The 58,985-nt window shown below is 37.1% G+C and overlaps 3 protein-coding genes and 1 pseudogene across 3 annotated transcripts; all 4 read right to left on the bottom strand.

Annotated features, from left to right (window-relative positions):
• Positions 1-26,107: 26,107 nt before the first annotated feature.
• Positions 26,108-29,573, bottom strand: LOC117331089 (annotated as a pseudogene).
• Positions 29,574-33,160: 3,587 nt separating this feature from the next.
• LOC117330995 (repetin-like) lies at positions 33,161-35,964 on the bottom strand. Its single transcript, XM_033889618.1, has 3 exons — positions 35,949-35,964; positions 34,620-34,919; positions 33,161-34,425 (listed from the first exon to the last, which is right to left on the bottom strand). Exons 1-3 carry the CDS (start codon positions 35,962-35,964, stop codon positions 33,161-33,163), a joined length of 1,581 nt encoding a protein of 526 aa, XP_033745509.1.
• Positions 35,965-37,137: 1,173 nt separating this feature from the next.
• LOC117330915 (splicing regulatory glutamine/lysine-rich protein 1-like) lies at positions 37,138-37,965 on the bottom strand. Its single transcript, XM_033889514.1, has one exon. It carries the CDS (start codon positions 37,963-37,965, stop codon positions 37,138-37,140), a length of 828 nt encoding a protein of 275 aa, XP_033745405.1.
• Positions 37,966-40,327: 2,362 nt separating this feature from the next.
• On the bottom strand, positions 40,328-58,453 carry LOC117330833 (transcription initiation factor TFIID subunit 1-like). Its single transcript, XM_033889395.1, has 2 exons — positions 58,448-58,453; positions 40,328-41,467 (listed from the first exon to the last, which is right to left on the bottom strand). Exons 1-2 carry the CDS (start codon positions 58,451-58,453, stop codon positions 40,328-40,330), a joined length of 1,146 nt encoding a protein of 381 aa, XP_033745286.1.
• Positions 58,454-58,985: the final 532 nt, after the last annotated feature.

Genomic DNA, 58,985 nt, shown 5'->3' with positions numbered 1-58,985 from the left:
GGTATGATACATGTATTACCAGATAAACAGTGGTATAATACCTGTATTTCCAGATAAACAGTGGTATAATTCCTGTATTACCAGATAAACAGTGGTATGATACATGTATTACCAGATAAACAGTGGTATCATTCCTGTATTACCAGATAAACAGTGGTATAATTCCTGTATTACCAGATAAACAGTGGTTTGATACATGTATTACCAGATAAACAGTGGTATAATACCTGTATTTCCAGATAAACAGTGGTATAATTCCTGTATTACCAGATAAACAGTGGTATGATACATGTATTACCAGATAAACAGTGGTATCATTCCTGTATTACCAGATAAACAGTGGTATCATTCCTGTATTACCAGATAAACAGTGCCATGATACCTGTATTACCAGATAAACAGTGGTATAATCCATGTATTACCAGATAAAGAGCGGTACAATTCCTGTATTACCAGATAAACAGTGGTATGATACATGTATTACCAGATAAACAGTGGAATAATTCCTGTATTACCATATAAACAGTGGTATAATATCGGTATTACCAGATAAACAGTGGTATAATTCCTGTATTACCAGATAAACAGTGGAATAATTCCTGTATTACCAGATAAACAGTGGTATGATACATGTATTACCAGATAAACAGTGGTATCATTCCTGTATTACCAGATAAACAGTGGTATCATTCCTGTATTACCAGATAAACAGTGGTATGATACATGTATTACCAGATAAACAGTGGTATAATACCTGTATTTCCAGATAAACAGTAGTATTATTCCTGTATTACCAGATAAACAGTGGTATGATACATGTATTACCAGATAAACAGTGGTATCATTCCTGTATTACCAGATAAACAGTGGTATCATTCCTGTATTACCAGATAAACAGTGGCATGATACCTGTATTACTAGATAAACAGTGGTATAATCCATGTATTACCAGATAAACAGCGGTATAATTCCTGTATTACCAGATAAACAGTGGTATGATACATGTATTACCAGATAAACAGTGGAATAATTCCTGTATTACCAGATAAACAGTGGTATAATTCTTGTATTACCAGATAAACAGTGGTATGATACATGTATTACCAGATAAACAGTGGTATAATATCGGTATTACCAGATAAACAGTGGTATAATATCGGTATTACCAGATAAACAGTGGTATGATACATGTATTACCAGATAAACAGTGGTATCATTCCTGTATTACCAGATAAAGAGTGGTATCATTCCTGTATTACCAGATAAACAGTGGCATGATACCTGTATTACCAGATAAACAGTGGTATAATCCATGTATTACCAGATAAACAGCGGTATAATTCCTGTATTACCAGATAAACAGTGGTATGATACATGTATTACCAGATAAACAGTGGAATAATTCCTGTATTACCAGATAAACAGTGGTATAATTCTTGTATTACCAGATAAACAGTGGTATGATACATGTATTACCAGATAAACAGTGGTATAATATCGGTATTACCAGATAAACAGTGGTATAATTCCTGTATTACCAGATAAACAGTGGAATAATTCCTGTATTACCAGATAAACAGTGGTATGATACATGTATTACCAGATAAACAGTGGTATCATTCCTGTATTACCAGATAAACAGTGGTATCATTCCTGTATTACCAGATAAACAGTGGTATGATACATGTATTACCTGATAAACAGTGGTATAATCCCTGTATTTCCAGATCAACAGTGGTATAATTCCTGTATTACCAGATAAACAGTGGTATGATCAATGTATTACCAGATAAACAGTGGTATGATACATGTATTACCAGATAAACAGTGGTATCATTCCTGTATTACCAGATAAACGGTGGTATCATTCCTGTATTACTAGATAAACAGCGGTATGATACATGTATTACCAGATAAACAGTGGTATAATTCCTGTATTTCCAGATAAACAGTGGTATAATTCCTGTATTACCAGATAAACAGTGGTATGATACATGTATTACCAGATAAACAGTGGTATCATTCCTGTATTACCAGATAAACAGTGTTATCATTCCTGTATTACCAGATAAACAGTGGCATGATACCTGTATTACCAGATAAACAGTGGTATAATCCATGTATTACCAGATAAACAGCGGTATAATTGCTGTATTACCAGATAAACAGTGGTATGATACATGTATTACCAGATAAACAGTGGAATAATTCCTGTATTACCAGATAAACAGTGGTATAATCCTTGTATTACCAGATAAACAGTGGTATGATACATGTATTACCAGATAAACAGTGGTATAATTCCTGTATTACCAGATAAACAGTGGTATGATACATGTATTACCAGATAAACAGTGGTATAATCCCTGTTTTTTTGCAGATAAACAGTGGTATAATTCCTGTATTACCAGATAAACAGTGGTATGATACATGTATTACCAGATAAACAGTTGTATAATATCGGTATTACCAGATAAACAGTGGTATAATTCCTGTATTACCAGATAAACAGTGGTATAATATCGGTATTACCAGATAAACAGCGGTATAATTCCTGTATTACCAGATAAACGGTGGCATGATACCTGTATTACCAGATAAACAGTGGTATAATTCCTGTATTACCAGATAAACAGTGGTATGATACATGTATTACCAGATAAACAGTGGTATAATCCCTGTATTTCCAGATAAACAGTGGTATAATTCCTGTATTACCAGATAAACAGTGGTATGATACATGTATTACCAGATAAACAGTGGTATAATATCGGTATTACCAGATAAACAGTGGTATAATTCCTGTATTACCAGATAAACAGTGGTATGATACATGTATTACCAGATAAACAGTGGTATAATCCCTGTATTTCCAGATAAACAGTGGTATAATTCCTGTATTACCAGATAAACAGTGGTATGATACATGTATTACCAGATAAAGAGTGGTATAATATCGGTAATACCAGATAAACAGTGGTATAATTCCTGTATTACCAGATAAACAGTGGCATGATACCTGGATTACCAGATAAACATTGGCATGATACCTGTATTACCAGATAAACAGTGGAATAATCAATGTATTACCAGATAACCAGTGGTATAATTCCTGTATTACTAGATAAACAGTGGTATAATATCGGTATTACCAGATAAACAGTGGTATAATTCCTGTATCACCAGATAAACAGTGTTATAATACCTGGATTACCAGACAAACAGTGGTATAATATCTTGTTACCTGTTAAACATTGGTATAATACCTGTAATACCAGATAAACAGTGGTATGATACATGTATAACCAGATAAAGAGTGGTATCATTCCTGTATTACCAGATAAACAGTGGCATGATACCTGTATTACCAGATAAACAGTGGTATAATCCATGTATTACCAGATAAACAGCGGTATAATTCCTGTATTACCAGATAAACAGTGGTATGATACATGTATTACCAGATAAACTGTGGAATAATTCCTGTATTACCAGATAAACAGTGGTATAATCCTTGTATTACCAGATAAACAGTGGTATGATACATGTATTACCAGATAAACAGTGGTATAATTCCTGTATTACCAGATAAACAGTGGTATGATACATGTATTACCAGATAAACAGTGGTATAATCCCTGTTTTTCCAGATAAACAGTGGTATCATTCCTGTATTACCAGATAAACAGTGGTATGATACATGTATTACCAGATAAACAGTGGTATAATACCTGTATTTCCAGATAAACAGTGGTATAATTCCTGTATTACCAGATAAACAGTGGTATGATACATGTATTACCAGATAAACAGTGGTATCATTCCTGTATTACCAGATAAACAGTGGTATAATTCCTGTATTACCAGATAAACAGTGGTTTGATACATGTATTACCAGATAAACAGTGGTATAATACCTGTATTTCCAGATAAACAGTGGTATAATTCCTGTATTACCAGATAAACAGTGGTATGATACATGTATTACCAGATAAACAGTGGTAGCATTCCTGTATTACCAGATAAACAGTGGTATCATTCCTGTATTACCAGATAAACAGTGGCATGATACCTGTATTACCAAGATAAACAGTGGTATAATCCATGTATTACCAGATAAAGAGCGGTATAATTCCTGTATTACCAGATAAATAGTGGTATGATACATGTATTACCAGATAAACAGTGGAATAATTCCTGTATTACCATATAAACAGTGGTATAATATCGGTATTACCAGATAAACAGTGGTATAATTCCTGTATCACCAGATAAACAGTGGTATAATTCCTGTATTACCAGATAAACAGTGGTATGATACATGTATTACCAGATAAACAGTGGTATAATTCCTGTATTACCAGATAAATAGTGGTATGATACATGTATTACCAGATAAACGGTGGTATAATTCCTGTATTACCAGATAAACAGTGGTATAATCCATGTATTACCAGATAAACAGTGGTATGATACATGTATTACCAGATAAACAATGGTATGATACATGTATTACCAGATAAACAGTGGTATACTACCTGTATTACCAGATAAACAGTTGTATGATACATGTATTAACAGATAAACAGTGGTATCATACATGTATTACCAGATAAACAGTGATATGATACATGTATTGCCAGATAAACAGTGGAATAATTCCTGTATTACCAGATAAACGGTGGCATGATACCTGTATTACCAGATAAACAGTGAAATAATTCCTGTATTATCAGATAAACAGTGGTATAATTCCTGTATTACCAGATAAACAGTGGTATGATACATGTATTACCAGATAAACAGTGGTATAATCCCTGTATTTCCTGATAAAGAGTGGTATAATTCCTGTATTACCAGATAAACAGTGGTATGATACATGTATTGCCAGATAAACAGTGGAATAATTCCTATATTACCAGATATACAGTTGTATGATACCTGTATTACCAGATAAACAGTGGTATAATTCCTGTTTTACCAGATAAACAGTGGTATAATTCCTGTATTACCAGATAAACAGTTGTATGATACATGTATTAACAGATAAACAGTGGTATGATACATGTATTACCAGATAAACAGTGGTATAATTCCTGTATTACCAGATAAACAGTGGTATGATACATGTATTACCAGATAAACAGTGGTATAATTCCTGTATATGTATTAACAGATAAACAGTGGTATGATACATGTATTACCAGATAAACAGTGGTATAATTCCTGTATTACCAGATAAACAGTTGTATGATACATGTATTAACATATAAACAGTGGTATGATACATGTATTACCAGATAAACAGTGGTATGATACATGTATTGCCAGATAAACAGTGGAATAATTCCTATATTACCAGATATACAGTTGTATGATACCTGTATTACCAGATAAACAGTGGTATAATTCCTGTATTGACTGATAAACAGTGGTACAATTCGTGTATTACCAGATAAACAGTGGTATAATTCCTGTATTACCAGATAAACAGTGGTTTAATACCTGTATTACCAGATAAACAGTGGTATGATTCCTGTATTACCAGATAACCGGTGGTATAATCCATGTATTACCAAATAACCGGTGGTATAATTCCTGTATTACCAGATAAACAGCGGTATAATTCCTGTATTACTAGAGAAACAGTGGTATAATACATGTATTACCAGATAAACAGTGGTGTAACCCATGTGTTACCAGATAAACATTGGTATAATTCCTGTATTACCAGATAAATAGTGGTATAATTCCTGTATTACCAGATAAACAGCGGTATAATTCCTGTATTACCAGATAAACAGTGGTATAATTCCTGTATTACCAGATAAACAGTAGTTTATACAAAACAACAAAATCCAGTAGTAAGATTAATTGGATTTATTGATGAACCGAAACTAACTAACTATATTTTTGGCATTCTTAGGGGCTACTCTGTAAAAACTAACATTCTGCCTGGGTTTTATATTACCAGCACTATAGGTTTAGCCCAGGAGGTCAGATGTAGCACCCGGGGAGAGCCCGGCAGGTGTATCCATTAAAGTTAAATAATTAAAAAGAACATGATAGCTTAAATTAACCCTCAAAAATGAATTGGGGGATACAAATTCAGCAAATATTGAATTTTAAAGGCCAAATCGATAGAAATGGTGACACACGTTACCAAGAAAAGAGAGCTCCCAAGAAATTAAAATAAGACAAAGCCTGTGATAGAAATGTGGAAACAGCATATATTATATATATATATATAACTACTTCCTATCACACATGCGCAGCTGGGCATCACCTAAAACAGTGGACGAAGTTCTGATATAACGAGTGAAACAATTGGATGACCAACGTCCTAAGGTTTGTATCAGATGGTCCTCAACTCCTGCTGCTGCTGCAGAAGTTGCTGGACCTATTCTAAACGAATGACCACTATAACTTCAGCTATCAATACCTAATCTTGTAAGTATATGTCTCAGGTAGGAGATAAATTGTTCCCAGGTGAGAAACAAACAAAGGAGACGAAACTGTAGCTCCCTGATTAAATTTCATTTGTAAGAAATTTTTCATGGTGATGACCGGACATAACACATCATTACTGAAAATAGAAATCCGTACGCCATGTCTAAAAGGATCAGTTTTGGAGACCTTCAAAAACAATAAGTAGCTTTTGAGGTCAGCTGCTACAACAATATCTTTAATACACAGGACATCTTGGATCTTGGACTTACATTTTACTGTAAATTCACCACATCATAAAAACCCAAAGAAAGACATCTGACATGCACATAATAATAAGTCTAAATCTTTGGAGAAAACACCACTCTGTACTAATCTACACATGCGATCAAGAATGTCAAAAGTAATAGGCAATCTCCTAATTGAAACACTTCCTTGCTGACTCTTTTTAATACCTCGTAAGATATAAGATAGTCTTTTCGTATTAGCAAAAGGATTACTGAAACCAGCTTTCAAATAATGAAACCGTATCCCCGCTAAATACAGCTTGATTGTAGCAAATGTCAAGTTCAAACTATTGTGACAAATGCATATGCTACACAAAATACATCAACAAATCTTCTGATAAGGATGGTAATTGTCCTGCACCACACACTATACCACACATTGTGATGAAACGTAGCAAATGTTGAATGGCTACTAAATAAGTAGACGCTGTCCCAGGACTGACCGACAAATCCCACAGTTTGTTCATTTGCTTTTCCCGAACAACATCAGACTGGAAAGTGGAGGGCACAATGTTGGAAATGGATCTGCATGTGAAGCGAGATGACGAAACTTCTCCATCTGGAAACGAGAAATAGCATCCGCTATAGAATTATCTATGCCTGGAATATGTCTTGCATGAACAATGAAATTGTTAGACATTGAACAAAATGTCAACTTTCTCATTAAATTCATAATCAGCTCTACTTTGGAACATCCTTGATTTATAATGTCCACAGTTGCCACATTGTCAAAATGAAATGAAATCCTTTTCCTTGACCATTCTTTGCCCCATAACACACATGCAATCACAATGGGGAACAGTTCACAGAAAACCATGGAGATCTTATCCTTTCCCTCAGACAAATCCAAGGGGAACGTCCCTTGAAACCACTTATTACCAAAAATCCCTCCGAAAGCACGATCTGTCGCATCTGTTAATAAGTGCATGTGAGCCGCGTTTGTAACATTGTCGTTGAATAACAAAATGAAATCCCATTGCACCACGAGAGAAACAGGAGCCACATATTAAATCCAGTCTACATGACTCTGTTAACTTGACATGATGATGTAATTATCTGACTTTGGTAGATAAGCTGATGAGATTTGACACAAATGAACGACCATGTGGAATAACTCTACTCGCAAAATTTAAATGTCCAAGTAAGCTGAGGAGTTCACGTTAAGTACAACATTTTTTGTCTTTAAATTCAGTTAATATCTCACAAATTCTGGAATAGTTTCACTGGGCAGTCTTGCCTGCATGAGAGCACAATCCAGGGTACTCCCAAGTATTCTAAATATAGTGACGGCCCCACCGTCTGAAAATGTTGCAAAACACAGTATTGTTCCCTATGGACCAGTCAACCATTACGTTTTGAAAGCGTAAATGAGCTGCAGCCTTACTACTGAATTGTGTATGGTACTCATAGAAACCCTGGCCGCCGTAACGCGACGCCATGTCGACCACGTCTCTCTCGTACATGTCTAATTCATACCGTCTATTGAGGAAGGGATGGCACATCACATGTTCGTAAATACTGAACGCTTGAAGAAATTCCCCAATGGACAAGTTCCTCATTAACCTGGGGTCGGGTTTGTCGGGGTTATGGCCGGATGCTGGGCCGTTGAAATAAGGGATCAACAAACACGCCAGGTTGATATTCTTACCTTCCACTATCTGTTTCCTTATAACAGGTGAGATAGTCTCCACAAATGGTAAAGATTCCGATGAAAATCCAAATTGGGTCCTCCCCGACGTACTTGTGGCAGAAGACGTTTGAAAAGCTGCCATGGCCGACTGCAGGTTGAAAGACTCGCCGCCCGAAGGTCCCTGAACGAGTACGCCAGGATCTGCCGCCATTTGCTATCCAGAAACGACATCCTCTGTCTAATGGATGACATATCTTGTCGTATGGACGCAAGCGTATCAGTCAGCTGTGAAAGTACCTCCGTGACTGCGCCATCTTGGTGTGTATTGCGCGATGCATTCTGGGAATCCTTAAACTCCATCCGCCCAAATGTCTAAACAGGGGTCGGGTCAGATGTCATGGTAGAATGAACACCGTTGGAGAGTTGGGTTTTGTCTTTGTACATAGTCAATAAACGTGACTTACGGTAATTGGGAGGAACGACCACACCAAGTGAAGTTAACTCATCCCGTAATTTCTTTGCTGTCCAATTCTCGGGCATAGAAAAGTCGTACGGCGCAGATCTCGAGTTTTTTCGTGACGGTCTCATCGTGAGCCTTTGTTTGAGACAGGATTTAGCCGTAGGTCACATAGCTAAAAACAGTTAATCGTAAAAGTTCCGATATCGTAATAGTTCCGAGAACACACGATGTATAGATATAAATGAAAGTATCCCATATCGCAGTAATGGAAAAAGATCGTGGCAGGAACCAAGCGTCGAGAGATGTTGACGATCTAGCAGATGAACTATCTCTAAAGTCTGATTTATCCTCGCATCACAAAGATGGCTGACTGGATGCTTACTGCTGACCATTGGTCAATTAGATCACGTGACTACTATAGATGTTACTACCTCTTGGCCTAATTAGCATATATCACCCTTACGATCTAACTCAAATTACCCCTTACGATCTACCTCATATAAACTAACCTATTTAATAACGTGCTTATGTGATAGAGGCTGGACTTTTCACACTTTGTATGAACTTAAATTAAATAAATGAAAAATAAGATTCATGTATTACCAGATAGCCGGTGGTATAATTCCTGTATTACCAGATAAACAGTTGTATATTATCGGTATTACCAGATAAACAGTGGTATAATTCCTGTTTTACCAGATAAACAGTGGTATAATTCCTGTATTACCAGATAAACAGTGGTATGATTCCTGTATTACCAGATAACCGGTGGTATAATCCATGTATTACCAAATAACCGGTGGTATAATTCCTGTATTACCAGATAAACAGCGGTATAATTCCTGTATTACCAGATAAACAGTGGTATAATCCATGTATTACCAGATAAACAGTGGTATAATATCGGTATTACCAGATAAACAGTGGTATGATACCTGTATTACCTGATAAACAGTGGTATGATACATGTATTACCAGATAAACAGTGGTATAATTCCTGTATCACCAGATAAACAGTGTGATAATACCTGGATTACCAGATAAACAGTGGTATAATTCCTGTATTACCAGATAAACAGTGGTATAATTCCTGTATCACCAGATAAACAGTGTTATAATACCTGGATTACCAGATAAACAGTGGTATAATTCCTGTATTACCAGATAAACAGTTGTATGATACATGTATTACCAGATAAACAGTGGTATAATTCCTGTATTACCAAATAAACAGTGGTATGATACATGTATTACCAGATAAACAGTGGTATAATTCCTGTATCACCAGATAAACAGTGTTATAATACCTGGATTACCAGATAAACAGTGGTATAATTCCTGTATTACCAGATAAACAGTTGTATGATACATGTATTAACATATAAACAGTGGTATGATACATGTATTACCAGATAAACAGTGGTATGATACATGTATTGCCAGATAAACAGTGGAATAATTCCTATATTACCAGATATACAGTTGTATGATACCTGTATTACCAGATAAACAGTGGTATAATTCCTGTATTGACTGATAAACAGTGGTACAATTCGTGTATTACCAGATAAACAGTGGTATAATTCCTGTATTACCAGATAAACAGTGGTTTAATACCTGTATTACCAGATAAACAGTGGTATGATACCTGTATTACCAGATAAACAGTGGTATAATTCCTGTATTACCAGATAAACAGTGGTATGATACCTGTATTACCAGATAAACAGTGGTATAATTCCTGTATTACTAGAGAAACAGTGGTATAATACATGTATTACCAGATAAACAGTGGTGTAACCCATGTGTTACCAGATAAACATTGGTATAATTCCTGTATTACCAGTTAAACAGTGGTATAATTCCTGTATTGACTGATAAACAGTGGTACAATTCGTGTATTACCAGATAAACAGTGGTATAATTCCTGTATTACCAGATAAACAGTGGTTTAATACCTGTATTACCAGATTAACAGTGGTATGATACCTGTATTACCAGATAAACAGTGGTATAATTCCTGTATTACCAGATAAACAGTGGTATGATACCTGTATTACCAGATAAACAGTGGTATAATTCCTGTATTACTAGAGAAACAGTGGTATAATACATGTATTACCAGATAAACAGTGGTGTAACCCATGTGTTACCAGATAAACATTGGTATAATTCCTGTATTACCAGTTAAACAGTGGTATAATTCCTGTATTACCAGATAAACAGCGGTATAATTCCTGTATTACCAGATAAACAGTGGTATAATTCCTGTATTACCAGATAAACAGTAGTTTATACAAAACAACAAAATCCAGTAGTAAGATTAATTGGATTTATTGATGAACCGAAACTAACTAACTATATTTTTGGCATTCTTAGGGGCTACTCTGTAAAAACTAACATTCTGCCTGGGTTTTATATTACCAGCACTATAGGTTTAGCCCAGGAGGTCAGATGTAGCACCCGGGGAGAGCCCGGCAGGTGTATCCATTAAAGTTAAATAATTAAAAAGAACATGATAGCTTAAATTAACCCTCAAAAATGAATTGGGGGATACAAATTCAGCAAATATTGAATTTTAAAGGCCAAATCGATAGAAATGGTGACACACGTTACCAAGAAAAGAGAGCTCCCAAGAAATTAAAATAAGACAAAGCCTGTGATAGAAATGTGGAAACAGCATATATATATATATATATATATATAACTACTTCCTATCACACATGCGCAGCTGGGCATCACCTTAAACAGTGGACGAAGTTCTGATATAACGAGTGAAACAATTGGATGACCAACGTCCTAAGGTTTGTATCAGATGGTCCTCAACTCCTGCTGCTGCTGCAGAAGTTGCTGGACCTATTCTAAACGAATGACCACTATAACTTCAGCTATCAATACCTAATCTTGTAAGTATATGTCTCAGGTAGGAGATAAATTGTTCCCAGGTGAGAATACACCCATTCCTTTCAGCAAACAAAGGAGACGAAACTGTAGCTCCCTGATTAAATTTCATTTGTAAGAAATTTTTCATGGTGATGACCGGACATAACACATCATTACTGAAAATAGAAATCCGTACGCCATGTCTAAAAGGATCAGTTTTGGAGACCTTCAAAAACAATAAGTAGCTTTTGAGGTCAGCTGCTACAACAATATCTTTAATACACAGGACATCTTGGATCTTGGACTTACATTTTACTGTAAATTCACCACATCATAAAAACCCAAAGAAAGACATCTGACATGCACATAATAATAAGTCTAAATCTTTGGAGAAAACACCACTCTGTACTAATCTACACATGCGATCAAGAATGTCAAAAGTAATAGGCAATCTCCTAATTGAAACACTTCCTTGCTGACTCTTTTTAATACCTCGTAAGATATAAGATAGTCTTTTCGTATTAGCAAAAGGATTACTGAAACCAGCTTTCAAATAATGAAACCGTATCCCCGCTAAATACAGCTTGATTGTAGCAAATGTCAAGTTCAAACTATTGTGACAAATGCATATGCTACACAAAATACATCAACAAATCTTCTGATAAGGGTGGTAATTGTCCTGCACCACACACTATACCACACATTGTGATGAAACGTAGCAAATGTTGAATGGCTACTAAATAAGTAGACGCTGTCCCAGGACTGACCGACAAATCCCACAGTTTGTTCATTTGCTTTTCCCGAACAACATCAGACTGGAAAGTGGAGGGCACAATGTTGGAAATGGATCTGCATGTGAAGCGAGATGACGAAACTTCTCCATCTGGAAACGAGAAATAGCATCCGCTATAGAATTATCTATGCCTGGAATATGTCTTGCATGAACAATGAAATTGTTAGACATTGAACAAAATGTCAACTTTCTCATTAAATTCATAATCAGCTCTACTTTGGAACATCCTTTATTTATAATGTCCACAGTTGCCACATTGTCAAAATGAAATGAAATCCTTTTCCTTGACCATTCTTTGCCCCATAACACACATGCAATCACAATGGGGAACAGTTCACAGAAAACCATGGAGATCTTATCCTTTCCCTCAGACAAATCCAAGGGGAACGTCCCTTGAAACCACTTATTACCAAAAATCCCTCCGAAAGCACGATCTGTCGCATCTGTAAATAAGTGCATGTGAGCCGCGTTTGTAACATTGTCGTTGAATAACAAAATGAAATCCCATTGCACCACGAGAGAAACAGGAGCCACATATTAAATCCAGTCTACATGACTCTGTTAACTTGACATGATGATGTAATTATCTGACTTTGGTAGATAAGCTGATGAGATTTGACACAAATGAACGACCATGTGGAATAACTCTACTCGCAAAATTTAAATGTCCAAGTAAGCTGAGGAGTTCACGTTAAGTACAACATTTTTTGTCTTTAAATTCAGTTAATATCTCACAAATTCTGGAAAAGTTTCACTGGGCAGTCTTGCCTGCATGAGAGCACAATCCAGGGTACTCCCAAGTATTCTAAATATAGTGACGGCCCCACCGTCTGAAAATGTTGCAAAACACAGTATTGTTCCCTATGGACCAGTCAACCATTACGTTTTGAAAGCGTAAATGAGCTGCAGCCTTACTACTGAATTGTGTATGGTACTCATAGAAACCCTGGCCGCCGTAACGCGACGCCATGTCGACCACGTCTCTCTCGTACATGTCTAATTCATACCGTCTATTGAGGAAGGGATGGCACATCACATGTTCGTAAATACTGAACGCTTGAAGAAATTCCCCAATGGACAAGTTCCTCATTAACCTGGGGTCGGGTTTGTCGGGGTTATGGCCGGATGCTGGGCCGTTGAAATAAGGGATCAACAAACACGCCAGGTTGATATTCTTACCTTCCACTATCTGTTTCCTTATAACAGGTGAGATAGTCTCCACAAATGGTAAAGATTCCGATGAAAATCCAAATTGGGTCCTCCCCGACGTACTTGTGGCAGAAGACGTTTGAAAAGCTGCCATGGCCGACTGCAGGTTGAAAGACTCGCCGCCCGAAGGTCCCTGAACGAGTACGCCAGGATCTGCCGCCATTTGCTATCCAGAAACGACATCCTCTGTCTAATGGATGACATATCTTGTCGTATGGACGCAAGCGTATCAGTCAGCTGTGAAAGTACCTCCGTGACTGCGCCATCTTGGTGTGTATTGCGCGATGCATTCTGGGAATCCTTAAACTCCATCCGCCCAAATGTCTAAACAGGGGTCGGGTCAGATGTCATGGTAGAATGAACACCGTTGGAGAGTTGGGTTTTGTCTTTGTACATAGTCAATAAACGTGACTTACGGTAATTGGGAGGAACGACCACACCAAGTGAAGTTAACTCATCCCGTAATTTCTTTGCTGTCCAATTCTCGGGCATAGAAAAGTCGTACGGCGCAGATCTCGAGTTTTTTCGTGACGGTCTCATCGTGAGCCTTTGTTTGAGACAGGATTTAGCCGTAGGTCACATAGCTAAAAACAGTTAATCGTAAAAGTTCCGATATCGTAATAGTTCCGAGAACACACGATGTATAGATATAAATGAAAGTATCCCATATCGCAGTAATGGAAAAAGATCGTGGCAGGAACCAAGCGTCGAGAGATGTTGACGATCTAGCAGATGAACTATCTCTAAAGTCTGATTTATCCTCGCATCACAAAGATGGCTGACTGGATGCTTACTGCTGACCATTGGTCAGTTAGATCACGTGACTACTATAGATGTTACTACCTCTTGGCCTAATTAGCATATATCACCCTTACGATCTAACTCAAATTACCCCTTACGATCTACCTCATATAAACTAACCTATTTAATAACGTGCTTATGTGATAGAGGCTGGACTTTTCACACTTTGTATGAACTTAAATTAAATAAATGAAAAATAAGATTCATGTATTACCAGATAGCCGGTGGTATAATTCCTGTATTACCAGATAAACAGTTGTATATTATCGGTATTACCAGATAAACAGTGGTATAATTCCTGTTTTACCAGATAAACAGTGGTATAATTCCTGTATTACCAGATAAACAGTGGTATGATTCCTGTAATACCAGATAACCGGTGGTATAATCCATGTATTACCAAATAACCGGTGGTATAATTCCTGTATTACCAGATAAACAGCGGTATAATTCCTGTATTACCAGATAAACAGTGGTATAATCCATGTATTACCATATAAACAGTGGTATAATACCTGTATTACCAGATAAACAGTGGTATAATTCCTGTATTACCAGATAAACAGTGGTATGATACATGTATTAACAGATAAACAGTGGTATAATTCCTGTATTACCAGATAAACAGTGGTATAATACCTGTATTACCAGATAAACAGCGGTATAATTCCTGTATTACCAGATAAACAGTGGTATAATCCATGTATTACCAGATTAACAGTGGTATAATCCATGTATTACCAGATAACCGATGGTATAATTCCTGTATTACCAGATAAACAGTGGTATAATACCTGTATTACCAGATAAACAGTGGTATAATTCCTGTATTACCAGATAAACAGTGGTATAATTCCTGTATTACCAGATAAACAGTGGTATAATTCCGGTATTACCAGATAAACAGTGGTATAATCCATGTATTACCAGATAAACAGTGATATAATACCTGTATTACCAGATAAACAGTGGTATAATTCCTGTATTGACTGATAAACAGTGGTATAATTCCTGTATAATCAGATAAACAGTGGTATAATTCCTGTATTACCAGATAAACAGTGGTATAATTCCTGTATTACCAGAAAAACAGTGGTATAATATCGGTATTATCAGATAAACAGTGGTATAATTCCTGTATTACCAGATAAACAGTGGTATAATACCTGTATTACCAGATAAACAGTGGTATAATATCGGTATTACCAAATAAACAGTGGTATAATTCCTGTATTACCAGATAAACAGTGGTATAATACCTGTATTAACAGATAAACAGTGGTATAATACCTGTATTACCAGATAAACAGTGGTATAATATCGGTATTACCAGATTAACAGCGGTATAATATCGGTATTATCAGATAAACAGTGGTATAATACCTGTATTACCAGATAAACAGTGGTATAATATCGGTATTACCAGATAAACAGTGGTATAACATCGGTATTACCAGATAAACAGTGGTATAATAACTGTATTACCAGATAAACAGTGGTATAATATCGGTATTACCAGATAAACAGTGGTATAATATCGGTATTACCAGATAAACAGTGGTATAATTCCTGTATTACCAGATAAACAGTGGTATAACATCGGTATTACCAGATAAACAGTGGTATAATACCGGTATTACCAGATAAACAGTGGTATGATACATTTTTTACCAGATAAACAGTGGTATAATATCGGTATTACCAGATAAACAGTGGTATAATATCGGTATTACCAGATAAACAGTGATATAATATCGGTATTACCAGATAAACAGTGGTATAATTCCTGTATTACCAGATAAACAGTGGTATGATACATGTATTACCAGATAAACAGTGGTATAATATCGGTATTACCAGATAAACAGTGGTATGATACATGTATTACCAGATAAACAGTGGTATAATATCGGTATTACCAGATAAACAGTGGTATAATATCGGTATTACCAGATAAACAGTGGTATAATATCGGTATTACCAGATAAACAGTGGTATAATTCCTGTATTATCAGATAAACAGTGGTATAATATCAGTATTACCAGATAAACAGTGGTATAATATCGGTATTACCAGATAAACAGTGGTATAATTCCTGTATTACCAGATAAACAGTGGTATGATACATGTATTACCAGATAAACAGTGGTATAATTCCTGTATTACCAGATAAACAGTGGTATGATACATGTATTACCAGATAAACAGTGGTATAATATCGGTATTACCAGATAAACAGTGGTATGATACATGTATTACCAGATAAACAGTGGTATAATATCGGTATTACCAGATAAACAGTGGTATAATATCGGTATTACCAGATAAACAGTGGTAAAATATCGGTTTTACCAGATAAACAGTGGTATAATTCCTGTATTACCAGATAAACAGTGGTATAATATCGGTATTACCAGATAAACAGTGGTATAATATCGGTATTACCAGATAAACAGTGGTATAATCCCTGATTACCGGAGTTATATTTGTGTAATTCCTGTTTAACCAGAAAAAAAAGTTGTTGAAAATAATCACCGGTGCCAGTCCTACTTACTGTTTTGATCAAACAAACTCTGGTCACAAAACGTCTGAGCATCATGTCATTACCCGACTGTACAAAAATATCTAAAACGCAAAAACGAATGTGACAGTATCGATTTGGTATGGAGGTATTATCGAAGGATATCCTTAATTAAACCATCAGAAAGTCAATTTCGTTCTGATATTATTATCTTCTTTCTTTATTCAATGTGGCGTGAATTAAGTCCATTTTTATTATTTGTGCAAAATAACACCGAAACGTTTTTAACACTTGGTAATATTACGCATTTCCTTCTCTCTCTGTCTATCTTTCCTCCTCTCTCTGTCTATCTGTCCGTCTCTCTCTGTCTATCTTTCCTCCTCTCTCTGTCTATCTTTCCTCCTCTCTCTATCTATCTATCCGCATTTCTCTGTCTGTTTGTCCGCCATTAGCAAAGTAGGTTAACGTTTGTATTCGTTTTTTTCTCTAATTTCTAAGTAGGAGCCATCCCTGAGGATAATTTTTTATATATGTATTGACAATTCTATGCATATATTCTTATGCTATAAAATTATGAAATGTTTGGAACAATACAGAGTTTATAAACTTGACAGAAGAGAAAGTAGAAGGCATGGGGTGTACATTATAGTAGGTGTCGCCTTGGCTGGGCTCATTATTGGTAAGCAGTATGGTTAGTAACACAGACTAGCAATAACAAATATAGTGCACAGATGTGACTCTTGCACACAATCTGATAGATTATGTATAGATATATGTTAAGGTTTAGATCATTGGTAACTTATATTTTACTTGACTTGGATTGTCAGTTGAGAGGCTCTAGGTTCAGCCAGTTCCATTGAAGCACGATTTGCCAGGCTTTTGGAAGGCTTCAGATTTTACAGTTTCACAGAAGTCCACTTTGACATGTCCGCTGGGTGTCACAGGGTTTAGAAGTTCCATCAACGCCAGCTTGCTTATAGTGTAGCTGTTGATTGGCCACCGAATTAAGAGTATTGTAGAAGCGTTGTTTTAGAAGATTTGGTTAAACGGTCCTCCCCTGCCCTCCCACTGTATGTGACTGTTTTCTGAGTGGTTTTTCTAAGGTGTTCCGAGTTTGCTCCCAATTTGATTTGTACGTCCAGTATGCAAGGCGTAACAGGTGTCTTGTCAGCCTTATCTGTCCGGCTCTCTTTATGGGTAAAGTTCCCTTTACGGTGTTTGCTCTAGGGTCCAGGTTGAGCTGAACGAGTTAGTTATATCTTTTGTAGTTTAACTGCTGAGTCTGTTTAAATGCTTGTAATGCTGCCTAAGTCTGAACACTTGTTCCTGCAAAGTGTATGCCAAGTTTTCTTTTGATGTTTGGAGGCCTTGTATTTGCCTTAGATATTTTCTTCATATATGTTTTTTTAATTTGTATCACTTCTAGTCCATACAAGTATGTTGTTGTTGGTACGGCGTAGATCCACCATATCTTATGGACTACTATTGGTGACAGTCCCCTATGTCCAGGACTGAGTGTAACATATACTGTGTTCCTTCCAATTGTGATTCTTCGTTTCATGTTTGTTTTTACTGCACCTGGAAATTCCCACGTGTGTTAGTTCTAGGGTGTATGTTTCCAGAATTACGCAATAATCCTCCGAATGCCACTCTGTATATACTCTGATTTTCATGATTGATGGTGACTAGCTCTGTATGATGTATGTGACAGGTTGAGATCCTTGCAATTTATGTTGGGCATTTGCAAGGGGTGCGATGTCATACAGTGGGTTCGGATGTGACATCGGTAGCATCAACAAAAGCTGCAACACAGTGAGCTCAGATGTCACATCGGTAACAGAAACGGAAACTACAACACAGTGGGATCGGATGTCAAATCGGTAACATAAACGGAAGTTGCAACACAGTTGGCTCGGATGTCAAATCGGTAACATAAACGGAAGTTGCAACACAGTTGGCTCGGATGTCAAATCGGTAACATAAACGGAAGTTGCAACACAGTTGGCTCGGATGTCACATCGGTAACATAAACGGAAGTTGCAACACAGTTGGCTCGGATGTCACATCGGTAACATAAACGGAAGTTGCAACACAGTTGGCTCGGATGTCAAATCGGTAACATAAACGGAAGTTGCAACACAGTTGGCTCGGATGTCACATCGGTAACATAAACGGAAGTTGCAACACAGTGGGCTCGGATGTCACATCGGTAACATAAACGGAAGTTGCAACACAGTGGGCTCGGATGTCACATCGGTAACATAAACGGAAGTTGCAACACAGTGGGCTCGGATGTCACATCGGTAACATAAACGGAAGTTGCAACACAGTGGGCTCGGATGTCACATCGGTAACATAAACGGAAGTTGCAACACAGTGGGCTCGGATGTCACATCGGTAACATAAACATACAGTCGGTACTATGTACCCAGAGAAATACAGTCGGTACTATGTACCCAGACACACACAGTCGGTACTATGTACCCAGACACATACAGTCGGCAGTATGTACACAGACACATACAGTCGGTACTATGTACCCAGACACATACAGTCGGCAGTATGTACACAGACACATACAGTCGGCACTATGTACCCAGACACATAAAGTCGGCAGTCGGTACTATGTACCCAGACACATACAGTCGGTACTATCTACCCAGACACATACAGTCGGTACTATGTACCCAGACACATACAGTCGGTACTATGTACCCAGACACATACAGTCATCACTATGTACCCAGACACATACAGTCGGTACTATGTACCCAGACACATACAGTCATCACTATGTACCCAGACACATACAGTCGGTACTATGTACCCAGACACATACAGTCGGTACTATGTACCCAGACACATACAGTCGGTACTATGTACCCAGACACATACAGTCGGTACTATGTACCCAGACACATACAGTCATCACTATGTACCCAGACACATACAGTCGGTACTATGTACCCAGACACATACAGTCGGTACTATGTACCCAGACACATACAGTCGGTACTATGTACTCAGACACATACAGTCGGTACTATGTACCCAGACACATACAGTCGGTACTATGTACCCAGACACATACAGTCGGTACTATGTACCCAGACACATACAGTCGGTACTATGTACCCAGACACATACAGTCGGTACTATGTACCCAGACACATACAGTCGGTACTATGTACCCAGACACATACAGTCGGTACTATGTACCCAGACACATACAGTCGGTACTATGTACCCAGACACATACAGTCGGTACTATGTACCCAGACACATACAGTCGGTACTATGTACCCAGACACATACAGTCGGTATTATGTACCCAGACAAATACAGTCGGTACTATGTACCCAGACACATACAGTCGGCACTATGTACCCTGACACATACAGTCGGTACTATGTACCCAGACACATACAGTCGGTACTATGTACCCAGACACATACAGTCATCAATATGTACCCAGACACATACAGTCGGTACTATGTACCCAGACACATACAGTCATCACTATGTACCCAGACACATACAGTCATCACTATGTACCCAGACACATACAGTCGCTACTATGTACCCAGACACATACAGTCGCTACTATGTACCCAGACACATACAGTCATCACTATATACCCAGACACATACAGTCGGTACTATGTACCCAGACACATACAGTCGGTACTATGTACCCAGACACATACAGTCGGTACTATGTACCCAGACACATACAGTCGGTACTATGTACCCAGACACATACAGTCGGTAGTATGTACCCAGACACATACAGTCGGTACTATGTACCCAGACACATACAGTCAGTACTATGTACCCAGACACATACAGTCGGTACTATGTACCCAGACACATACAGTCGGTACTATGTACCCAGACACATACAGTCGGTACTATGTACCCAGACATATACAGTCGGTACTATGTACCCAGACACATACAGTCAGTACTATGTACCCAGACACATACAGTCGGTAGTATGTACCCAGACACATACAGTCGGCGGTATGTACCCAGACACATACAGTCGGTACTATGTACCCAGACACATACAGTCGGTAGTATGTACCCAGACACATACAGTCGGTACTATGTACCCAGACACATACAGTCAGTACTATGTACCCAGACACATACAGTCGGTAGTATGTACCCAGACACATACAGTCGGCGGTATGTACCAAGACACACACAGTCGGTACTATGTACCCAGACACATACAGTCAGTACTATGTACCCTGACACATACAGTCGGTACTATGTACCCAGACACATACAGTCGGTACTATGTACCCAGACACATATAGTCGGTACTATGTACCCAGACACATACAGTCGGTACTATGTACCCAGACACATACAGTCGGTACTATATACCCAGACACATACAGTCGGTACTATGTACCCAGACACATACAGTCATCACTATGTACCCAGACACATACAGTCATCACTATGTACCCAGACACATACAGTCGGTAGTATGTACCCAGACACATACAGTCATCACTATGTACCCAGACACATACAGTCGGTACTATGTACCCAGACACATACAGTCATCACTATGTACCCAGACACATACAGTCGGCGGTATGTACCCAGACACATACAGTCGGTACTATGTACCCAGACACATACAGTCGGTACTATGTACCCAGACACATACAGTCGGTACTATGTACCCAGACACATACAGTCGGTACTATGTACCCAGACACATACAGTCGGTACTATGTACCCTGACACATACAGTCATCACTATGTACCCAGACACATACAGTCGGTACTATGTACCCAGACACATAGAGTCGGTACTATGTACACAGACACATACAGTCGGTACTATGTACACAGACACATACAGTCGGTACTATGTACACAGACACATACAGTCGGTACTATGTACCCAGACACATACAGTCGGTACTATGTACCCAGACACATACAGTCGGTACTATGTACCCAGACACATACAGTCGGTACTATGTACCCTGACACATACAGTCGGTACTATGTACCCAGACACATACAGTCGGTACTATGTACCCAGACACATACAGTCGGTACTATGTACCCAGACACATACAGTCGGCGGTATGTACCCAGACACATACAGTCGGTAGTATGTACCCAGACACATACAGTCGGTAGTATGTACCCAGACACATACAGTCGGTACTATGTACCCAGACACATACAGTCAGTACTATGTACCCAGACACATACAGTCGGTAGTATGTACCCAGACACATACAGTCGGCGGTATGTACCAAGACACACACAGTCGGTACTATGTACCCAGACACATACAGTCAGTACTATGTACCCTGACACATACAGTCGGTACTATGTACCCAGACACATACAGTCGGTACTATGTACCCAGACACATATAGTCGGTACTATGTACCCAGACACATACAGTCGGTACTATGTACCCAGACACATACAGTCGGTACTATATACCCAGACACATACAGTCGGTACTATGTACCCAGACACATACAGTCATCACTATGTACCCAGACACATACAGTCATCACTATGTACCCAGACACATACAGTCGGTAGTATGTACCCAGACACATACAGTCATCACTATGTACCCAGACACATACAGTCGGTACTATGTACCCAGACACATACAGTCATCACTATGTACCCAGACACATACAGTCGGCGGTATGTACCCAGACACATACAGTCGGTACTATGTACCCAGACACATACAGTCGGTACTATGTACCCAGACACATACAGTCGGTACTATGTACCCAGACACATACAGTCGGTACTATGTACCCAGACACATACAGTCGGTACTATGTACCCAGACACATACAGTCGGTACTATGTACCCTGACACATACAGTCATCACTATGTACCCAGACACATACAGTCGGTACTATGTACCCAGACACATAGAGTCGGTACTATGTACACAGACACATACAGTCGGTACTATGTACACAGACACATACAGTCGGTACTATGTACACAGACACATACAGTCGGTACTATGTACCCAGACACATACAGTCGGTACTATGTACCCAGACACATACAGTCGGTACTATGTACCCAGACACATACAGTCGGTACTATGTACCCTGACACATACAGTCGGTACTATGTACCCAGACACATACAGTCGGTACTATGTACCCAGACACATACAGTCGGTACTATGTACCCAGACACATACAGTCGGTACTATGTACCCAGACACATACAGTCGGTACTATGTACCCAGACACATACAGTCGGTACTATGTACCCAGACACATACAGTCGGTACTATCTACCCAGACACATACAGTCGGTACTATGTACCCAGACACATACAGTCGGTACTATGTACCCAGACACATACAGTCGGTACTATGTACCCAGACACATACAGTCGGTACTATGTACCCAGACACATACAGTCGGTACTATGTACCCAGACACATACAGTCGGTACTATCTACCAAGACACATACAGTCGGTACTATGTACCCAGACACATACAGTCGGTACTATGTACCCAGACACATACAGTCGGTATTATGTACCCAGACAAATACAGTCGGTACTATGTACCCAGACACATACAGTCGGCACTATGTACCCTGACACATACAGTCGGTACTATGTACCCAGACACATACAGTCGGTACTATGTACCCAGACACATACAGTCATCACTATGTACCCAGACACATACAGTCGGTACTATGTACCCAGACACATACAGTCGGTACTATGTACCCAGACACATACAGTCGGTACTATGTACCCAGACACATACAGTCGGTACTATGTACCCAGACACATACAGTCGGTACTATGTACCCAGACACATACAGTTGGTACTATGTACCCAGACACATACAGTCGGTACTATGTACCCAGACACATACAGTCGGTACTATGTACCCAGACACATACAGTCGGTACTATGTACCCAGACACATACAGTCGGTACTATGTACCCAGACATATACAGTCGGTACTATGTACCCAGACACATACAGTCAGTACTATGTACCCAGACACATACAGTCGGTAGTATGTACCCAGACACATACAGTCGGCGGTATGTACCCAGACACATACAGTCGGTACTATGTACCCAGACACATACAGTCAGTACTATGTACCCAGACACATACAGTCGGTAGTATGTACCCAGACACATACAGTCGGCAGTATGTACACAGACACATACAGTCGGTACTATGTACCCAGACACATACAGTCGGCAGTATGTACACAGACACATACAGTCGGCACTATGTACCCAGACACATAAAGTCGGCAGTCGGTACTATGTACCCAGACACATACAGTCGGTACTATCTACCCAGACACATACAGTCGGTACTATGTACCCAGACACATACAGTCGGTACTATGTACCCAGACACATACAGTCGGTACTATGTACCCAGACACATACAGTCGGTACTATGTACCCAGACACATACAGTCGGTACTATGTACCCAGACACATACAGTCGGTACTATGTACCCTGACACATACAGTCATCACTATGTACCCAGACACATACAGTCGGTACTATGTACCCAGACACATACAGTCGGTACTATGTACCCAGACACATACAGTCGGTACTATGTACCCTGACACATACAGTCGGTACTATGTACCCAGACACATACAGTCGGTACTATGTACCCAGACACATACAGTCGGTAATTTCACCCAGATATATACAGCCTGTACTATATTGATGCTTATGTAAATCACAATTGTTGAAATAAAAAGGCAAGGATTTGAAAAACTCCCGAGATTCAATTGTAGTTTGAGTTGCTGTCTGACGGGTGTGTAAACAATACACGTTTGTTAACACACGGGTCATTAGGTATGTATATTGCCATCACATTTGTCAAAACAGAGATGTATTGCTATCAATACATTGTGAGAGGTATGAGATAGCCAATCCTTTATGAAGTGGAGGAAATACCAAGACAGTAAAATAAAGTTCACTAGGGAAATTTAATATGAAAAGGACGATGAAAATTGTGTTAGGTGCTTCTAAAATACGCCCATCCTCCATAAATGAGGTTTACATTTAGCTATTCGTAGGTATAAATTATGCAGATTTTATCGTAAGATCTAATCATTTCGGAGCATTTCTCCCTATTGATGTGATACCCTATGTGAATACTGATAGAAAGCTGTATAATAAAAACGAACGCTCTGTACATTTGTGATTATAATAGAACTGAAAAAAATTTAGATTGAATTGTCCATGAAATGGCAACAACCTCTCAGATTGTTTATCTGGTAAAAAAAACGTGCTGGGACATGTCGAATTTCACGACAATCGGTTTATACTATCGTGTCGTATCCCCTTACACAAGCTGTTATCAGCTTTATAACGCAGTTATGTATTTATAATTGGGTATTAAAACTATACCTAAAGGTATATTATTGTTAAAGATTTGAAAGTTATAGTTAAAGGTGTTTTATTGCTAAATATGTGTAAGTTATAGTTAAATATGTGTAAGTTATTGTTAATGATGTGTAAGTTTTAGTAAGATATGTTTGAGTAATAGTTAAATATGTGTAAGCTATAGTTAATGATGTGTAAGTTAAAGTTAGATATGTTTGAGTAATAGTTAAATATGTGTAAGCTATAGTGTCCTGATGTGTCCTTCTCGATTTCCTGGGTTGTGTCCGTCCTCTTCCCTCTCCTGTGTCCGTTATCGATTCCACTCTGTTTCCCGTCCTGTCCCCTATTGCAAGTTTAGCTCACTATGTGCAAGGTATAGGTTTCATATGTGTACGTATTAAAGGTATGGTTCTTGTTATCAGATATGCAGTGTCTACTTACCTCTGTTTTATTGTTCACATGTGGGACCGTAGTTCGCATCCTGTGTTTCTTGTTCCCTGGTGTCCGTTCTCGTTTCCCTCTTTTTCTTGTTCCCTGGTGTCCCGTTCTCGTTCCCTGTGTTTCTTTGTTCCCTTTGTGGTCCGTTCTCCGTTCCCCTGTGGTGTCCGTTCTGTTTCCCTGTTTTTTTTGATTCCCTGTGTGTCCCGTCTACGTTCCCTTGCTTTGTTGTTCCCATGTTTGTCCGTTCTCGTTCCCTGTGTTTCTTGTTACCTGTGTGTCCGTATCTCGTTCCATGTGTTTCTTGTTCCCTGTGTGGTCAGGTCTCGTTCCCTGTGTTTCTTGTTCCCTGTGTGTCAGGTCTCGTTCCCTGTGTTTTGTTGTTCCCTGTGTGGTCCGTTCTCGTTTCCTGTGTTTGTTGTTCCCTGTGTGTCCGTTTCGTTCCCTGTGTTTCGTTGTTCCTGTGTGTCGGTCTCGTTCCCTGTGTTTCTTGTTCCCTGTGTGTCCGTTCTCGTTCCCTGTGTTTCTTGTTCCCTGTGTGTCCGGTCTCGTTCCCTGTGTTTCTTGTTCCCTGTGTGTCCGTTCTCGTTCCCTGTGTTCTTGTTCCCTGTGTGTCCGGTCTCGTTCCCTGTGTTTCTTGTTCCCTGTGTGTCCGTTCTCGTTCCCTGTGTTTTGTTGTTCCCTGTGTGTCCGTTCTCGTTCCCTGTGTTTCTTGTTCCCTGTGTGTCCGTTCTCGTTCCCTGTGTTTCTTGTTCCCTGTGTGTCCGGTCTCGTTCCCTGTGTTTTGTTGTTCCCTGTGTGTCCGTTCTCGTTCCCTGTGTTTGTTGTTCCCTGTGTGTCCGGTCTCGTTCCCTGTGTTTCTTGTTCCTGTGTGTCCGTTCTCGTTCCCTCTGTTTCTTGTTCCCTGTGTGTCCGTTCTCGTTCCCTGTGTTTCTTGTTCCCTGTGTGTCCGTTCTCGTTCCCTGTGTTTTCTTGTTCCCTGTGTGTCCGTTCTCGTTCCCTGTGTTTCTTGTTCCCTGTGTGTCCGTTCTCGTTCCCTGTGTTTCTTGTTCCCTGTGTGTCCGTTCTCGTTCCCTGTGTTTTCTTGTTCCCTGTGCTGTCCGTTCTCGTTCCCTGTGTTTTCTTGTTCCCTGTGTGTCCGTTCTCGTTCCCTGTGTTTCTTGTTCCCTGTGTGTCCGTTCTCGTTCCCTGTGTTTTCTTGTTCCCTGTGTGTACGTTCTCGTTCCCTGTGTTTCTTGTTCCTGTGTGTCCGTTCATCGTTCCCTGTGTTTCTTGTTCCCTGTGTGTCCGGTCTCGTTCCCTGTGGTTTCTTGTTCCCTGTGTGGTCCGTTCTCGTTCCCTGTGTTTTCTTGTTACCCTGTGTTGTCCGTTCTCGTTCCCTGTGTTTTCTTGTTCCCTGTGTGTTCGTTTCTCGTTCCTGTGTTTTTTGTTCCCTTTGTGTCCTTCTCGTTTCCCTGTGTTTCTTGTTCCCTGTGTGTCCGTCTCGTTCCCTGTGTTTCTTGGTTCCCTGTGTGTCGTTCTCGTTCCCTGTGTTTCTTGTTCCCTGTGTGTCCGGTCTCGTTCCCTGTGTTTTCCGTGTTCCCTGTGTGTCCGTTCTCGTTCCCTGTGTTTCTTGTTCCATGTGCGTTCTTGTTCCCTGTGTTTACGGTCTCCGTTCCTGTGTTTCTTGTTCCCTGTGTGTACGTTCTCGTTCCCCTGTTTTTCTTTTTCCCTTTTTTTCATTATCTCTTTCCCTTTTTTTTCTTTTTCCCTTTTTTGTCCTTTCTCTTTACCTTTGTTTTTCCTGTTCTCTTTCCCTTTTGTTTTCTTATTTCCCTGTTTTTCTTTATCTTTTATCCCTTTTTTTTACTTTTTCCCTTTTTTCCCTTTCTCTTTCCCTATTTTATCCTTTCTCTTTCCCTGTGTTTTGGGTTGTTACATGTTGTGTAAGGTAATAGTTCAAAAATGTGCCTTTGTTTGTTTAACTGTGTGTCCGTTTATAGTTCAAATGTGTTTATTGTTAAATGTGTGTAAGGTCTATTCAATGTGCTTTGTTGTTAAATGTGTTGTAGGTAATAGTGTAATGTGCTTGGTTTTTTAATGTTTGTAAGTTTATGTTAAATGTGGTTTATTGTTAAATGTGGTGTAAGGTATAGTTAAATGTGTTTATTTTTAAATGGTTTTTAATTTATATTAAATTGTTTATTGTTACATGTTTGTAAGGTCTCGTTAAATTTGTTTATTTATTTTTCAAATGTGTTTAAGTTATATTTTAAATGTTTTGAATTGGTCACACTGTTTTTAATTTTATTTTAAATTTTTTTATTTTTTCATTTTTTTTCCGTTTTTCCCTTTTTTTTTTTTACATTTGTTTCATGTTCTATTTAAATTTTTTATTTGTTTCAGTTTTTTTTCCCTTGGTAGCGGTCTTTCCCTTTTTTTCTTATTCCATTTTTTCTTTCTATTTCCTTTTTTTTTTATTTTTCAATTTTTTTGCGCTTTCTCTTTCCCTTTTTTTTTTTTTTCCCTTTTTTTCCTTCTCTTTCCCTTTTTTTCTTTTTCCCTTTTTTTCCTTTCGTATTTCACTTTTTTCTTTTTTTTTGCCATTGTTTTCTTTTCTCTTTCCCTGTTTTTGTTGATTCCCTGTGTGTCGATTCTCGGTTCCCTGTGTTTCTTGTTCATGTGTGTCCCTTCTCAGTTCCTGTGTTTCTTGTTCCCTGTGTGTCCGTTACTCGTTCCCTGTGTTTCTTGTTCCCTGTGTGTCGGTTCTCGTTCCCTGTGTTTTGTTGTTCCCTGTGTGTCCGGTCTCGTTCCCTGTGTTTCTTGTTCCCTGTGTGTCCGTTCTCGTTCCCTGTGTTCTTGTTCCCTGTGTGTCCGGTCTCGTTCCCTGTGTTTCTTGTTCCCTGTGTGTCCGTTCTCGTTCCCTGTGTTTCTTGTTCCCTGTGTGTCCGGTCTCGTTCCCTGTGTTTCTTGTTCCCTGTGTGTCCGTTCTCGTTCCCTGTGTTTCTTGTTCCCTGTGTGTCCGTTCTCGTTCCCTGTGTTTCTTGTTCCCTGTGTGTCCGTTCTCGTTCCCTGTGTTTCTTGTTCCCTGTGTGTCCGGTCTCGTTCCCTGTGTTTCTTGTTCCCTGTGTGTCCGTTCTCGTTCCCTGTGTTTTCTTGTTCCCTGTGTGTCCGGTATCTCGTTCCCTGTGTTTTCTTGTTCCCTGTGTGTCCGTTCTCGTTCCCTGTGTTTCTTGTTCCCTGTGGTTCTTGTTCCCTGTGTGTCCGGTCTCGTTCCCTGTGTTTTCTTGTTCCCTGTGTGTCCGTTCTCGTTCCCTGTGTTTCTTGTTCCCTGTGTGTCCGGTCTCGTTCCCTGTGTTTCTTGTTCCCTGTGTGTCCGTTCTCGTTCCCTGTGTGTCCGGTCTCGTTCCCTGTGTTTCTTGTTCCCTGTGTGTCCGTTCTCGTTCCCTGTGTTTCTTGTTCCCTGTGTGTCCGTTCTCGTTCCCTGTGTTTCTTGTTCCCTGTGTGTCCGGTCTCGTTCCCTGTGTTTCTTGTTCCCTGTGTGTCCGTTCTCGTTCCCTGTGCTTTGTTGTTCCTGTGTGTCCGTTCTCGTTCCCGTGTTTTGTTGTTCCCTGTGTGTCCGGTCTCGTTCCCTGTGTTTCTTGTTCCCTACCTGTTGTCCCGTTACTCTATTTCCTGGTTTTTTGTTGTTTCCCATGTGTGTAAGTTATAGTTAAATGTGCTTTGTTGTTAAATGTGTGTAAGTTATAGTTAAATGTGCTTGTTGTTAAATGTGTGTAAGTTATAGTTAAATGTGTGTTATTGTTAAAGGGTTTTTTTTTATAGTAAAAGATGTATAAGGTATAGTTATAGATGTGTACGTTATATTTAAAAGTGTTTAATTGTTAAAAGCGTGTAATTTATACATATAGTTAAATGTGTTTGATTAATAAAGATGTGTGTAAGTTATAGTTAAAGGTATTTTATTGTTTAATGTGTGTAAGTTCTAGTTAATTGTGTTTTATTGTTTAATGTGTGTAAGTTATAGTTAAATGTGTGTTATTGTTAAAGGTTTGTTAGTTGTAGTAAAATATTTATAAGGTATAGTTATTGATGTGTAAGTTTACAGTTAAGTGTGTGTTATAGATAAAGGTGTGTAAGTTACAGTTAAATGTGTGTTATAGATAAAGGTGTGTAAGTTACAGTTAAATGTATGTGATAGATAAAGGTGTGTAAATTACAGTTAAATGTGTGTTATAGATAAAGGTGTGTAAGTTACAGTTAAATGTGTTATAGATAAAGGTGTGTAAGTTACAGTTAAATGTGTGTTATAGATAAAGGTGTGTAAGTTACAGTTAAATGTGTTATAGATAAAGGTGTGTAAGTTACAGTTAAATGTGTGTTATATATAAAGGTGTGTAAGTTACAGTTACAAGTGTGTTATAGATAAAGGTGTGTAAGTTACAGTTACATGTGTGTTATAGATAAACGTGTGTAAGTTACAGTTACATGTGTGTTATATATAAAGGTGTGTAAGTTACAGTTACATGTGTGTTATAGATAAAGGTGTGTAAGTTACAGTTACATGTGTGTTATATATAAAGGTGTGTAAGTTACAGTTACATGTGTGTTATATATAAAGGTGTGTAAGTTACAGTTAATTGTGTGTTATAGATAAAGGTGTGTAAGTTATAGTTATTGATGTGTAAGTTACAGTTAAATGTGTGTTATAGATAAAGGTGTGTAAGTTACAGTTACATGTGTGTTATAGATAAAGGTGTGTAAGTTACGATTAAATGTGTGTTATAGATAAAGGTGTGTAAGTTATAGTTATTGATGTGTAAGTTACAGTTATATGTGTGTTATAGATAAAGGTGTGTAAATTAGAGTTAAAGGTGTTTTAGTGTTAATGGTTTGTTAGTTATAGTTAAAAGTGTTTAATTTTTAAATGTGTGTAAGTTACAGTTAAATGTGTGTTATAGTTAAAGATGGGTAACACGTGTACAGCGAGTTAGACCCAAAACATCATCTATTATGGTACGCTGCAATTTGTAACCTTTGTAATCGGAACAAACAAAATAGGTTCGCAACTTCTCCCTTGGTCTTCTTATAAAGAAAATAGTGTTTGGGGCATGTTCAAAAACTGTTACCATGTTCATTACACATGTAAACCAACATATGCCCAAACAGTTATAGGAAATGGGTGCACTCGTCTGGTTAAATTGAGCGAAATGATAAGTTACTCAAAAATAAGAAAATACATCGTGTTTTATTTCGTCATTGTATTCAATCATACCATGTACTCAGAACAGCTAATCATAGTCGATTACATTCAAACTTGTTGACCTTAATGTTCCACATCACCGATGTATTCCCCTCTTTAATGTCGTACAAAACTTATCAGCGACATTTCATTTTTACTGCATTTTCTTATCATGCAATAAAGTATCCAACAACAAAAAATATATCCAACATTTCCTCACCTGTGTCGAAACTTGATTTTATCTTTTATCTGAATGTGTTCGTTCACACAATTCATCTGTATGTTGTTCCCAATGAAATCGAGGAAACCTACTGAATGAAAAAATACACTAGTCTATGGTGAGTGTTTATTGTTAAATGTGTGTAAGGTATAGTTAAATGTGTTTATTGTTAACTGTGTGTAAGTTATCTTTAAATGTGTTTAGTGTTTAAATGTGTGTACGGTATAAAGTTTTTTTTTTTTAAATGTTTTTTATTGTTAAATGTTTTTATTTATATTCTAAATTTTTTTTTTGTGTTGTTAAATTTGTGTAAAATTTTATAGTTTAAATTTTTTTTGTTGTTAAAATTTTGTTTACTTTATCTTTCAATTTTTTTTATTTTTCCCTTTTTTTACTTTATATTTAAATTTTTTTTGTTTTTAAAGTGTGTGTCCTTTATAGTACATGTGCTTTGGTTGTTCCATGTGTGTAACGTTCTGTCACTTGCTTGTTTTTCACTGTTGTGTCCGTTCTAGTTACTTTGTGTATTGTTCACGGGTTTTTTTTCTACGGTACCCGCTGTCCTCCGGTGCTAGTTTCTCGCTGTTGTCCGTTATCATTTCCCACGTTTTTTCTTGTTCCCCGCTTTTCCTTTTCTCCCTATCTTTTTCCCTGTGTTTTTCTTCCTCCCGCTGTTTGTACGTTCTCTTTCCCTTTCGTTTCCTTTTTTACTTTTCCTTTCTGTTCCTTTGGTTTTTTACCTTTTTTCGCTTCCTTTTTTTCCTTCTCTTTCACTTTTTTTATCTTGTGTCCCGTTTTTTTTCTTTGTCCTCCTCCGGTCTCTTCCGTCCTTTCCTCTTTTCTTCTTGGTTATCGATTTCCGTTTCCTTGGTTTTTTATCTATCCTTTTTTGTCCTTTCTTTCCCTTTTTGTCGTCTTCGTCTTTTCCTTTTTTGTTTTTTTTTACCTCTTTATTTTTCCGTTTCTCTTAGTCACTTTATGTTTCTTCATTTTTCCCTTTTTTTCCGTTCTCGGCTCCCTGGTGTTATCTTGTTTCCCTGGTGTCCCGGTCTCTTTATCCCTGTGTTTTGTGTTCACCTGTTGTCCGTTTTCCTCGTTCCCTGTGTTTGTTGTTCCTGTTGTCCGGTCTCTTTCCTCTGTTTTTCTTGTTCCCTTTGTGTCCTTCTCGTTTCCCTGTGTTTTTTTTTCCCTTTTTTTATTTCTCTTTCCCTTTTTTTTGTTGCTTCCCTTTTGTTCCATTCTCTCTCCCTTTTGTTTTCTATTTTGCCTTTTTTTCACGCTCCTTTCTCCCGTCCCTTTTTTTTGTTTTTCCCTTTGTTTCCTTTCCCTCTTCCCTTTTTTTTTTCTTTTCCCCCCTTTTTTTCCATTTCTCTTCCCTTTTTTTTCTTTTTACCTTTTTTTCCTGTTCCTCTGCATTCCCGTATTTTTGTCTTTATTCCCTTTTTTTCCTATTCTCTTTCCCTTTTTTGTTTTTGTCCCTTTGTGTCCGTTTCGTTCCTGTGTTTGTTGTTCCCTGTGTGTCCGTTCTCGTTCCCTGTGTTTTGTGTTTCCCTGTGTGTCCGGTCTCGTTCCCTGTGTTTTCTTGTTCCCTGTGTGTCCTTCCTAGTTCCCTGTTGTTGTTTTTTTCCCTGTGTTGTCCGTACTCGTTCCCCTTTGTTTGCTTTGTTGTTCCCTGTGTGTCGTTCTCGTTCACATGTGCTGGTTTTCCATGTGTGTCAGTTCTAGTTTAAATGTGTGTTATTGTTAACGGGTTTTTTTCATAGTCACGCATGTATAAGGTACTAGTTCTCGTGTGTACGTTATTTTCCCCGTGTTTTCATTGTTACCAAGCGTGTACATTTCTACTCTCTTCCCTTTTTTTCACTTCATAACCGCTGTGTTCCTTCTCTTCCGGTCTTTTCTTGTTTCCTGTGTGTCCGTGTCTCGTTCCTTGGTGTTTTCCTATGTTTCTGTGGGTCCGTTCTCGTTCCCTGCTTTGTTCTTTGTTTCCCCCCGGTTTTTTTGCTGTTCGTTGTCGTCCCCTCTTTACTCCGGTCTCGTTCTTGCTCGCTGTCCTTTCCCTTTCCGTTTTTTGTTTCTCCGCATCCCGGTGTTTCCGTTTCGATTTCCCTGTTGTGTTCGTTTTCTTTCCTGTTATTTTTTTTCCCTGTGTGTCGCTTCTCTTTTCCTGTGTTTCTTGTCCATGTGTGGTCCGTTCTCGCTCCCTGTGTTTCTTGTTCCATGTGTGTCCGGTCTCTGTTCGCCTGTTTTTGTTGTTCCCTGTGTCTGTCCGTTCTCGTTCCCTGTGGTTTGTTGTTCCCTGTGTGTCCGTCTCGTTCCCTGTGTTTCTTGTTCCCTGTGTGTCCGTTCTCGTTCCCTGTGTTTGTTGTTCCCTGTGTGTCGGTTCTCGTTCCCTGTGTTTGTTGTTCCCTGTGTGTCCGTTCTCGGTCCACTGTGTTTTCTTGTTCCCTGTGTGTCCGGTCTCGTTCCCTGTGTTTCTTGTTTCCTCTGTGTCAGGTTCTCGTTCCCTGTGTTTGTTGTTCCCTGTGTGTCCGGTCTCGTTCCCTGTGTTTGTTGTTCCCTGTGTTGTCCGTTTCTCGTTCCCTGTGTTTCTTGTTCCCTGTGTGTACCGGTCTCGTTCCCTGTGTTTCTTGTTCCCTGTGTGTCCGTTCCAGTTCCCTGTGTTCTTGTTCCCTGTGTGTCCGGTCTCGTTCCCTGTGTTTCTTGTTCCCTGTGTGGTCCGTCTCGTTCCCTGTGTTTCTTGTTCCCTGTGTGTCCGGTCTCGTTCCCTGTGTTTCTTGTTCCCTGTGTGTCCGTTCTCGTTCCCTGTGTTTCTTGTTCCCTGTGTGTCCGTTCTCGTTCCCTGTGTTTCTTGTTCCCTGTGTGTCCGTTCTCGTTCCCTGTGTTTCTTGTTCCCTGTGTGTCCGGTCTCGTTCCCTGTGTGTTCTTGTTCCCTGTGTGTCCGTTTCTCGTTCCCTGTGTGTCCGGTCTCGTTCCCTGTGTTTCGTGTTCCCTGTGTGTCCGTTCTCGTTCCCTGTGTTTCTTGTTCCCTGTGGGTCCGTTCTCGTTCCCTGTGTTTCTTGTTCCCTGTGTGTCCGGTCTCGTTCCCTGTGTTTATTGTTAATGTGTTTAAGTTATAGTTAAATGTGCTTTTGTGTTTAAATGTGTGTAAGTTATAGTTAAATTGTTTTGGTTGCTAAATGTGTGTAAGGTATAGTTAAATGTTTTTATTGTGAACTGTTTGAAAGTTATATTTAATTTTTTTGGGTTTTTCCCTGTGTGTCCGTTCTCGTTCCCTGTGCTTTGTTGTTCCCTGTTTGTCCGTCTCCGTTTCTCCTGGTCTTGTTGTTCCCCTGTGGTTTCCAGTTCTCGTTCCCTTTGTGATTTCTTGTTCCCGGGGTTTTTCTTTCTCTGTCCCGGCTGTCTCCAGGTCTCTTTCTCGCTGTGTCCCGTGGGTCTCTTTCCCCGATGTTTCCTTGTTCCAGCGTGTCCTTTCCTCCCTCTCGTATCCCTGGGTTTGTTTTTTTGCTTCCTTCCCTTCTGTGTTTCAGCGTTCTCCGTTTCCCGGTCTTTTTTCTTGTTTACATCCTTTTTATGTCGTTCTAGTTAATTGTGTTTTATTGTTTAATGTGTGTAAGTTATAGTTAAATGTGTGTTATTGTTAAAGGTTTGTTAGTTGTAGTAAAATATTTATAAGGTATAGTTATTGATGTGTAATTTACAGTTAAGTGTGTGTTATAGATAAAGGTGTGTAAGTTACAGTTAAATGTGTTATAGATAAAGGTGTGTAAGTTACAGTTAAATGTGTGTTATAGATAAAGGTGTGTAAGTTACAGTTAAATGTGTTATAGATAAAGGTGTGTAAGTTACAGTTAAATGTGTGTTATATATAAAGGTGTGTAAGTTACAGTTACAAGTGTGTTATAGATAAAGGTGTGTAAGTTACAGTTACATGTGTGTTATAGATAAACGTGTGTAAGTTACAGTTACATGTGTGTTATATATAAAGGTGTGTAAGTTACAGTTACATGTGTGTTATAGATAAAGGTGTGTAAGTTACAGTTACATGTGTGTTATATATAAAGGTGTGTAAGTTACAGTTACATGTGTGTTATATATAAAGGTGTGTAAGTTACAGTTAATTGTGTGTTATAGATAAAGGTGTGTAAGTTATAGTTATTGATGTGTAAGTTACAGTTAAATGTGTGTTATAGATAAAGGTGTGTAAGTTACAGTTACATGTGTGTTATAGATAAAGGTGTGTAAGTTACGATTAAATGTGTGTTATAGATAAAGGTGTGTAAGTTATAGTTATTGATGTGTAAGTTACAGTTATATGTGTGTTATAGATAAAGGTGTGTAAATTAGAGTTAAAGGTGTTTTAGTGTTAATGGTTTGTTAGTTATAGTTAAAAGTGTTTAATTTTTAAATGTGTGTAAGTTACAGTTAAATGTGTGTTATAGTTAAAGATGGGTAACACGTGTACAGCGAGTTAGACCCAAAACATCATCTATTATGGTACGCTGCAATTTGTAACCTTTGTAATCGGAACAAACAAAATAGGTTCGCAACTTCCCCCTTGGTCTTCTTATAAAGAAAATAGTGTTTGGGGCATGTTCAAAAACTGTTACCATGTTCATTACACATGTAAACCAACATATGCCCAAACAGTTATAGGAAATGGGTGCACTCGTCTGGTTAAATTGAGCGAAATGATAAGTTACTCAAAAATAAGAAAATACATCGTGTTTTATTTCGTCATTGTATTCAATCATACCATGTACTCAGAACAGCTAATCATAGTCGATTACATTCAAACTTGTTGACCTTAATGTTCCACATCACCGATGTATTCCCCTCTTTAATGTCGTACAAAACTTATCAGCGACATTTCATTTTTACTGCATTTTCTTATCATGCAATAAAGTATCCAACAACAAAAAATATATCCAACATTTCCTCACCTGTGTCGAAACTTGATTTTATCTTTTATCTGAATGTGTTCGTTCACACAATTCATCTGTATGTTGTTCCCAATGAAATCGAGGAAACCTACTGAATGAAAAAATACACTAGTCTATGGTGAGTGTTTATTGTTAAATGTGTGTAAGGTATAGTTAAATGTGTTTATTGTTAAATGTGTGTAAGTTATAGTTAAATGTGTTTATTGTTAAATGTGTGTAAGGTATAGTTAAATGTGTGTAAGTTATAGTTAAATGTGTTTTGTTGTTAAATGTGTGTAAGTTATAGTTAAATGTGTTTGTTGTTAAATGTGTGTAAGGTATAGTTAAATGTGTTTATTGTTAAATGTGTGTAAGTTATAGTTAAATGTGTTTTGTTGTTAAATGTGTGTAAGTTATAGTTAAATGTGCTTTGTTGTTAAATGTGTGTAAGTTATAGTTAAATGTGCTTGTTGTTAAATGTGTGTAAGTTATAGTTAAATGTGTGTTATTGTTAAAGGGTTTTTTTTTATAGTAAAAGATGTATAAGGTATAGTTATAGATGTGTACGTTATATTTAAAAGTGTTTAATTGTTAAAAGCGTGTAATTTATACATATAGTTAAATGTGTTTGATTAATAAAGATGTGTGTAAGTTATAGTTAAAGGTATTTTATTGTTTAATGTGTGTAAGTTCTAGTTAATTGTGTTTTATTGTTTAATGTGTGTAAGTTATAGTTAAATGTGTGTTATTGTTAAGGTTTGTAGTTGTAGTAAAATATTTATAAGGTATAGTTATTGTGTTAATTTACAGTTAAGTGTGTGTTATAGATAAGGTTTGTAGTTACTTTAAAATGTGTTTTAGTAAAGGTGTGTGTTAGTTAAATTGTTTGTTGTTCCCTGTGTGTCCGTTTCGTTCCCTGTTTTTTCTTTTTCCCCTGTGTGTCCGGTCTCGTTTCCTGTGTTTCTTGTTCCCTTTGTGTCTTTTCGTTAATGTGTTCTTGTTCCTGTGTGCCCGGTCTCTTCCCTGTTTTTCCCTTGTTCCCTGTTGTCCGTTCTCGTTCCCTGTTTTTCTTGTTCCCTGTGTGTCCGTCTCGTTCCCTGTGTTTCTTGTTCCCTGTGTGTCCGTTCTCGTTCCCTGTGTTTTTGTTCCCTTGTGTCCGTCTCGTTCCCTGTGTTTCTTGTTCCCTGTGTGTCCGTTTCGTTCCCTGTGTTTCTTGTTCCCTGTGTCCGGTCTCGTTCCCTGTGTTTCTTTTCCCTGTGTGTCCGTTCTCGTTCCTTGTTTCTTGTTCCCTGTTTGTCCGGTCTCTTTCCCTGTTTTTCTTGTTCCTGTGTGTCGTTCTCTTTCCCTGTGTGTCCGTCTCGTTCCTGTTTTCTTGTTCCCTGTGTGTCCGGTCTCGTTCCCTGTGTTTCTTGTTCCTGTGTGTCCGTTCTCGTTCCCTGTGTGTTCCCTTGTTCCCTGTGCGTCCCGTTGCCTTCGTTCCCTGTGTTTCTTGTTCCCTGTGTGTCGGTCTGTTCCTGTGTTTCTTGTTCCCTGTGTGTCCGGTTCGTTCCTGTGTTTTGTCCTGTGTCCTTTCGTTCTGTCTTGTTGTTCCCTGTGTGTCCGTTCTCTTCACTGTTTTGTTGTTCCCTGTGTGTCCGTTCTCTTCCCTGTGTTTTTGTTCCCGTGTGTCTTCGTTCCCGGTGTTGTTCCCTGTTACGTTTCTCATGTTTTGTTTCCTTATGTCTGTTGTTCCTGTGTTGTCTGTTCTGTGTGTCCTTTTTCACTGTGTTTAATTGTTAAAAGGTGTACATTTTCATTAGTTCATGTGTTTTGTTTAAAGATGTGTGTAGTTCTAGTTCAGGTATTTTATTGTTTTGTGTGTAATTCTAGTTAATGTGTTTTCATTGTTTACTGTGTGAGTTATAGTTTGTGTGTTTGATTGTTAAGGTTTGTTCGTTTGTCGTCTATTTATAAGGTATAGTTATTGTGTGTAATTTACAGTTAAGTGTGTGTTTATAGAAAAGGTGTGTAAGTTACAGTTAAATGGTGTTATAGATAAAGGTGTGTAAGTACAGTTAAATGTGTGTTATAGATAAAGGGCTGTAAGTTACAGTTAAATGTGTGTATAGATTAAAGGTGTGTAAGTACAGTTAAATGTGTGTTATATATAAAGGTGTGTAAGTTACAGTTACAAGTGTGTTATAGATAAAGGTGTGTACGTTACAGTTACATGTGTGTTATAGATAAACGTGTGTAAGTTACAGTTACATGTGTGTTATATATAAAGGTGTGTAAGTTACAGTTACATGTGTGTTATAGATAAAGGTGTGTAAGTTACAGTTACATGTGTGTTATATATAAAGGTGTGTAAGTTACAGTTACATGTGTGTTATATATAAAGGTGTGTAAGTTACAGTTAATTGTGTGTTATAGATAAAGGTGTGTAAGTTATAGTTATTGATGTGTAAGTTACAGTTAAATGTGTGTTATAGATAAAGGTGTGTAAGTTACAGTTACATGTGTGTTATAGATAAAGGTGTGTAAGTTACGATTAAATGTGTGTTATAGATAAAGGTGTGTAAGTTATAGTTATTGATGTGTAAGTTACAGTTATATGTGTGTTATAGATAAAGGTGTGTAAATTAGAGTTAAAGGTGTTTTAGTGTTAATGGTTTGTTAGTTATAGTTAAAAGTGTTTAATTTTTAAATGTGTGTAAGTTACAGTTAAATGTGTGTTATAGTTAAAGATGGGTAACACGTGTACAGCGAGTTAGACCCAAAACATCATCTATTATGGTACGCTGCAATTTGTAACCTTTGTAATCGGAACAAACAAAATAGGTTCGCAACTTCCCCCTTGGTCTTCTTATAAAGAAAATAGTGTTTGGGGCATGTTCAAAAACTGTTACCATGTTCATTACACATGTAAACCAACATATGCCCAAACAGTTATAGGAAATGGGTGCACTCGTCTGGTTAAATTGAGCGAAATGATAAGTTACTCAAAAATAAGAAAATACATCGTGTTTTATTTCGTCATTGTATTCAATCATACCATGTACTCAGAACAGCTAATCATAGTCGATTACATTCAAACTTGTTGACCTTAATGTTCCACATCACCGATGTATTCCCCTCTTTAATGTCGTACAAAACTTATCAGCGACATTTCATTTTTACTGCATTTTCTTATCATGCAATAAAGTATCCAACAACAAAAAATATATCCAACATTTCCTCACCTGTGTCGAAACTTGATTTTATCTTTTATCTTGAATGTGTTCGTTCACACAATTCATCTGTATGTTGTTCCCAATGAAATCGAGGAAACCTACTGAATGAAAAAATACACTAGTCTATGGTGATTGTTTATTGTTAAATGTGTGTAAGGTATAGTTAAATGTGTTTATTGTTAAATGTGTGTAAGTTATAGTTAAATGTGTTTATTGTTCAATGTGTGTAAGGTATCGTTAAATGTGTTTATTGTTAATGTGCCGTGTAAGTTATAGTTAAATGTGTTTTTGTTGTTAAATGTGTGTAAGTTATAGTTAAAGTGTTTGTTGTTATAATGTGTGTAAGGTATAGTAAATGTGTTATTGTTAAATGTGTGTAAGTTATAGTTAATGTGTTTTTGTTGTTTAAATGTGTGTAAGTTATAGTTAAATGTGTTTGTTGTTAAATGTGTGTAAGTTATAGTTAAATGTGTGTTATTGTTAAAGGGTTTTTTTTATAGTAAAAGATGTATAAGGTATAGTTATAGATGTGTACGTTATATTTAAAAGTGTTTAATTGTTAAAAGCGTGTAATTTATACATATAGTTAAATGTGTTTGATTAATAAAGATGTGTGTAAGTTATAGTTAAAGGTATTTTATTGTTTAATGTGTGTAAGTTCTAGTTAATTGTGTTTTATTGTTTAATGTGTGTAAGTTATAGTTAAATGTGTGTTATTGTTAAAGGTTTGTTAGTTGTAGTAAAATATTTATAAGGTATAGTTATTGATGTGTAATTTACAGTTAAGTGTGTGTTATAGATAAAGGTGTGTTTCGTTACAGTTACAATGTGTTGTTGTCCGTGTGTACGTTATCGTTACCTGTGTTTGTTGTTCACTGTGTGTACGTTAGTTCCCATGTGTTTATTGTTCAATGTGTGTCGGTCTCGTTCCTGTGTTTTCTTGTTCCCTGTGTGTCCGGTACACGTTCCCTGTGTTTCTTGTTCCATTGTGTCCGTTCTGTTCATGTGTTTTCTGGTCCTGTGTGTCCGTTCTCGTTCCCTGTGTTTGTTTGTTCCATGTGTGTCGGTTCTCGTTCCCTGTGTTTGTTGTTCCCTGTGTGTCCGTTCTCGTTCCCTGGTGTTTCTTGTTCCCTGTGTGTCCGGTCTCGTTCCCTGTGTTTCTTGTTCCCTCATGTGTCGGTTCTCGTTCCCTGTGTTTGTTGTTCCCTGTGTGTCCGGTCTCGTTCCCTGTGTTTGTTGTTCCCTGTGTGTCCGTTCTCGTTCCATGTGTTTCTTGTTCCTGGTGTCGGTCTCGTTCCCTTGTTTCTTGTTCCCTGTGTGTCCGTTCCCGTTCCCTGTGTTCTTGTTCCCTGTGTGTCCGGTCTCGTTCCTGTGTTTCTTGTTCCCTGTGTGTCCGTTCTCGTTTCCCCCTGTGTTTCTTGTTCCCTGTGTGTCCGGTCTCGTTCCTGTGTTTCTTGTTCCCTGTGTGTCCGTTCTCGTTCCTTGTGTTTCTTGTTCCATGTGTGTCCGTTCTCGTTCCTGTGTTTCTCTTTTCCCTGTGTGTCCGTTCTCGTTCCCTTGTGTTTCTTGTTCCCTGTGTGTCCGTCTCGTTCCCTGTTTTCGTTGTTCCCTGTGTGTCCGTTTCGTTCCCTTGTTTCGTCTCGTTTCCCTGTTGTTCTTGTTCCCTGTGTGTCCTTCTCGTTCCCTGTTTTCTTGTTCCCTGTGTGTCCGTTCTCGTTCCTGTGTTTCTTGTTCCCTGTGTGTCCGTCTCGTTCCCTGTGTTTTTGTTCCCTGTGTGTCCGTTCTCGTTCCCTGTGCTTTGTTGTTCCCTGTGTGTCCTTCTCGTTCACCTGTTGTTTTTGTTGTTCCCTTTGTGTCCGTCTCGTTCCCTGTGTTTTCTTGTTCCCTGTGTGTCCGTTCTCGTTCCCTGTGTTTTGTTGTTTCCTGTGTGTCCGTTCTCGTTACCTGTGCTTTGTTTGTTCCTTTGTAGTTATAGTTCTTGTTCTTGTTGTTGTGCTGCGTTTAGTTACAATGTGTGTTTATTGTTCACGGTTTTTTTTTCTCGTCCACGTGTATAGGTCGTCGTATGTGTGTCGTTCTTTTCCACAGTGTTTTCCTTGTTACACGCGTGTATTTCTATCCATTCTAGTTTCCTGTGTTTGCTTACATCCCGTGTGTGTAAGTTTCAGTTCCGTTATTTTCATGTTTACTGTGTGTAGTTCAGTTCATTGTGTTTCATTGTTTAATGTGGTGTAAGTTCTAGTTCCACTGTGTTTGCATTGTTGGTTTGTTACGTTGTGTATCTTATAAGGTATAGTTATTGATGTGTAATTTACAGTTAAGTGTGTGTTATAGATAAAGGTGTGTAAGTTACAGTTAAATGTGTGTTATAGATAAAGGTGTGTAAATTACAGTTAAATGTGTGTTATAGATAAAGGTGTGTAAGTTACAGTTAAATGTGTTATAGATAAAGGTGTGTAAGTTACAGTTAAATGTGTGTTATATATAAAGGTGTGTAAGTTACAGTTAAATGTGTGTTATAGATAAAGGTGTGTAAGTTACAGTTAAATGTGTTATAGATAAAGGTGTGTAAGTTACAGTTAAATGTGTGTTATATATAAAGGTGTGTAAGTTACAGTTACATGTGTGTTATAGATAAAGGTGTGTAAGTTACAGTTACATGTGTGTTATAGATAAAGGTGTGTAAGTTACAATTAAATGTGTGTTATATATAAAGGTGTGTAAGTTACAGTTAAATGTGTGTTATAGATAAAGGTGTTAAGGTTACAGTTAATTGTGTGTTATAGATAAAGGTGTGTAAGTTACAATTAAATGTGTGTTATAGATAAAGGTGTGTAAGTTATAGTTATTGATGTGTAAGTTACAGTTATATGTGTGTTATAGATAAAGGTGTGTAAATTAGAGTTAAAGGTGTTTTAGTGTTAATGGTTTGTTAGTTATAGTTAAAAGTGTTTAATTTTTAAATGTGTGTAAGTTACAGTTAAATGTGTGTTATAGTTAAAGATGGGTAACACGTGTACAGCGAGTTAGACCCAAAACATCATCTATTATGGTACGCTGCAATTTGTAACCTTTGTAATCGGAACAAACAAAATAGGTTCGCAACTTCTCCCTTGGTCTTCTTATAAAGAAAATAGTGTTTGGGGCATGTTCAAAAACTGTTACCATGTTCATTACACATGTAAACCAACATATGCCCAAACAGTTATAGGAAATGGGTGCACTCGTCTGGTTAAATTGAGCGAAATGATAAGTTACTCAAAAAAAAGAAAATACATCGTGTTTTATTTCGTCATTGTATTCAATCATACCATGTACTCAGAACAGCTAATCATAGTCGATTACATTCAAACTTGTTGACCTTAATGTTCCACATCACCGATGTATTCCCCTCTTTAATGTCGTACAAAACTTATCAGCGACATTTCATTTTTACTGCATTTTCTTATCATGCAATAAAGTATCCAACAACAAAAAATATATCCAACATTTCCTCACCTGTGTCGAAACTTGATTTTATCTTTTATCTGAATGTGTTCGTTCACACAATTCATCTGTATGTTGTTCCCAATGAAATCGAGGAAACCTACTGAATGAAAAAATACACTAGTCTATGGTGAGTGTTTATTGTTAAATGTGTGTAAGGTATAGTTAAATGTGTTTATTGTTAAATGTGTGTAAGTTATAGTTAAATGTGTTTATTGTTAAATGTGTGTAAGGTATAGTTAAATGTGTTTATTGTTAAATGTGTGTAAGTTATAGTTAAATGTGTTTTGTTGTTAAATGTGTGTAAGTTATAGTTAAATGTGTTTGTTGTTAAATGTGTGTAAGGTATAGTTAAATGTGTTTATTGTTAAATGTGTGTAAGTTATAGTTAAATGTGTTTTGTTGTTAAATGTGTGTAAGTTATAGTTAAATGTGCTTGTTGTTAAATGTGTGTAAGTTATAGTTAAATGTGTGTTATTGTTAAAGGGTTTTTTTTATAGTAAAAGATGTATAAGGTATAGTTATAGATGTGTTTACGTATATTTACAAGTAGTGTTTAATTGTTTAAAAGCGTGTAATTTATACCATATAGTTAAATGGTGTTTGATTAATAACGATGTTGTGTAAGTTATAGTTAAGGTTATTTTATTGTTTAATTGTGTTGGTAAGTTCTAGTTAATTGTGTTTTATGTTAATGTGTGTACGTTATAGTTAAATGTGTGTTATTGTTAAAGCTTTTTTGTTTAGTTGTAGTAAAATATTTATAAGGTATAGTTATTGATGTGTAATTTACAGTTAAGTGTGTGTTATAGATAAAGGTGTGTAAGTTACAGTTAAATGTGTGTTATAGATAAAGGTGTGTAAGTTATAGTTAAATGTGTTTGTTGTTAAATGTGTGTAAGGTATAGTTAAATGTGTTTATTGTTAAATGTGTGTAAGGTATAGTTAAATGTGTTTATTGTTAAATGTGTGTAAGGTCTAGTTAAATGTGTATTGTTAAATGTGTTGTAAAGTATAGTAAATGTGTTTATTGTTAAAGTGTGTAATTTTATAGTTAAATGTGTTTTTTGTTTAAATGTGGGGGTCGTACTGTTCATGTGTTTTTTGTTATGTGTGTAAGTTATAGTTAAAAGGGGTTTTTTGTTAAATGTGTGTGTTATGTTACTGTGTTTATTGTTAAAAAGTGTGTAATTATTTAATGTGTTTTTGTTCCTGTGTGTAAGGTCTGTTCCCGTGTTTTTGTTACTGTGTGTGTTTTGTTCCCTGTTGTTTATTGTTACCCTGTTTTGTAGGTAAGTAAACCTTTTTTTTATTGTCCACTTGTGTCGTTATCTTCAAACTTTGGGTCCTTTTCCTTGGTTTTTTGTTAATGTGTTGGTTTTGTTCCCTGTGTTTCCTTTTAAAAAAAAATGGGTCGTTCTTTACCTGTGTTTTTCTTTTATTCCTTGTTCGTCCGTTCTCAGTTCCTGTGTTTCTTGTTTTTGTGTCCGGGTTGTTCCCTGTGTTTCCTTGTTTGTGTGTACGGTTCGTTAACTGTCTTTGTTTTAATGTTGTTAAGTTATAGTTAATGTGCTTGTTGTTAAATGTGTGTAAGTTATAATTAAATGTATTTTGTTGTTAAATGTGTGTAAGTTATAATTAAATGTGTTTTGTTGTTAAATGTGTGTAAGTTATAGTTAAATGTGCTTGTTGTTAAATGAGTGTAAGTTATAGTTAAATGTGTTTTGTTGTTAAATGTGTGTAAGGTATAGTTAAATGTGTTTATTGTTAAATGTGTGTAAGTTATAGTTAAATGTGTTTTGTTGTTAAATGTGTGTAAGTTATAGTTAAATGTGCTTTGTTGTTAATTGTGTGTAAGTTATAGTTAAATGTGCGTGTTGTTAAATGTGTGTAAGTTATAGTTAAATGTGTGTCATTGTTAAAGGGTTTTTTTATAGTAAAAGATGTATAAAGTATAGTTATAGATGTGTACGTTATATTTAAAAGTGTTTAATTGTTAAAAGCGTGTAATTTATACATATAGTTAAATGTGTTTGATTAATAAAGATGTGTGTAAGTTATAGTTAAAGGTATTTTATTGTTTCATGTGTGTCTTCTCGTTCCTTGTTTTTTTTATTGTTTCATTTGTGTCCGTTCTTTCCCCGTGTTTTTGTTACCCTTGTTCGTTTTCTTCCCTCTTTGGTTGTTATTGTTGTGTCAGTTACCCGTTCGTGTTGTGTTTCGTGGTGTGTAATTCGTTAAATGTGGTTAATAAAGGTTTTGTCAGTTCGTTCCCTGTCTTTTTGTGGTGGTTTCGTTCCCCGTGTGTTATCGTACGGGTGTACCTTCCCCCTTTAATGTTTTAGAAAAAAAGGTGTGACGTTCGTCATGTGTGTTATGTACGGTTGTCGTTCCCGTTAATTTTATAGATAAAGTGTTGTAGTTTCGTTAAAGTGTGTTCTATATCCAGGTGTGTCAGTCCCCTTCCATGTTGTTATGATAAGGTGGTAAGTTCACTTACCTGTGTTTTTCTTCGGTTTTTGTGTTACCTTAATGTTTGTTCTCTAAGGTGTGTGTTACCTTAAATGTGTGTTTACAAGGTGTTAAGTTACAGTTAATTGTGTGTTATAGATAAAGGTTGTGTAAGTTACCATTAAATGTGTGTTATAGATAAAGGTGTGTAAGTTATAGTTATTGATGTGTAAGTACAGTTATATGTGTGTTATAGATAAAGTGTGTGTAAATTAGAGTTAAGGTGTTTTTAGTGTTAATGGTTTGTTAGTTATAGTTAAAGTGTTTATTGTTAAATGTGTGTAAGTTATAGTTAAATGTGTGTTATAGTTAAAGATGGGTAACACGTGTACAGCGAGTTAGACCCAAAACATCATCTATTATGGTACGCTGCAATTTGTAACCTTTGTAATCGGAACAAACAAAATAGGTTCGCAACTTCTCCCTTGGTCTTCTTATAAAGAAAATAGTGTTTGGGGCATGTTCAAAAACTGTTACCATGTTCATTACACATGTAAACCAACATATGCCCAAACAGTTATAGGAAATGGGTGCACTCGTCTGGTTAAATTGAGCGAAATGATAAGTTACTCAAAAATAAGAAAATACATCGTGTTTTATTTCGTCATTGTATTCAATCATACCATGTACTCAGAACAGCTAATCATAGTCGATTACATTCAAACTTGTTGACCTTAATGTTCCACATCACCGATGTATTCCCCTCTTTAATGTCGTACAAAACTTATCAGCGACATTTCATTTTTACTGCATTTTCTTATCATGCAATAAAGTATCCAACAACAAAAATATATCCAACATTTCCTCACCTGTGTCGAAACTTGATTTTATCTGTTATCTGAATGTGTTCGTTCACACAATTCATCTGTATGTTGTTCCCAATGAAATCGAGGAAACCTACTGAATGAAAAAATACACTAGTCTATGGTGAGTGTTTATTGTTAAATGTGTGTAAGGTATAGTTAAATGTGTTTATTGTTAAATGTGTGTAAGTTATAGTTAAATGTGTTTATTGTTAAATGTGTGTAAGGTATAGTTAAATGTGTTTATTGTTAAATGTGTGTAAGTTATAGTTAAATGTGTTTATTGTTAAATGTGTGTAAGGTATAGTTAAATGTGTTTATTGTTAAATGTGTGTAAGGTATAGTTAAATGTGTTTATTGTTAAATGTGTGTAAGTTATAGTTAAATGTGTTTATTGTTCAATGTGTGTAAGTTATAGTTAAATGTGTTTATTGTTAAATGTGTGTCGGTTGTTAATGTGTTTTTGTTATGTGTGTAAGTTTAGTTCAAACTGTTTGTAGGTATCGTTAATGTGTTTCTTGTTCACTGTATGTGTGTCGTTATAGTGTTTTTCTTGTTCCCTGTGTGGTTCCTTTCTCGTTTGTGTTTCTTGTTCCTGTGTGTAAGGTCTAGTTAATGTGTTTATTGTTCCTGTGTGTCCGGTATGTTCCCTGTGCTTTGTTGTTAATGTGTTGTTTATTGTTAAATGTGCTTTGTTGTTACCTGTGTGTAGTTAAATTAAATGTGTTTTGTTGTTCATGGTGTTTTCTAGTTAAATGTGCTTGTTGTTAATGCAGTGAAAGTATTTAATGTGTTTGTTGTTAAATGTGTGTAAGGTATAGTTAAATGTGTTTATTGTTAAATGTGTGTAAGTTATAGTTAAATGTGTGTTATAGTTAAAGATGGGTAACACGTGTACAGCGAGTTAGACCCAAAACATCATCTATTATGGTACGCTGCAATTTGTAACCTTTGTAATCGGAACAAACAAAATAGGTTCGCAACTTCTCCCTTGGTCTTCTTATAAAGAAAATAGTGTTTGGGGCATGTTCAAAAACTGTTACCATGTTCATTACACATGTAAACCAACATATGCCCAAACAGTTATAGGAAATGGGTGCACTCGTCTGGTTAAATTGAGCGAAATGATAAGTTACTCAAAAATAAGAAAATACATCGTGTTTTATTTCGTCATTGTATTCAATCATACCATGTACTCAGAACAGCTAATCATAGTCGATTACATTCAAACTTGTTGACCTTAATGTTCCACATCACCGCTGTATTCCCCTCTTTAATGTCGTACAAAACGTATCAGCGACATTTCATTTTTACTGCATTTTCTTATCATGCAATAAAGTATCCAACAACAAAAAATATATCCAACATTTCCTCACCTGTGTCGAAACTTGATTTTATCTTTTATCTGAATGTGTTCGTTCACACAATTCATCTGTATGTTGTTCCCAATGAAATCGAGGAAACCTACTGAATGAAAAAATACACTAGTCTATGGTGAGTGTTTATTGTTAAATGTGTGTAAGGTATAGTTAAATGTGTTTATTGTTAAATGTGTGTAAGTTATAGTTAAATGTGGTTATTGTTAAATGTGTGTAAGGTATAGTTAAATGTGTTTATTGTTAAATGTGTGTAAGTTATAGTTAAATGTGTTTATTGTTAAATGTGTGTAAGGTATAGTTAAATGTGTGTATTGTTAAATGTGTGTAAGGTATAGTTAAATGTGTTTATTGTTAAATGTGTGTAAGTTATAGTTAAATGTGTTTTATTGTTAAATGTGTGTAAGTTATAGTTAAATGTGTTTATTGTTAAATGTGTGTAAGGTATAGTTAAATGTGTTTATTGTTAAATGTGTGTAAGTTATAGTTAAATGTGTGTAAGGTATAGTTAAATGTGTTTATTGTTAAATGTGTGTAAGTTATAGTTAAATGTGTTTATTGTTAAATGTGTGTAAGTTATAGTTAAATGTGTTTATTGTTAAATGTGTGTAAGGTATAGTTAAATGTGTTTATTGTTAAATGTGTGTAAGGTATAGTTAAATGTGCTTTGTTGTTAAATGTGTGTAAGTTATAGTTAAATGTGCTTTGTTGTTAAATGTGTGTAAGTTATAATTAAATGTATTTTGTTGTTAAATGTGTGTAAGGTATAATTAAATGTGTTTATTGTTAAATGTGTGTAAGTTATAGTTAAATGTGCTTGTTGTTAAATGAGTGTAAGTAATAGTTAAATGTGTTTTGTTGTTAAATGTGTGTAAGGTATAGTTAAATGTGTTTATTGTTAAATGTGTGTAAGTTATAGTTAAATGTGTGTTATAGTTAAAGATGGGTAACACGTGTACAGCGAGTTAGACCCAAAACATCATCTATTATGGTACGCTGCAATTTGTAACCTTTGTAATCGGAACAAACAAAATAGGTTCGCAACTTCTCCCTTGGTCTTCTTATAAAGAAAATAGTGTTTGGGGCATGTTCAAAAACTGTTACCATGTTCATTACACATGTAAACCAACATATGCCCAAACAGTTATAGGAAATGGGTGCACTCGTCTGGTTAAATTGAGCGAAATGATAAGTTACTCAAAAATAAGAAAATACATCGTGTTTTATTTCGTCATTGTATTCAATCATACCATGTACTCAGAACAGCTAATCATAGTCGATTACATTCAAACTTGTTGACCTTAATGTTCCACATCACCGATGTATTCCCCTCTTTAATGTCGTACAAAACTTATCAGCGACATTTCATTTTTACTGCATTTTCTTATCATGCAATAAAGTATCCAACAACAAAAAATATATCCAACATTTCCTCACCTGTGTCGAAACTTGATTTTATCTTTTATCTGAATGTGTTCGTTCACACAATTCATCTGTATGTTGTTCCCAATGAAATCGAGGAAACCTACTGAATGAAAAAATACACTAGTCTATGGTGATTGTTTGCTGGACATTTCAATATCAAAATTACTGTTAATAAATATCAGATATCGACAAGTCAATCTTGTATATCATATATATCATAACGCAAAAAGAAAAAAATACTAAAATCACAAATCACTCGCACTCGATCAACCTCTAATTACATGTATAGTGGAGGTAAATGGTGTCTATCAGAACAATTATATCGTATCTAAAATGTGTTATATTAGTTGATATCCTCGTATCATTGAATTGTTAGATACCTAGGTATAATGATATCGACTTGATAACTACCTACCCGCATGGAAAACCACAAAGTGTCAGTCAGCTTCACTTGCAGTGTTTCTCGGAGTATAGCTTGCCTTTTTTTTTTTTACAGATTCCAACATGAAGTCTTTTTTACAAATTCCAACATATTACCTTTTTCACAGATTCCAACATGAAACATTTTTTACAGATTCCAACATGAAGCCTTCTTCACAAATTCCAACATGTTACCTTTTTCACAGATTCCAACATGAAGCCTTCTTTACAGATTCCAACATGAAGCCTTCTTTACAGATTCCAACATGAAGCCTTCTTTACAGATTCCAACATGAGGCCTTCTTTACAGATTCCAACATGAAGCCTTCTTTACAGATTCCAACATGAAGCCTTCTTTACAGATTCCAACATGAGGCCTTCTTTACAGATTCCAACATGAAGCCTTCTTTACAGATTCCAACATGAAGCGTGTTACATGAATCCGTCAGCCATCTTGTCCTTTTCAATAATATTGTCCTTTTCAACAGAACGTGCATAACTGTTGCTAAGATGTAGATTGTAAGTTAATTAAGAGCACTCATTGCAAAGGTGTCTAAACAAATACTCCGTTTATCTTAAGATATCCAGAAATCCTCCCTGGAAAATCATATAAATGTACTATGACCTTTCAGGAAATGATGTATCATGCGAATTGCTGGTCGCTTTTACAATGATACTAATTGTGTTCTAAGAAACTTACATGTGATTTGTTTAAGAAAGGCTAGATGAGCCAGTTCCTGTACTTTGGCTCTCACACAAGTTTTGAATATATTTTTATTCCTATTTCTAATGTCTTTTAATTTCACAATTTCTTTGACCAGATTACGCCTGTATACCTTTGAATGAATGAATAAATGAATGTAATAAGAAACCCATGAAGTTCAGGAGTGACCGATGAAGGATTTAAGTAATGTGTTTTTGTGGACAATGGATAAGTGACGTGTATTGGATGTGTAGATAGACTGTGCCATGCATTAGTTTTTAATTAGTTTTACTTATGTTTGTTTAAAGATATATAATGTGTATATCGTTTATGAACCCTTATTTGTAGTATATCCTAATGTAGCAATAATCATCTTACTCTTAGATCTCTCTTTCTTCCTGTCATTCTTCTGTGCTTTGCTTAAGTATACTGTGTAGCTATCACAATCTTTGTAATATATATTTGTGGACAGGGCTTTTATAAGTAGATAAAACTTGTGCCCAATCCAATTGTGTCTAAACATCTCTAGCAATAATGTTAAAACTTTAAGGAATTTTGGAAGATATTTAATTCATGGTACGACTAAGAGGAAATTACTTTAGATATTGTTCACATTTGTCATCTCAAAATGACGTAACAATCACGTCATGTGATCTTGACTGCATCTATACGCTTATCGATGCAGCCTAGATTAACATGGAGGCAATGGGAGACTTTGGTGCCAAATGTAGCTATACAGATTACTTGTGTAAACTTGTGTAAGTGTGTATGAGGTGTGCGAGATGTTTCTTTCATTAGATACTCCCCTTATTATTGTGTTATTATGAGTTATTTCATGTTATTTTTCATTTTTAATATGTTTAAACTATTTTCTCACTGTTTACATCACTTTGTGCCATTTTATGGAGATAATTTATATATGTATGTATGTTTTTGTCTGTTATTCTATCCAATTGACTGATAACAACTTTGTCAATCAGATTTGATGAAATGAAAATGAAGGGTCGCTCTCGATACATCGATGACGATTAAAAACCGAAAGTTGCAAACACCTCATTGTACCAGTCTCGATGAAGAACATCCATGTATGCAGAAGACCGACATCATGAAATACATCAAGAAACATAGAGGGTTAGATAGCAATACAAACGAATTTACAACACGTGTAAAGAAACATCTACCTCATGGCCTCCTCAAAACAGTATCTAACATTTCGTATCATCCATTCCATCACCTACGTAAAGCCGAAGCACTTAGTAGCTCGCATACTATGTCCATCAGTGAAGAAATCTAGGTCACATTTGCATAATAATATAAGCTTTGTCGGAAAAGATCAAGGAACTACATGCGGACCCCAATAATGAGATGTTATCTTACCACTGGAGTGCTTTCCTGGCAGGGTCATAAAAGGACGGAAATAGACAGGCCATATAGGTCATGATCCAGTCGAAAGCTGACAAAAGATTACAGACATACCAACATTAAGAGGAGGAAGCTACGATGGCCGATATCAGCCGTCACGTTACTCGCATTTATGTGATGCGAGTAACCTGACATAGTAAAAATCACATGACGGGTTACTAGCATGTGATGCGAGTAACCTGCCATAGTAAAAATCACATGACAGGTTACTAGCGTGTGATGCGAGTAACCTGACATAGTAAAAATCACATGACGGGTTACTAGCGTGTGATGCGAGTAACCTGACATAGTAAAAATCACATGACGGGTTACTAGCGTGTGATGCGAGTAACCTGACATAGTAAAAATCACATGACGGGTTACTAGCGTGTGATGCGAGTAACCTGACATAGTAAAAATCACATGACAGGTTACTAGCATGTGATGCGAGTAACCTGACATAGTAAAAATCACATGACAGGTGGCTTTGTACAGTATAGTACATATAGTTCCAATTGACTATTTTAGTCTATTTGTGTTGCATACAAAATCTCTCGTCCAATGTCACTCAAGAGTATAATATTGGTCAATTTCTCTTATTTCCTCAATTCTATTTGGTGAATAAAACCATTTCCCCCAATTTAGATTTTAGGGCATTTTTTTCTATCACATAAATATACCAATCTACAGGAAAAATCAAAAAAATCTGTTGCAATTAGTCTGTGGTCAAATAATGAATTGACAAGACTACACGAGCTTCATTGCATATACATGCCACACCTTGGCTTATAAAACCATTTTCTACAGTCGCCATGATAACCTCTTTTGAAAGGTCTAGTAAAACTATACTCTGGAATGTTAATGGGTTTTGTAAGTGTACAGTCATCTCATTCGCGACTGTGTACAGTTACTCGCATCACATGCTAGTAACCTGTCATGTGATTTTTACTATGTCAGGTTACTCGCATCACATGAGAGTAACCCGTCATGTGATTTTTACTATGTCAGGTTACTCGCATCACATGCTAGTAACCTGTCATGTGATTTTTACTATGTCAGGTTACTCGCATCACATGCTAGTAACCTGTCATGTGATTTTTACTATGTCAGGTTACTCGCATCACATGCTAGTAACCTGTCATGTGATTTTTACTATGTCAGGTTACTCGCATCACATAAATGCGAGTAACGTGACGGCTGATATCGGCCATCGTAGGAAGCCGTGTTTCCGCAGCGGCAGTCGCAAACCTTTCTGTTTCAGATATGTAGATGAAACGGACTACATCAGCAATGTGCATATGAACGTACACGCTCCTGTGGGTGCAGGCGGACCAGTGAAAACTGTGGTATAGTTTATCGTTATGTCATACACACGGGCCTGTACCCAGTATTTGTACTTCACTTTGGTCAACCTCTTCATGCGTAGGCGTAGTAAGAACATTCAGCAACAAAGTTAGCAGTGCCATCAACTTCAACACCTGCCATGGTTGATGTGGGTACAACGACTAGACATTCCATCGAGCGAATATTTCCAAAAGTAAAGGGTAAATAAAGCAAGTGTCACCCAAAACTAAGAGAGCGTGTTGTGTTTAAAAAAAAAATTTGATCTATGTCCGAGTGCCTTCCTGCTGAAGAAAGGAATCTGTGTTTATTTGAAATCCGGCCACAAATCTCATAGTAATCCCGCCAACGCCACCATGGAAAACTCTAGAAGACTTCCTACATCGCAGAATCTCGGATAGCATTGGTTTGAGGATCAAATATCATCTACAGCAAATACCTTCGTTGTAAACGTCTTAGAGACCAAACATGATGAATATTGGCTCGGAGTCTTCATAATTAACAGAGCATGTCCTAGCGCCCGAACATGATGTAGACTGACCAGGAGTCTCCATAATTAACCGAGCATGTCTTAGCGACCGAACATGATGTAGACTGACCAGGGAACTCTCCATAATTAACCGAGCGTGTCCTAACGACCGAACATGATGTAGACTGGCCAGGAGTCTCCATAATTAACCGAGCGTGTCCTATCGACCGAACATGATGTAGACTGGCCAGGAGTCTCCATATTTAACCGGGCATGTCCTAACGACCGAACATGATGTAGACTGGCCAGGAGTCTCCATAATTAACCGAGCGTGTCCTAACGACCGAACATGATGTAGACTGGCCAGGAGTCTCCATAATTAACCGAGCGTGTCCTAACGACCGAACATGATGTAGACTGGCCAGGAGTCTCCATAATTAACCGAGCATGTCCTAACGACCGAACATGATGTAGACTGACCAGGGGTCTCCATAATTAACCGGGCATGTCTTGGCGACCGAACTAGATGTGGACTGGCCAATAGTCTTCATAATTAACCGAGCATGTCCTAGCGACCGAACATGATGTAGACTGGCTAGGAGTCTCCATAATTAACCGAGTATGTGTGCTTCCTATTCCCCATTTTCACGTTTAGTGTCTTCAAGGTACGGAAGCATACGTCTACTTTTGATAAACATCAGTTTGTTGACATGGTTTATGTCGATTTGACTATATCTAATCAAACATATTGCCATTTAAAGAATTTTGACATGTTATGAATATCACAACTTAAACAAATAAAAAATATCAATATACAGAAAGTCAGCTAGTATATTGTATTGATAAAAGAAATTCGATATTTTGGATTATGCAACAACGTATCAAAGAGTTGAATCTAGTTATTGCGATTTCTTTCTTAAAGAGAGGTCTTCTTATATATCTCCCATATATGTAGATTCCCTTGCTGTGGAATTATCAAAAGGACGAATTCGAAGAGAAGGCAAAAGTAGGGACAGGATCCCATTTCTCGCGTGAAAGGTAAAAGAAAGGTTCCTGTTTTTTTTTCTTCATTTTTCACTATATGGTAATATCAATTAAAACTGGTTTTTTTGAGGAAATGTAGATCCTTTTAGTTACATTTAGGAATATTGATGGAACTGGGACCTGAGAATGCTTTCCTAAACACAGTGTAGATTACTCAGCTATATAGTTTAACGGCATCATTCAAGTAAATAAACATTTGTCAATTCTGTAAAAAAAACATGACATTTTTTCGACGAATAGGCGGAAACGTAGTAAATTATATATTCAATTCATGTATTCGCCCTGAGAGTCATTTTCCTGAAAACGTGACTGTATTTTTTCATGTGAATATCGTAGATCATATGGCTTTCATTAATAACTCAAAACAATTAAACACCTTTACATACATGTACAATAAAACTGTATGAAATAAAAATCTCACATAACACATGACATACCGTCATAAGTAAACGTGTCAAATAAGGATCTCACATAACACATGACATACCATCACACGTAAACGTGTCCTATAAGGATCACACATAACACACATGACATACCATCACACGTAAACGTGTCATATAAGGATCACACATAACACGTGACATATCATCACACGTAAACGTGTCATATAAGGGTCTCACATAACACGTGACATACCGTCATAAGTAAACGTGTCATATAAGGATCTCACATAACACACATGACATACCATCATAAGTAAACGTGTCATATAAGGATCTCACATAACACACATGACATACCATCATAAGTAAACGTGTCATATAAGGATCTCACATAACACGTGACTTACCATCATATGTAAACGTGTCATATAAGGTTAAAATAAGTATTCAAGGTTTTTTTTGTTTTTTTGTTTTTTTGTTTTTGTTTTTTTTTTGTTTTGTTGTTGTTGTTTTTTGTTTTTTTGTGTGTGTGTGTTTTGTAATGTAACAGTTGGGTAAAAACACTCCACGTTAATGTACTCACATGCACAGCAACCTAATACATTAATCAATGTTCATACAGTAACGGTGTTATAAGATTCCAAAAATAAACCATCAAAAACTTTATAATCCACAAATACCCAACAACATCATTTAACAACGGTCCAAAGACTCCTGCACCATCGCTCCCCTAGTATTTGCAAAACACTCTCAATACACCAACATGACCTCTGACGTTTTGACCCATAACCTTGATCATGGTCATATTTCTGTTATTAGACTCCAACATTTACTATGACAAATATACTAATTGTCTTGACTTATCTAATGACCTGACCTAATACACTAAGTTTTACTGTAAATGAACATCTTGCGTGTATCGTCAATAATTACTGAATGAATCCACAATAAACGTGCAGATCTCACATAACACATGACATACCATTACACGTAAACGTGTCATATAAGGATCTCACATAACACGTGACATACCATCACACGTAAACGTGTCATATAACGATCTCACATAACACATGACATACCATCATAAGTAAACGTGTCATATAAGGATCTCACATAACACACATGACATACCATCATAAGTAACCGTGTCATATAACGATCTCACATAACACACATGACATACCATCATATGTAAACGTGTCATATAAGGATCTCACATAACACATATGACATACCATCATAAGTAAACGTGCCATATAACGATCTCACATAACACGTGACATACCGTCATAAGTAAACGCGTCATATAAGGATCTCACATAACACATTACATACCATCACACGTAAACGTGTCATATAAGGATTTCGCATAACACATGATATACCATCATATGTAAACGTGTCATATAACGATCTCACATAACACACATGACATACCATCACACGTAAACGTGTCATATAAGGATCTCACATAACACATGACATACCATCATATGTAAACGTGTCATATAAGGATCTCACATAACACGTGACTTACCATCACACGTAAACTAGTCATATAACGATCTCACATAACACACATGACATACCATCATAAGTAACCGTGTTATATAAGGATCTCACATAACACATGACATACCATCACACGTAAACGTGTCATATAAGGTTAAAATAAGTATTCAAGTTTGTTTTTTGTTGTTTTTTTGTTGTTGTTGTTTTTTGTTGTTGTTTTTTGTTTTTTTGTGTGTGTGTGTTTTGTAATGTAACAGTTGGGTAAAAACACTCCACGTTAATGTACTCACATGCACAGCACCCTAATACATTAATCAATGTCCATATGCATATCGGCGTTAAAAGATGTAAATTAAAAATCAAAAATTTAATCCACAAAATACGCTAACAAATAATTAACAATAGGTCCAGAGGGCCTGCATCGCTCCCCTGTATATTTTAGTGATTTTGACAAAACACTTCTAATTACACCAAAATGACCTTGACGTTTGACCCAATAACCTTGATCATTTGTCAGTGGAGTTCTTGTTTAATTAAGACAAACAACATTTTCAACTATGAAAATATACCAAATTTTACCTTGACCTTTTATCCTAATGACCTTGACCTTTATACTTGACCTTAGTATTTATTCTGTAAATTGAACATATTGGCCGTGTAAATCGGTCAATAATTACTGATGTTAACAGCCAGGAATTTGATTTGTGGATGGACAGATAGACGGACGTGCAGACAGAGTGATTGTTAATATCCACTATGGATACATTAAATTAAGACAAAATCCTGTCATACCTTCAAAAGAAAGATTTTAAAGTATTAGCTACCCTATTGAGCCCCACCTCTCAGGGGCCGCAGACACACCGTTTATACGAAAATAATGTCCCTTAACCAAAGAATAGTTCAGACCGAATTTGAACAGAATTTTGCCATTGAAACAGAAGATGGATTTTGAAGAATGTGAAATGTTTCCCCTATGGTATCCCATCCTTCAGACTGACCCCTGGGAGGTCCATTTTGACTACAAAATGTGTTCCCCTTCACCAAAGCATGCTTCAGACCAAAGATGGATCAAGTCCTTTCATTCCTCCTGAAGTAGGCTTGTAAATCATTTGCTATATTTCCCCTATTGGGCCCCGTCCCTCAGACCCCTGGAGGGTCAGCCCAACCACTTGTGCAATTTTGAATTACCACCACCTACCGATGCTTCCAATCAAATATAAATGATATCCGGTACATATAGTTCTAGAAAAGGAACCCTATATGTCAATATAGCCAAATTGCTCCCTTTTAGTCCTGCCCTTCAGTCCCGTTTGACGAGGGGTCAGACCCGCCATTTGTACAATTTTGAATCAGCAACACCTAAGGATGTTTACGGTGAAAAATGATTGATATTCAGTGCATAGTTCAAGAGAAGTCGTTTATAGCAATATCCATAATATGGTGGCTCGTTAGGGCCAAGTATCAAATCTCGCATTCTCGCACTCTCGACCTTAGGTCGAAAACGCGAGAATGCGAAAACGCGAGAATGCGAAAGAGCGAAAACGCGAGATTGCGAAAACTCGACGGCGAGAATGCGAAAACGCGACGGCGAAAACGCGAGATTAATCTCGCACTCTCGCCGTCGCGATTTCGCTCCCTCGCCATCGCGTTTTCGCATTCTCGCGTTTTCGACCTAAGGTCGAGAACGCGAAAACGCGAGATTAGTCATTAACGGCCGTCCTCGCACTCTCGCTCCCTTGCGTAAAAGACATTATACATCACTAGCTAGTGGCTACTGCATATATTAGGCCTACTTACCTTATACTACTGGTATTCCAAATTTGTGTAATAATTGAAGAACAAATCCCCAAATATATCATCCCTGGTATCTCTGTTTTCATTAAAATTAAACATACAAATGTATAATATTAATCATTGAATGTACTGTAGATGATATTCTTAGACAACGTTTAAATTGTTAGCTTATTACTTCAATAATTGAGGCTCATGTAGTAAATCGAAGGTAGCATATAAAACAGTTAGGCCTATGTATGTGTCAGTGTGTCAGTGTATCAGACCTATTAAACTTTTTTTTCTGGATTTCGATCCTACTCACCTCCATCACCCACAGATATACACACAACAAAACTGTAAACTGTCATGATGAGGTTCTATCTATTACCGGACTTCCTTACGCGAGGGAGCGAGAGTGCGAGGGCGGCCGTTAAGGTCTAATCTCGCATTCTCGCGTTTTCGCTCCCTCGCCGTCGCTTTTTCGCATTCTCGCGCTCTCGACCTAAGGTCGAGAGCGCGAGAATGCGAGATTTGATACTTGGCCCTAACGAGCCACTATAGGAACATATATACCCTAATGGTGATAAAATGTGAGAATCAATAATTCTAAAACCGGGAAACTACCCACTGATCCACTCTCTATATGTAAATGAGCCAAGACAAATATGACATACACGCATGCTCAAACTGGTTTGTTTTGAATGATGGCTTACTGGTTGCTGCTACGAAGGCAAAGAAAGGAAAGGGTGAAATCAAAGGGAGTATGTTAAACAAACAAAAAAGATGAGCCACCATGAATAGGTAGGAAAATTTCTCGGCATTTGATAAACGAATCCATGTCTTTTTGTTTATCATCCAGG

Source organism: Pecten maximus, chromosome 1, assembly GCF_902652985.1.
Source record: "Pecten maximus chromosome 1, xPecMax1.1, whole genome shotgun sequence".
Classification (NCBI taxonomy): Eukaryota; Metazoa; Mollusca; class Bivalvia; order Pectinida; family Pectinidae; genus Pecten; species Pecten maximus.
This window is presented reverse-complemented; position numbering and strand designations above follow the sequence as displayed.

What these genes read in the sequence shown, in the direction of transcription:
- LOC117330995 (XM_033889618.1), bottom strand. An exon ending in GACAAACAGGGAACAACAAA is followed by an intron (nt 34,426 to 34,619) that starts GCACAGGGAACG and finishes CAATAAACACAG; the next exon opens with GGAACGAGACCGGACACACA.
- LOC117330915 (XM_033889514.1), bottom strand. Translation starts at nt 37,965, where the DNA reads ATGAGAAACGTAACAGGGAACAACACCGGGAACGAAGACACACGGGAA.